The sequence below is a fragment of the Triticum aestivum genome, chromosome 2A, assembly GCF_018294505.1.
Source record: "Triticum aestivum cultivar Chinese Spring chromosome 2A, IWGSC CS RefSeq v2.1, whole genome shotgun sequence".
Classification (NCBI taxonomy): domain Eukaryota; kingdom Viridiplantae; phylum Streptophyta; class Magnoliopsida; order Poales; family Poaceae; genus Triticum; species Triticum aestivum.
The window spans coordinates 166,459,704-166,521,582 of record NC_057797.1 but is presented as its reverse complement, the minus strand read 5'-3'; the positions used below and the strand labels follow the sequence as shown (position 1 = coordinate 166,521,582).

At 46.4% G+C, this 61,879-nt stretch overlaps 3 protein-coding genes and 1 long non-coding RNA gene across 5 annotated transcripts; 2 read left to right on the top strand and 2 right to left on the bottom strand.

Moving 5' to 3' along the window:
* The first annotated feature begins 7,999 nt into the window (after window positions 1–7,999).
* Window positions 8,000–13,683, top strand: LOC123188165 (omega-6 fatty acid desaturase, chloroplastic). The gene is made up of 10 exons (XM_044600208.1): window positions 8,000–8,280; window positions 8,399–8,450; window positions 9,452–9,684; window positions 9,773–9,916; window positions 10,029–10,180; window positions 10,425–10,547; window positions 10,665–10,842; window positions 12,189–12,307; window positions 13,014–13,128; window positions 13,223–13,683. Exons 1-10 carry the CDS (start codon window positions 8,227–8,229, stop codon window positions 13,382–13,384), a joined length of 1,332 nt encoding a protein of 443 aa, XP_044456143.1. The 5' UTR covers window positions 8,000–8,226; the 3' UTR covers window positions 13,385–13,683.
* A 2,989-nt stretch (window positions 13,684–16,672) lies between these two features.
* On the bottom strand, window positions 16,673–22,734 carry LOC123188164 (formin-like protein 13). Its single transcript, XM_044600207.1, has 4 exons — window positions 21,127–22,734; window positions 20,837–21,030; window positions 18,017–18,255; window positions 16,673–17,715 (listed from the first exon to the last, which is right to left on the bottom strand). The coding sequence occupies exons 1-4, from the start codon at window positions 22,245–22,247 to the stop codon at window positions 16,912–16,914; spliced, it is 2,358 nt and encodes a 785-aa protein (XP_044456142.1). The 5' UTR covers window positions 22,248–22,734; the 3' UTR covers window positions 16,673–16,911.
* Window positions 22,735–27,471: 4,737 nt separating this feature from the next.
* On the top strand, window positions 27,472–29,063 carry LOC123188163 (uncharacterized). 2 transcript variants are annotated; one of them, XR_006494344.1, is made up of 2 exons: window positions 27,472–28,276; window positions 28,613–29,063. It is a non-coding gene; the product is annotated as an uncharacterized lncRNA (long non-coding RNA). The 2 variants fall into 2 exon arrangements; XR_006494345.1 differs by having other exon boundaries at window positions 27,472–28,280.
* A 5,248-nt stretch (window positions 29,064–34,311) lies between these two features.
* LOC123188162 (uncharacterized) lies at window positions 34,312–36,693 on the bottom strand. The gene is made up of 2 exons (XM_044600206.1): window positions 34,904–36,693; window positions 34,312–34,788 (listed from the first exon to the last, which is right to left on the bottom strand). The coding sequence occupies exons 1-2, from the start codon at window positions 36,493–36,495 to the stop codon at window positions 34,650–34,652; spliced, it is 1,731 nt and encodes a 576-aa protein (XP_044456141.1). The 5' UTR covers window positions 36,496–36,693; the 3' UTR covers window positions 34,312–34,649.
* Between the last annotated feature and the right edge of the window lie 25,186 nt (window positions 36,694–61,879).

The following is a 61,879-nucleotide window of genomic DNA, read 5'->3' as shown; positions in this document are numbered from 1 at the left end:
GAAGTGGGCGCGGCGTCCTAGCGAATGGGGAGGCGACACATGGCGGCGGACACGGCGGGCGGACACGTCCGTCGGCAGCGAAGATGTCCGGCGGCGGCGGACGAAGTGGATCTAGGGTTTGGGAGAGGGGATCCGCGAATTTTGAGGAGGGGGTCTATATATAGGCATAGAGGGAGCTAGGAGAGTCCAAATGAGGTGCGGTTTTCGGCCACGCGATCGTGATTGAACGCTCTAGATGATGGAGAGGGTTTTGGTGGGTTTTGGGGCAACTTGGAGGGGTGTTGGGCTGCAACACACACGAGGCCTTTTCGGTCCCTCGGTTAACCGTTGGAGTATCAAACGAAGTCCAAATGATATGAAACTTGACAGGCGGTCTACCGGAAGTAAACCAAGGCCGCTTGGCAAGTCTCGGTCCAATCCGGAAATGTTTAATCCCCACACATGAAAGAAAGGTAGAAATGACCACCGGAGGAGAACGAAGCGCGGGAACGCAAAACGGACAACGGGGACAATGCTCGAATGCATGAGATGAACACGTATGCAAATGCAATGCACATGATGACATGATATGAGATGCATGACAACGACAACAACACACAGAGACAAAAAAACCGAACCCGAGAAAATAAAATAACTTAACACCGGAAACGGCAAGAGTTGGATTACATATTGGGAAAATCATATCCAGGGTGTTACACTTTTGCTCTTCGGGCTCCGCCGTTGCAGTGATGTGCACCTTGTCGCCGTTGTGGAGCTCTAGAGGTTGTGTACAAGGGCTCATCTGTGTCGGTCATTCCGCCTAGATGGCAAAGTATACATATTCAACATGTACACCTTGTCTCCTTTGTTAGCCACATTTTAGATTAAGCAAAGCCGTCCTCGACGTTGCTTAATCTGAAATGTGGCTAACAAAAGAGATAAGGTGTACATATTGTATATGTATATGTCATCCATTTTTACTTCCCTTGATTTTTGCACATATGACACATGTATACATGAGTAACTTTCATAGATCATAAAATATAAAGCCAAAATATTATCATAAGTAGAAGGCATGAAAATATTGCAACTCAGTTTGCACATATAAGTGAAGCTCTTATTCATATCAAAAGATTGACAATATTCATCATTAAACCATCCCAACATTGGTGAATAAATCTTACTTGCATCAAATTTACATACGACAACATGCTTAAATAAGCAAACATGCAATAAGTCATTGGGCACAGTATCGTCACCAAGATTAGAGGTCATATCAAAATGATTAAACATTGGTTCTTTTGCATCAACAGATAATTCAATGGGTGCACTCAAAATTGTTGGTATTTTAGTTGTTTGATCACATGGAAAAGTCGAATTATCAACATAGTCCTCTAAAATAGGTGGTACGATCAAAGTAGTGGGTAGCTCATCTGATGGTGCATTCAAATTGACAAGGCATTCATCATTCTCATGTAGAGATGGAAGATCAATACCTTTGTCATTACCTCTTATGATCAACTCAGATGATGTAGCGACTCTCGGGGGCGATGTGTCACATGGTGGAAGTGATGTAGTCCTCACAACAACGAATGTGGTTGTCATAGTATGCCTAGTAGTTGAAGGAACAATCATATCAACTCTTGGAATGTGCACCGTGCGCTTGTTCTCCTCGTGGGCAACACATCGTTTTATTTCCTGTTCAGCTTTGCAAGCAAGACGAAACAAATGGTCCATAGGATAACACTCTTCATGAATTAATATCTCTTGAATATCACGGCTTAATCCTCCCCAAAATCTATTCATAAAATCATCTTCACTTTCTTCTAAAGAGGAATGCAACAAGGTAGTTTGTAAATCATCACAATATTTTGTTACAGTGTCACTACCTTGTTTTAAATGTTGCAACTTCTTAATCATGTCGCGAGTATAATAAGCGGGAACGAAAGTATGTCGCATGGCAAGTTTCAAATCATCCCAAGTAGTAGGTATATAATCGGGGAATAACCGACAATATTCACTCCACCAAACCAAAGCATAACCAGTGAAAGAACCAACCGCAACCTTAACCTTTTTGTGTTCATCAAAATTATGGGAAGCAAATAATTTTTTTATGTTGAACTCCGATTCAATATATAAAGCAGGTCTAAAACAGCCATTGAATGATGGTATAGATACATTAACCTGGTCATGTGCATTTGGATGTTTGTGCACCTCTTGTGACGGTTGTGGTATTTGCAAAGGTGGTGGTACGTCTCCCACAATCGACAAAGCCCATGAATTGACTTTGGATCCTGTCATGATTAGTAAAAACAAGAAACATAATCCAAAAAAATGTTTCTATGAACTACTTGAAAGTGGTGGTAAAACGCTTATAGCAAATCTCAACATCTTACAAGTTCTTACCATGCAGCAGGTGGTGATAGGCAATCAGCGGTGTCAAATAACTCTGAATATTGAGTAAAGCGATTGCCAGGGGAACGTACGTATACACGGTGTAGAAATATGTGGAGCTGGGTTGGCTATATATGGTAGCAAAAGATTAGCAATAATCAATTCAAAGATGCAATGTTGAATAAACGTTCAACAACGGTACTGTGCTAGTCCTAGGCTAGACCGGACTAGAGACGCGAGCCTAGAACACTAATGAGGTCATGGCGTAGCACAACTAGCATAAATAAAGGATATGAAGTAGCTCTGGACAGCAAGATATAAGTGAAGATCACAATAGCCGTAAAGATAATGATGTGAAACAACAGCCAAGCAGGATACATCAACAACTTTCTCTCCAACTTTCCTCTGGAAAAGTTTATGCCAATTTTTTGATATTTTTTTTCAAGAATGGTATTGACTCAAGCTTTCAAACGCAAAAGGAATCACTCAATTCCGAGTTAATATGAGGAGTCAAAAAATTCTAAAACTGGCTTGAAAAACTGGAATAAGCTGTGTTCATGAACTTCGGAGGGCAAAACGACCTATTTAGAAGCCGATTTTGAGGCGCCAAATATTGAACTATCTTTTGCAACTATTTAGATGCGGCTCTTTGCTAGCTTTTATTTGAGTACTCGTAGAGTCAAAACGGACTTCGTATGAGAAAGTTATGCCTATTTTACTGAACAGTGCACAAAACCGATTCCAATCCGAATTCAACTACGAGATTGAGTCTAGATAGATTCGAATTTTGTTTTTTTCTTCTCTCTTTTTTTCTCACACTTTTTTCTTTTTCTTTATCTCTTTTTTTCTCTGACTTTTTTTAATTTTTTTTCTCTTTTTTTTCTCTCTCCCTCTTTCCAAAACAAACTAGATAAGATGCAGATTGGATCTAGCGAAGATGTGAACAACCTCAACTATGATTGTGACAATAAATGATGGGTAGCATGAGGTGGAAATTGATGGATGAGTGGTGGACAGCGGAAGGGATAACGATGCAGCGGTGGCGTGACTAATGTGAACAGAACTTGAAACTCTGAACGAACTAGACACTAAGACCAGCAACTCGACACGACAATGCAACCGATAATTCAAATATGCAAGCAATGAAAAGAAAATTGCAAAGGCTTAGACTGGCTTGGACAAAGGATGAATAGATCTAATTTTTTGTGGATTTTTCTTGGACAATAGGTAAGAAAATAAATCTAATCTAGGAAAAATTGGAAATTCTCACCGAGTAACCTGAAACCTGGTACCACTTGATAGAGGCGAGGGTCCCGATCTTTCGATGAGATAATAATTACCGATTTGGTTGAGATGACTTTCACGATCCGACTACAAACGCGCACGACATTGCGCCTTAGCAATCGCTAAACCAATCTCCTGAGGTTACTGACGATGCCGGAAGCACGGTCAGCCTGACCACGAAGGTCTATTCCTGCAAGCAATCGAAGAACGAGCAAGAATATGATAAAGAAATCTGAATATTGCGAATATATATGAAGTATTGATAATGGTGGGGATCCGTAAGCGGTCTTGGTCTGTTCATTGGACACAAATGAAGTACATGAAGTTGCAATGGCTAACTTTTAACTAAACAAGTCCTAAGGAAAAGTTACTAGATGGATCTACTTATATAGGAGCAAGGGGTGGCGGCCAAGGAGGTGGAAGGACGTCCCAAGGCAGTCTAAAACTAACCCTAGGTCGTACAAGGCTCATGGGCCCAAGTGGAGGTGGTGCAACACCTTTGGACTTGTTGTTTGACTCGGATTCTGCTGCAGCGTCAGATTGTTTCGTCGATATCTCAATGCTCCGGGCGAATTTGAAGGTGATTCCAATTGGGTTGGAAAGAGCATGAAATCTACTTTCCAACAAAAAAAGAATCATCCAATTCGGAGTCCGTATGCAAAAGTTGTTGACGTTTTGAGTCAGGTATGTCTGTGTAGTCCGAATCTGAATCCAAAACGTGAGAGACTTGGACTCTATCTTCTCTTGGCCCAAAAGTGACGTGAGAGGACTCATAACCTAAACTTCTCCTTTTCCCTTATCTTCATATGTGGATTGTAGAAATGTCTCGTATACCTACAATTAGACAAAACACAAAAGTGTGTGAAGTATTTTTATTCTGGATAACATAAATAGATTATTGAATAGTTTGCACTAGAAATCACCTGACAAATATGCATGTATGCAATATTTTTGGTCGTATCCAAGGTAGTCATGTCCCCATCACTTTTGCTCTTCGGGCTCCGCCGTTGCAGCGATGTGCACCTCGTCGTCGTTGTGGAGCTTCAGAGGTTGTGTACAAGGGCTCATCTGTGTCGGTCATTCCGCCTAGATGGCAAAGTAACGACGGTGGCGGTTGGAAGATGAAGTTTGAAGCAGCTTTACTTGGATCTACTAGGTGTCTTCTTTGTGCAGGTGTGATGCTGATATTCATGTTCGTGCTTGTGTTGTTATGTTCCTTCGTCATTGGTGGCGGCCACCAGCGACGGGCGGCCCTCATGGCTTCGAGTGGCGTAGTCCCCGGCTGCAGGTGCGAATCAAACGACGTGTCATCCTCTTCTTCTCCATGAGGGTGTCTCCCTAAAGCACAGGGCCTTTCGCACTTCGTAAGCAGAGTTGTGCTCTTTCTACATGTTTCCAGAATTTATGAGTAAAGTTTCTTCCCGCAAAAAGTCCACGTCCCATCCCAAAACAACAAGATCATATGGGGCCAAATTTAAAGTCTTAGGGCATGGCCAATGGGTTGCCCCAGTCTGATGCCCTAGAGGCCAGGTAGGCTCGAACACCACTGTGGCCACTCAAACGGGTGCTGCGCGGGTGTGAGAGACTCCTCCGCAGGAGGTTGTCTCTCCATGGAGGAAAGCAAAAAGGGAAGAGAGACAGGATGAGGGGAAGAGATGGGAAATCGTAAAGAATGGGAAAAATAGAAACTGCTCACGTCACAAGGGCACATGCGCGTTGGATAGATATGAAGCTCTATGGTGGTCTCAGTTCCATATGCTAATGTGCAGTGATGTGGATGTCCTGGGGCAGCACCATGGTGATGCTTCCATTATAAATGCCCTTAGAGCATCTCCACTCGCGCCCCCAACATGCCCCCAGGACCCTTTTTTTAGCGCCGGCACCGAAAAATTGGCCCAGCCGCTCCCCCAGGGACTTGTTTATCGCCGGTTTGGGCCGAAATAAGAGTCGGTGAACCCGAGCCAAACCCAATCCCCTGGGGGTCGCCCGGGTCGCCGGCCGAAGCGAAAAGGCGTGTGGGTCCGCTATGTCGGCGAGAGACGACCCTTTTCCTGCTGATCCCCCGCTTCCCCCCTTTCCCTCCATTCTCCCCTTCTACCATACTTCTCCCGCCATTCTCCTCCATCTCCCCTCCATCCGACCGCCATGCCGCCGAACAAGTATATGGCCCCTCGCGCCGCTGTTGGTGCCGATGCCACCCAGCTGAAGCAGAGGAAGCCGAGGGTGCCGCCGGCAAAACCACAGGGCATATCGAACGCCGACTGGAAAGAGGAGGTTCAACGCTGGGAGGCTGTCACCACTGACCGGCGGAACAGGCTCAATGCCAAGAGGGCCCGGGCCGCAGCCGCGTCGGCTGCGGCGGAGCAGGCAGAGGCGTCTCGCGCGACGGAGTAGGCCGAGGCGTCTCGCGCGGGGATGATGAATCCACCCGGCAGCCACGACCCGCAAGCCTAGAGCCAGCAGAGCGTCGGGTCGCCAGCCGGCTTCTCGCCGTTGACACAACCCTGGGGGTGCGCGCCCTCGCCTGGCTATGCCGATGGTGACGCGCACGGCGGGTTCAACCCCAACATTACCTTTCCGCATGGCCATCCCGCCCAGCGCGCGCCCTCACCCGCGTTCGCCGGCGTCCAGTACCCCCGTACACCTACTTCCCGCCGGCTTACGCCGCCTCCCCGACGCCGCCGCTGCGCCCTGGCGCCCTGCTCTTCTCGCAAGCCTCGTCGTCGCATTTCGGCCCCCCTGACGGGACGGAAGCCGACATGGACGACATCATCACGAGCGGCTTGGCCGCCGCCGCCTCCCCCGGGTTCCATGCGCAAGACGATACAATGGACCTCGCCGGCGACATGGATGACGAGATCGACTACGACGAGGAGGAAGAGGAGGAGTCGACGCCTGCTCCGGCGAGGAAAGGGAAAAAGAAGAAGCGGGCGGCCAGGACCGGCGAGCCGCGCGTCAAGTGGGCGTCCAAAGAAGACGAGTGCCTCGCCGAAGCATGGAAGACCGTCTGCCTCGACTCGATCACCGGCACGAACCAGAGCGCCGACACGTACTGAGAGTGTATCAAGTCGGAGTTCGATGAGCGCAAGTTGGTCGACCCCTACTTCGCCGGCATCCACATGAAGGGCGGCTCGAAGACCATGGCGAACCATTGGGCACACATCCAAACGGCCTGCAACAAATGGCATGGGATCGTCGAGGAGGTCGTGGCTCGCCCGAACAGCGGCGCCAACGTCGAGGGTCAGGTATGCACCGTCACCGGTTGTCGCTCCTTTTCGCCGTTTGCGTCGCCGACACTTGTTCTTCAGCACAGATGGTTCAGATGTCCGCCATGTACCGCCAGGACAGCAGCACCGACCAAGAGTTCAAGTACCTCCACGTGTTCTCCTGGAACAAGAAGTGCGAGAAGTGGGTAGATGTCAGGCGCACCCTCGCCAAGGCCAAAGAGACGTACAAGCCGGACGCGCCGACGCCGGGCGCGGCTGATTGGGGCCCAGACGACAACAAACGAGCCAAGGCGGCAAAGGACGCCGCGCCGGCTACCGCACGACTGCACACGTCCATCGAGCAGTGCATCACCGACGCCAAGAACCACGCAGCCCAGAGGGAAGAGAAATCCGAGGTGCGGTGGTCGATGTTGATGACGAACAACACTGTCAAGCTCGACCTACTCCGGACCAACGTCGCCGCGAAGAAGAGGAATACCGACCTGGCATTCCTGATGGGGGCGGACATGTCGACGATGGACAAGCAGGTCAAGGCGTGGTACTTGGTGGAGCGCGGCCTCATCTTGAACCAGATGCCGCCGACGACAGCGCCAACTCCCACGCCGCCCCCTACGCCGCCGCCAAGCCCGAGCGATGACGCCTCCACGACGCCCGACACAGAAGCCGGGCCGTCACCGACCAGCCCGCGCACGTCGACTCCCGCCAGTCCAACGCCGGAGGAGGACGTCGCTGCTTGATGCATTGCCTACACGTCCTTCCTTTTTTAACGCCGAACTTTCGAGTTATTGATCGCTGAACTATGTGGTAGCCGCTGATCGCTGTACTTGTGGCGTTTTTTTGGATAGTGGAAAATGTCAAGTTTGAATTTATAACGTCTTTGGGCCGACACCTGGGGACGTGGCTGGGAACTACTTCACCCCCAAGGCCCAAAATGTGCCGGACGAAGGGCCAAAGTAGCGCCGGACCGTGCGCTCGGAGGCCGAACGAGTGAAGATGCTCTTATCGCCCTTGATTGATGGTCTATGTTCACGGGGCCACGCAGGTTTCATGTCAAAAATTGTTATCAACCGTATTCCTATATCCCTTTTTGTGACGCAAAAAATAATATAAACCCTTTGTCACGCAAAATCCATTGCCAGGTCCTCTTGCCATTATCGCGCCCCCAGCCACGTCGCTGCAATCTGCGCCGCGCGCTCGCCTCGCCTCTGCCGGGCTGCGTTCGTCACAACCACCACGCCAGCGCAGGGCCCCTCCCCCATCCAAACCATCTCCACACTCCTCTCGCCAGCTCCCCGCCGCCGTCTCCACACTCTCCCCGTTCTGCCCGCGGCGGCGGGAGCAGATGGCGACGGCGAGCGGCCTCTCCGCCCCTCTGCAGCTCCTCTCCTTGCGGCGGGTAGGAACCCTATCCTGTCGTCATGTTCCAGTTAATCCTGCGCATGCTTTGTTTATGTGCCCGCCATCTGTTCGCGCTAATGCCTGCGAGGCGCTTACCTGAGCTTGTTGATGCCCAGGCACCCGCCAAGAACCTCTCGCCGCGGAGAGCGGCCGCGGGAGCTCTGTCAGGTACCGTACCGCCGTCCTAGCACTCGCATTTGGGGTTGGAAAGGTAGGGCCCTTTGTGTGGTGCGAAATAGACGGCTCCCCTGTTCTCGTGGACATAGCAATGCGTTGAATTGCCTGGAATATAACTGTTCAGGATTGGATGGGAAATCACCATGCCGAGGTCGTGGTATTGTGAATTTGTGAATTGTACTGCCAATTGCATGGCGGGAATACAAGGCCGTGTCCTTGTATGTAGCATTACAAGTGGTTAGTTATATCAAATAATCTTCCTTCGGTAGAAAGGCTTGTGGCTTGGACTCTGGCGGTTGAGGGGGTTGACCCCGACGCCGGCGACCGTAGAGGCAACAGTGACAAGGTGGCACACCGAAGATCGGTAATGAGCTCCCTGCCAGGCTTAGAGGATGGCCTGATTTTGGTGAGCAGTGCCCTGACTTGACACCGCCAGTAGCAATGTAGCCAGAACAGGTGTGGGAGAGAAGGAGGCAGTGCAGCCACCCTGCAGAGCAGGAGGAGGTGAGGAGGTGGCGCCAGAGGGAGAAGTCTCTGCACAAGGAAGAATAAGGAGTCGCGTGATTCGGGCACAGATCCATACTGTAGCACGTCCGTAATTAGACTGTTATACAAATGAGATAGTTGAGAAATTGCTCAGCTCATCACATATACTCTCTCAGTTCCAAAATATTTGAAGTTCTAGGTTTGTCCTAATTCAACCATCTTTATGTTTGACCAAGTCTATTGTAAAATATACCAACAATTACAACATCAAAATAGTTCCATTAGATTCATGATAAAATATATTTTCATACTATGTATGTTTTATGTTGTAGATATTAATATCTTTTTATATATACATGGTCAAACTGATAGAAGTTTGACTTAAGACAAACCTAGAACGTCAAATATTTCGGAATGGATGGACTATATATCTAACTTCCCAATTTTCATTCTTATTTGGCGGCATCATTTCATTGTTTGGATGTTGCATTCCCATGTTTTGCCAGGTTCACTTATTGTTAAGAGATTTTCTTTATGCACCGGGAGAAGTCACCACCAATTTTTACCATTGAAACAAAGGGGAAGGTTGCAAGCAGCAGTGCTACCTGTTACTCCACCACTGCTTGATGACGAGGAAAAAAGGAAGCAAATGTCTGAAGATTATGGTTTCAAACAAATTGGAGAACAGCTACCAGATAACATTACTCTTAAAGATGTCATGGATACTCTGCCTAAAGAGGTACCAACTAGACAAATGCCAATACCAGCTATGCTCCTGATGTTTCCTGTACTCAAACTCTTCTTATGTAAAACTTCGCTCCTGCTAGGTTTTCGAAATTGATGATGTAAAGGCTTGGGCATCTGTTCTTATATCAGTTACTTCGTATGCTTTCGGTCTTTTCCTTATTTCAAAAGCTCCATGGTATCTTCTTCCCGTTGCTTGGGCATGGGCTGGTACAGCAGTGACCGGGGTAAGCTCTCTTTCCCTCCCAACTTGCCTGTGGTGTGCTTGCACATGTGTTGCACACCTGCTTGCTTTTGTCCTTGTGGCATGTCCACGATTTAATTGATGTCTTTGTGAAGTTTTTTGTCATAGGTCATGATTGTGCACATAAATCATTTTCAAGGAATAAGCTAGTGGAGGATATCGTTGGAACTCTAGCCTTCCTGCCATTAATTTACCCTTATGAACCTTGGAGATTTAAGCATGACAGACATCATGCCAAGACAAATATGTATGTACATACCTCCCTGTATAATCATCTCCAATATGGTCCAGATGATGTTGCTGTCATTCAAGTTAATGAGTCGATAGTATCAGCCTGTTACTTTACTTTTGATGTTTTCAGTTCATGCGTTGCACTGTAACAAGAAGACTCATATACTTCAAAGAAAGCCATATCGCGATTTGAAAGCCCTTTTCATTTTGAACCACGTTCTGCTTTGGTCATTCAAATTCTTACCTTGGTATAACTCCAGGTTAGTAGAAGATACTGCATGGCAACCTGTTTGGCAAAAGGAAATTGAATCGTCTTCTTTCTTAAGGAAGGCAATTATAGTTGGTTATGGTCCTATCAGGCCATGGATGTCTATTGCTCACTGGTATATCCTACCCAACATCTCTCTAGTCACATGTTTTGATGGCCATCTCTTATGTTCAATTACTTTTCATGAATTCCTCCAGGCAATAACATTTATGTTCACAATGTAACTTGTCAGGTTGATGTGGCACTTTGATCTGAAAAAATTCAGACCAAATGAACTCCCTAGGGTGAAGATAAGTTTGGCGTGTGTCTTTGCATTCATGGCAATTGGATGGCCCCTAATCATTCTTCAATCCGGAATAGCTGGCTGGTTCAAGTTTTGGTTCATGCCATGGATGGTTTATCACTTTTGGGTACATTGCTGTTTTTTGTTACTATCATTTACTCCCTCCATTCCAAATTATTTGAAATTCTAGCTTTATCCTAAGTCAAACTTCTTTAGATTTACCAAAAGTATAGAACACAAATGCCAATATAGAGAAGTTGTATAGGAGCAGGAATGCTCGCATGTAGCAGATATTATAGCAAAATAAAATTCTGTAAATTTTGTCAAATATAGAGAAGTTTGACTTAGGACAATGCTAGAACTTCAAATAATTTGGAACGGAGGGAATACTGCAGATGTACAGTATCCAAATTCATGGTTATCCTGTTCAGCTGTGGAAGTATATTATACTAACTGGAATTTAAAATTCATGGTAATTGAATAATGAACACTTGAGCCCACCAGATTATCTAGAAGACTGCCAATTGTGCAAGCTTCCACCTAGAATTTGCCGAATTTCTAGATGTAAATGGAACTATCCCATCGGAGCCATAGGATTTTCCTTTATTTAATAATACCAATTCTCTGCACCCAGTGATCTTAGTACGAACTAGGAAGGTACAGACTAGTAGTCTTCATAAAGACAAGTTTATTTTGATCTTCCAATGCTGCGAACAGCAGCTACACTATAAAGTATAAATAATACTTATTTTGGAACGGAGGGAGTACTAGCCAAGGAAACTTTTCGGCATTCGACCATGGGGTGCGGTTGAATCGAACAATTCGGGCATATAGCACCCACTCCTTTATGTCAACCAAGCACAGGACAAGGCAGAGCCTGCGATGCTGCGGAGGCCGCAGCGCAGGCGAGCAGCATACTGAGGTTCAGCCGGCGATGCTGCAGCTAGTCGTGGCGGAGAAGGGCAGGTGAGAAGTGACGAACCCTGACCCGACTTAGGATTAGGGTTGGGGGTGACACACCGGCGCTAGCGAAGAATCTGGCCCTCCGAGTTTATAGGGATAGCCGGGCGGCGGCGGACCAGCAGAGGAGGTGGCTGGGGAAGGGCAGGGTGACGAGGCGGCGCGGCAGCGAAGCCGGCTGCGGTGGCAGAAGATGGCGGTTAGGCCGGTCGTCAGGGAGGCGGCTGTTCCAATATCAACAGCGGCGATGGTTTTGACCACAAAACGACAGTGTACAGCACCTATCGGAATCGACTGCAGCAAAGTTCGCCTGTGATCAACAATGAATTAACTCCCAGCAATACTTGCAGTGACTAAATTGGCTAGAAGCCTCGAAGACACTGACAGAACAAGGAATGCATACATAAAAAGATAATGATATTGGTCCAAGTTACGAAATATCGACTTCATTGTTTATGAGTTTGCGTACTGTAAGTTAACTTAACTTTGTGTTCTTTAAACTATTTGCTTCAGATGAGCACCTTTACGATGGTACATCACACTGCTCCTCATATACCTTTCAAATCATCAAAAGAGTGGAATGCTGCACAGGCGCAATTAAACGGCACAGTTCACTGTAGCTATCCTCGATGGTACACATTATTTATCTTTGCTTTCAGTTTTGTTTACATGCATATTAGGACTCTTGTTATGATCATATATGTTAAACAAACTTTCAGGAAGTGTTCTCCATATTGATTCTCATTGCATATGGAATTAGTATGACAAGATAAAACAAAGACTTTGCATTCAAATAAAACGACGCATATTGTGCATTTGTTTCTTTGCCTTTCAGTTGAAAATTAAGAAACTACACCAGCATGTTGTTTTATGTTTCTGGATTGCAAATCATTTTTCATTTTGGGTAAAGTGCCATGAGAGGATATGATGGGGCCTTCCAAGTACAGTTTTGATTGTAAATTAAGTAGGCTTAATTGAACTGTGGAGTTCTGGTCCTAGTTCTGTACGAATAGAATGGTACTCAACTTCACTTCGCTGAAGTGCATCTAATATTAGTGCATTACTAATGGATCTTGGAATGTTTTGTGAATATTCTGTGATAAAGGATGTATGCGAAACTGTGAGTACTGAGTGTAAGTTCCAACTTTTTTTTTTTGAACTTTAGGTGAACATGAGTAAATCAAATCATCTTCCTTTTCCCGTCTAGCCAAATTGTCTTGGAGACATAAACATGAGTAAATCAAATCATCTTCCTTTTCCCGTCTAGCCAACTTGTCTTGGAAACATGTTGATTCTGAAATTGAGTTTTATCTGGCTAACATATTTGTACATTTACAGGATAGAGATCCTTTGCCATGACATAAACGTACATGTCCCGCACCATATTTCTCCGAGAATTCCAAGTTATAACCTTCGTGCTGCCCACAACTCCATTAAACAGAACTGGGGCAAGGTGCTTTGATACTTCTCCTTCTAGTTTTGTGCATTTTCTCTGGGCCTTGACATCATAGCTTCATTTGTGCTCCCCGCATGTCTTGTGTCTGCAGTATATCAACGAGGCCAGCTGGAATTGGCGGCTGATGAAGACAATACTGACTACGTGCCATGTGTATGACAAAGAGAGATACTACGTTTCTTTTGACGAGCTCGTACCTGAGGAATCTCAACCAATAAGATTCCTTAAGAAGTTCATGCCAGATTATGCTTGATGCAATTGCTACCATTGACTAGTCAGAGAGTATTTAGACATAAAGAACAATCACAACCATTATTACACTACAAAAGGTCCATCGCAGACGGCTCAGGCATGGCTTTTACTGTAAGTCGGCAGGGATAGTCCTTATTGCAGATGGCTTTTATTGAAAGCCGCCTGGAGTGTTACCCTTTCTTTGAACTAAAACCACGACGAGTAATTTGGTACAGAGGGAGTAGAAACATCATATAACAGTATATTATAGTGTCATATATTAAACATGCAAGAGGAAACAGCATATGTATTTCACATTCATTCTCATTCAAACATCTGCAAAGTGACACGAACAATATTTAGATTGCATCAGTAAAATGGCAACGATATCACAAGTTCAAGAAATGAAATTCTAGGCCATTATCTGCCCATCTCCATTGCGCCGCAGCAAAGATGAATAAGCTTTATGTATTCCTCTCGTCTTCTCTGTTGCGCCACGCCGGATGTACTATTTCCATCTGATGGCTTCATCATTCACTCGATGATTCCATCGATCCATGGATGGTTAGTCAATCTACATGAAAAGTTTTCACCATCACCTTGTAGAAATAGTGTGGCTAGGCTCTGTCGACTGACATCAGCCTTGTAAATCGGCCATTGTTAGTTCCGTTCGTATCTGTGTGTTGCTTTTTCTCGTCTCGCTGCTGACACCACAGGTGTCATTTTCCTTCTTGGAGGCGCATCATGGCCTCCTCCCGCGCCTCCCTCTTCGAGTTTAGGGGAAACCTTAGGTCCGGTTCTTCGGATTGGATGACGACGGCATCACAGGGTCATTTTCCCTTCATGAAGGTGTTGTATTGGTCGCTCGCGGTATCCCCAGGGGTTTGGCGATGGTGGGCTTCGTGTTGGTTCGCTTGCCCCTCTAAATTGGGGCTTTTGTGGTTTTAGCTGTATAGTATCCTTGGTTTGGATTATACCTGGCCAAACCTCGAGCCGGGCCTAGCCAAGTCCGAAGCAAAAAAACTAGGCCCAGGCCCGGCCCGGCCATCGGGCCTGTTTTTTGGGCCAGAGCCCTGCCCGAATGCGTAAAAGCTCACCGGGCCTCGGGCCGGGCCCCTTCAGAAAAGCGCAAAACCGATAGGCCCGGGCCCAGCCCAGCCGGGGAGCAGCGTTGGGCCGGGCCGGGTCGGGCTTTTTCGGGCCGGGCCGGGCTTCCCATGGCCAGGACTAGTTTGGACCAAGCATCCCTGGTCCTTCTGCTCTAGGTACCATGTTCATGTCTACTTGCATTTTGTGTCGTGTTGTATCTCCTCTTTGCACTCATTTTATTCTCTTCTATTTCTACTCTTATAAAAAACAGAATTGATGATGATGGTGTGTCTGCCATCCTGTAATATAAACCGCCCGATTTATATCTGACGAATAGGAAGAAAACTATGGCAATTTTGCAACAAGATACCCACAACCCTCTTCACATTTGTAAATAAGGCCTTTCCTCATTCATCCTTTTCTTCCACAAGATAAGCTACTCATACAATGCATCTTGATGTTCCGTGCAACGCATGAGCCTCTTGCTAGTCAATGAAAGATAAGCAAGCTTTTTCTTTCCCCGCAAAAAAAAAGACTTTGTCTCGTCCATATACAAGACAACGTAAAGAAGTTTCAATGAACTGTTTTGCATAACACATGGACATTTTTGGGGGTAAATAATATGTTTTCCCTAAACATGAGTATATGTTAAAAATATGAGATGAACATTTTTTTTCGTATGTAGTTGGTCCATTCCAAAATGTTTGAAGCTTTAGGTCGTCCTAAGTCAAACTTTTGACCAAGTCTATTTAAAAATATGCCAACATTTATAACATCAAATTAGGTCCAATATATTCATCATAAAATATATTTTCATACTATATATACTCCCTCTGTAAAGAAATATAAGAGTGTTTAGATCACTAAAGTAGTGATCTAAACGCTCTTATATTTCTTTAGGAGGGAGTAGTTTACATTGTAGTAGATGTTAGTATATCTTTTTTTATACATGGTCATAGTTAACGGTGTTTTCACCCAAAAACAAAAACTTAATGATGTTTGACTTAGGACAAACCCAAAACTTCAAATATTTAAAAACGGAAGGAGTGTATTTTAGATGACTTTATTTAAACAATGTATTTTAAATCCGGCTCTAGAACGGGAACCGATTTTTTTGGGAGCGAGGAGCTTTGATTTTGTCTCTTTTTTTAGACAAATTGATTTTTGTCTTTGTTTCTTTAGGGGTGATTTTTGTCTTTGTGAAACGAGTGTATTTTCAGGAGCGAGGAGGAAGAGCTTTTGGGCCGGCCCATATAGAAGAGCTACGATTGATTTGTTTTTTTTGCGGGTGATTTGACTATGTCCTCGCTTTAATAGAAGGGTTACCCCTCAAAAAAAAAATTAGAAGGGCTCGCGTAGCAGCCCCCGGCTTGTTGGAGAATTTTCCGTGTATTCGCGTCAAATTTGGCCGCGCCGGCGCCGCCCCCGGCGGCGGAAGTTTCGTTCCGGTACCGGGCGCGCAAGGACGCCATGATCGGTGCACTGCCTGCCCTCTCCCTTCGTCTCGCTTCCTCACTCCGATCACTCGATCAGCACACCAGGTTCAGAATAGATCGTTCGTTCCCTATGAACTCAACGCCGTTTCTGCAGCAGCGCACTAGCGCCCATCAGACAAATCTACAGTCCATCCCATCCTTGCTTTCAGAGGCCGTAAATGGTCGCAACGTGCTACGCGTATTCTACTCCTGCACAGCAACGTTCACGAGGCAGTAAACATACACACAAAAATACACAACGGGAATCATCACTTTGGCGTCGCCATCTCCCGTCCCATGGCCTCTTTTTCGTGCCCATCACCGGCAAGCACTTTACTTCCTTTGTTCTCCTCGTTGTCATAGCTTTGGTAGTGGTGGTATTCCTCTGCCTTTTCGTACACCAGAATTCCCATCGTACCTACCTATCGGTCCCTTGCCCAGCAACCCCCCAACCTCAACCTCAGCGACCTGATCTGATCATGCAGTGGCTGCGGGTAGCTCCACCTCCACGATTTATGACTAGTCGGGTCGATCTGCAAAGACGGCTTAGTAAATTGTTTCAAAGCTGAACTTTATTTCTACATTTTCGGAAACTTCATCCTGATCAGCAGATTCAGAAGGACACTCATGCAAGTGCAACCATGGCTAGTTCATTTTGTTTGAGTTAATGGACTAATGGCGCATTTCATTCTTCAATCTGTGCAGACTAATACTGAGAACTACACAAAGGGAAGCAACGAGACAGGTAAAATAACATGGTGAGCTGAACAATTTCCCATTCCCCCCATATATGTAAGAATCAAGAAAAACTTTTGTCTTTGTACAGCTATATTTTTAACCTTTGTAGACATCTAGTACTATTACACAGTAAAGTAACGGCCCCTTCTAAGCCCTGAGGGTGCAAGAATCACCGCCCTCAAAATCACCACTAGCACTATCCTGTGCACCCCACCAAAAAAAAGGGACATTCCTCTAAGCTGCTGCTCTACGACGACGAGCTGTCCTCGTCCGACGAGCTAAGCGTCCGCGAATCATACCGGCGAGGCGGCACCGAGGTGCCGGCGCTGACGCGGAACGACTTGCCGGACCCCATCATCACCCGCTCCGGCGTCCTGCCGACGTCCCGGCACACGCGGTCCAGTATCAACAGGAACTCTGTCACCACCATGAACACCCTCAGAGGCTGAGAAGGCTCCTCCATGTTGCCATCACCATGGAAGTACTGCGTGGTCTCCTTCACACGCTGCAACGCGCCCCTCTCCGCCACCTTCATGCTCCCGATCTCCGCCTGCGCCCTTCCAAGAAAACCATCCATCGACTCGAAGAACCCCGCGCCGGAGCTTTCCTGACGGGCACACGTCTCCCTGAGCTGCAAGACCAGCCTCACTTTCTCGAGGTCGGTCGCCAGCCTCAGCAGGTTGCCGCTCAGCGTGTCCATCTCCAGCGTGGCCGCCTTCCTCACGTTTGAGAGCTCGCTGCTGAGCCCTGCCAGCACTTTCAGGCCGTCCTTCTTGAACCGTTCTTTGCTGGCACTGCCAGTGCCAGGATTGTTGGTTTCTGGTTGGTCGGAGTCGAAGCCTTCTGACCGGATGATCTCTTGAACCACGAAGTGGAGCAGCGTCGTCTTACCGTCGGTTGACTTGATGTCGGCGAGCTTTAGAAGCGTGTCGAGTTTGAAGGCCCTCGCCTCGCCTCGGTTGGTGCCGTCGTTCATGCGGTTCCCGGTCTTGAGAACAGCGTCCAGCAACTTCAAGAATAGGTTGCTGCTTCTTAGGTCTGAACAAGCTGCCTGAAAATGTATATTTGACATTGGCCTGAATATTAGTACGTCATAAATTATTTAGACACAAACTGGTACATATCCTAAGAAGTTAATAAAGGATGAACTTCAAAAAAGACTGCTAACAACCAATGCACCATAAACTTGAATATTGTCAGATGCTTATTCTGTGAAGCATGAAGCATTTATGATTGATTTATCTAACAAAAAAGAACGCGTCAAAAAAATCTAACAAAAAAGAAAATATAAGAGGAAGTACTGTAAAATGCAGACTATAAGATGTAATCATCAATTCATCATAGCTAGTTACCTCCATAGTTCCAAAAGATTTCTTTAAATAATTCACTTCAGCATCAAAGTTTGCTCTGTAAAGCATTGCATCCACTCTCTTGAAGGCAAAGGGAACATTAAGGACGTCTTTTAGAAAGCGCTCTGCTGGATCAATTTTTGATAAGTCACCGCTGTAATCTTTCAGCTTTAACTCTTCTTCTTTTGTTGGTGCCATCTTAGCTAGTGTTTCATACAACTCAGGCTTATCTTCCAGATTTCCTGTTTATTCATGGAGTCAAAACTGTCATAATTCAGATAGCCGAAGGGTCGATAAAACAAACTCCAAACATTAAAAAAAAATCAATTTCAGGTGGACTTGACTTCCTGATTTAAACAACATGCCAGAAGGAGGATTTACCATTTTAGTATTTATGTCAACAACTGAAACAGGAAAGAAAAAAAATGCATTGCCAAAAGGAGGATCATGAATGCAGTTTGAAGTCTGAACATTGCTGTCCATCTCTTTTCTTTCTAATGAAAAGTCACACCTTTAATACAACATTAAAATATCAAAGCATTATACTATATTACACAAGTAGTACTGAACTTTCTATTGTGTCATGTAGCACATGAGTTATATATATTCGATGCTGTAAAGAGTGAACAGTATTCTTGAAAGTTGAATTTATGATAAATGTACAGATGCGATCTGTTGGTTGAGCACAATAAAAAAAGGTTGTAGAAAAAAGTTTGTTGGATCAAACATTCATAGATAATGTCATTGCCAAAAACAAAAATAAGCTAATGAATGCTTCCAAGTGGCATCGTAATTGAAGCAAAAACAGAGTAATAGGCCCACTACTATGTCATCCACAGCATTATCGTTTTCTACAGAATCTCTCTAACAAAATAAGTTCCTGTCTCTTAACAGCGCCTTGCTAATCATTCTAGTTGATGTAATAGCACACATGGAAGACACCTCATAACAACGATATGCAAACTAGCGATATAACTCATAATACACCAGTCACTTTCAGAACCAGCTATGGGGCTGAATATGTCTGAAGGTGTGCATGGCCAAAGGACCTCCCACTAAAATCCTGGAAAATGTATGCTACTTCTACCAAACGACAAATTGAGCAGTGATCATATCCCAACAACTCATATGTACTATTGTCCAAAGAAATAACCTCATACTTATGTAGCTGTCGCCTTTTGACCATGAGGTCACGGGTTCGAGTCCTGGAAACAGCCTCTTGCAGAAATGCAGGGAAAGGCTGCGTACTAAAGACCCAAAATGGTCGGACCCTGCGCAAGCGGGAGCTACATGCACCGGGCTGCCCTTTTTTATTATCAAACTAATTGCAATCTACGAAACAAAAGTTTGAGAGGATCAAACGAGATTGTCCACCGGCAACAGATTAAGTATGCAATAATATTCCAATAGATTTAGCATTCAATAATATCCCTAAAGGACAATGACGAAAGTGATGCTTCTGCGACACAATACAAGAGAATAGTGTTTCTCGAGAGAAAATAAAAGAGAAAAGTTGACAAGAAGTGATGAATAATCTGAGGAAAAAAATCTTCAATGAAGGGGCAAGTCAAAATTAGCAGGGAATGACTTCTAACTTTGTATGTTAAAAAAATGTAGAAATTCAACGCAGCTGACACCTCATTCACATGAAACAATTAATACCGGTAACTGTATGTGATACCAAATCGAAAATATACACATCATATATCTCAAGGTAAAGGTAAAGCACTTGTGTCTTGTCAAAAGATGCAGATCTCCTCTCCAATACATGTCCTAATCTGCCCCACAATCTTACTATTGCCTAAATTGACATGACTAATGATGATATATCACCGATTGTTCACAAAGATATCCACACCAACTAATCAAGACTTAACCACAGAAGGAAGAAAAAATATGCGTTTCATTGGTCAGATGCGTCCCGCGGTCCAGGCCCTCAGCTCTGGAAACTCAACTATCCACCAACATAAGCTTATAAATGCAAGAATGATCCTTGTTGGAACGCACTGCATCCAGAGGATTTGATCGTGAAAGCAACCTCCCACCCAAGAGAAAAATCTTGAATGCGACAATTGAGGTCAAAAGGCAGGACAAGTATACGAGCCTTCACTATCAGCTCACATCAAAATAAAAGAAAAGGTGTCATGTAGGGAAGTGGGAAAGATTCCCGGTATGTTAGGAATGTATATTAGTTAGGTGAGCAACACGACAATCGCTGGATTGCTCTGCCTGATAATTATACGGGTTTCAAGGTATAGTATATGCGTATTTGGTGAACATGGTGACGTGTTTCGCCAATTCGGGCGCAAAATTCCTGTGTGAAACATACGACTAGAAAACGGTTTGATGAAACATGTGAAAGGTGTGACGCGGACCTTCTTATAACCACCGATGGGCACAATAATGGCTTGCAGTTCATGTATCTAGTAGTTTCGTGATCACCATGACAGGGCCATTTGGAAGGAACAAAACACGGGACCAGCTTAATCATAGCACGGGTTATCTATTCTGAATGTGAAAGTTTTACCAATTCAAGTAAACCTGTCAGGGTGAAATTTTCCCAATCAATCCTTTGCAACCCTCTTATGTAGCACTGGTATGGGACTTGGCATTGTGGACCAACCAGTGGTCTTCAATCATTTGCCAAGTTGCTGAATGTACTTGGTTCAGCAATAACTAGATTGTACTCATGCACTGGCATTACATGTGGCCTCCGGAATTGCACAAGAAGAGAACAGAAGACAGAATTGCAAGCGCCACAAGGACAGTTGTGGTAGGGGACCTGAACAAGCAGGAAGTGGTAATAAGAGTGTGCAAACTCACCGTGCACGAGTGCTCCGATCACCTCGTCTGCGGTCACATTGAGCGCCTTGAGCATGATAGCCACGTTCTGCAGCCTCTTTGGGTCGAGCAGCCGGCTGTGCTGCCCTCCTCTCGCTGCCGCCTGACCGGAATTCCCCGCGGCGGCGGTGGCGCTGTTTTGGGGGAACAGGTTCTCCATTGCCGCCTCATCCACGCTGTAAATATCACCACACGGTTGCCAACAACAGCTCGGTGAGAAAACAATGAGGTCGCCGAGATACTGTGGAAACAGGAATGGCAGAGGGGCGTACCGGAATGAGTCGGAATTCTTGACCTGGTCCCAGACTGTGGTGCGGCCGGAGACGGCCCGGAGCTTGTCCCAGTGCAGCGGTTTCAGACTGGGCGGCCGGGTGCTTCCGCCCGGCTGGACGCCAGAGCTCTCGGCTTCCCTGTTCTGGACAGAGGCTTCAGGGGGGCTGGTCAGAGCTAAATTGGCCAGGGCGGCAGGAGGAGGCGACTCGGCGGGCATCGGCCGCAGCAGTCTCTGCCTCGGCAACGGTGGCGGACGAGGAGGTCGCAGGCGATTCGCTTGCGGTGGCGGCGCCGCGGGCGCTGGAGCGGGCGTCGGCGGCATCGGCACGGGCGCGGGAGCAGGTGGAGGCGCCACGGGCGGCGGCACTGCGTACTCCATGGTGCTGCGCTGGCTCGTGCTCCGGCTGAACGAAGACATGTTGGTCTTTCGCGCGGTGTAAAACGTCGCCTGGTCCTCGTCGGAGGAGGAGTACTCCGTGCCGGTCATAGGCGGCGTGGCCGCGGGCGGCGGCGTCGGCTGCGCGCCCATCCGTTTCAGCGGCGGCAGCGGGCGGAGGTCAGGGCTGGGCTGTTTCTGCAGCTGGAGAGGGCGCAGGTCAGGGCTGGACCGGTGGTGGCGCACCTCCATCACCGCGGTGAGAGGGTCCAGGTAAATCGCGTCCGACGCGGTGGAGCTGGGCGGCGGCGACGTCTGGTGCCGGGCGCTGCTCCCGGCATCACTCGGAATTCTCGCGGCAAGGGCCCCCGCCGGCTTCGCGGCGGCACGGTCGTCCTCCGCGCCCTCGGCGACGCGGCGCCACAGGAGGACGCAGGAGTAGGAAACCACCGCGAGCGCGACGAGGCCCGCTGTGAGCGCGATCGCGACGATGTTGGTGACGCTGGGCGCGGACCGCGCGGGGCCCGAGGTCGCGGCCGCAGCGGCAGCCGGCGGCGGAGGGGCGGCCGCATCCGCAGACGCCGGCGGCGGCGGGGACCAGCCGATCGGGAAGAAGGGCTGGTGCAGCGACCGCCGCGGCAGACCACCGCCGTCGGCCGCCGCCGCCGACGGCGACAGCAGCAGCAGTAGCTCGCAGAGCACCAGAGCGAGCACCGCGCGCGCACCCGGCCTCGTCGTTCCCATGGGCGCAGCAGCCGCGGAGAGTTCGAAACCCCTGTAAGTAATTCTAATCTAAATTCCCATGGATTCTGATTTTTCGAAACCTTTTTTCGCGTCGCTGCTTCAGTTTCGTGCTCTTTGTATTGTAGGGAGGGGGGAGTGAGGCTGGCTGGCCGATAGCGGCGACGGCGTGCGATGCAGGCAAGGCTCGCTTTCTCGCACATCCCGTCCCGCTGACCCCCGGGCCCCGGCCTCGCGTGGGCCCCGCGAGTCAGTCAGCGCGGAGACAGGCTGAGCTACGACGATCGCAGGAGGAATACTACCAGCGGCTGTGAATTCAGGTGAGCCATTTCGGCGGGTTGAACCAGGTGGTCTCCCACGGGAGCGCAATGAATGGGGAGCCGATGACGCGTCAGTCGTCGCGGCCTCGCCTGGAAGTAGTAGTAGAAGAAGAAGAAGCTGGTAGTAGAAAGTAAATGAAGAGCTGAGCTGTTGGCGTGTTCGCACACGAGCGGGTTCAGACTTCGGACCAGACCGCTCGCGGGCCCCACGGGGTGACTACACGAGCCAGGTTGGGGGTGAGACGACGCGATATCTGAATTTGTTCTTGTCAATCAAATCAATCGGAAAAAAGAAAAGAAATTTTGTTCCTGCCCGACCTCGTTTTTTCTTCCACCTCACCCGGTGGCGGTGCACTGTTGGCGCGTGGCTGTCAGCCAGGGAGTTTAACTGGCAGGGCCTGTCGGGAATCGGCGGCGACGTGGAGAGATTTTGCACGCGCGGCGGAAGGAATCGGAGGGGAACTTAACTCTGGGTTTGGTAGATAGTGAACCGAAAACATGGCCGCCGATCAAATCTGGAGGTGTACTATGTGGGATTTGCGGGTGTGGAAGAGAAGAGAAAGATACGATGGGGATCGCATTTCGTCAGTGTCAAATCTGAACATATCGCCAACAGTAATGGGACGCTGGCCAATAGTGCCGTCTCCAGCACAACAGCGAACCGAGGAAAGTGGGGGACGAGCTAGTAGTAGAAGCCTAGAAGAAAAACACAGGTCGTGGCCGAGGATCATTGGATCTTACCGAGATTCGCGGCTGCTTGGGGAGCTTCCATTGCAACCACCGACCGTGGGGACGGGCATGAAGTTGTCAGGCTGGCAGCATGACCAAAACCGTCCCGGAACAACCGCAGGAGCAGCTCGGTTTCAGCATGCGCGTGAATTCGTCTGACTGAAACTCCCGGTGCCATAACTCATCACTGCTGACAAGAATTGGCTTCGTCTAATGATTTCGGTAGAGTACAGTCCAGTAGTACACTACTACTACTGTGTATCAAGACGTACTTGTGCAGCCATCGTCGATCGCGGTACCGTCCATGATTATATTTATTTTTATTTTTATATATATTCCCCACATGTACTACCTCATCTAGCAAGCAAAGGCTGACGGGACTTTCTGGTTTGATTCATTGAGCTTTTGACACGAGCGCTTTCGTCCGCTTCAGCCTTCCTTCCCCGTCCAGTTCCTTTCAGCATGCGCTGCGGCCATGTATGGTATACACGCCCTCTGAAGCAAAGCATAATGACCCCCTGGAAAGGCCGTCGCCCCTGTAGCTGTAGCTATACCTACGCTAGCCGTTTAGAGACAGACGCCAGTGGCTCCGTTTGGTGAGTGCCGCGCGCGCGCGCTCGCTGTGTGTGGAATTGGCTAGGTGTAGAGGAGCACGGGCGGATCGCGATCGTTTCGTTTCGTCTGCCGCCCGCTCGTGCTGATCGAAGCTTTCGCGGGCCACCGGCTAACCTGCCGATTTGTTGGCTTCTGCCGTGGGGAAGGCTGGCCGGTGGAAGGCGGCTGTTTTGGTCCATGCTCCGTCCCGTACATGCCGCTGTGTTGTCGCTCAGCGGACGGCGGTTAGCCGCCGGCTAGGCGTTCTTCTGAAGGCCCAAGCGGCCCTGTAAACGAGCGCGAGTTGGGTTGCGCCGACAGTTCCAAGATTGTGTGCACCCGCGGCTCGGAGCACCGGCAGCCGGAGATTCTTGGAGCTCTGGCCTTGTATGCATGCTTCGCGGTCCATGCTCCGCTCTGCAACTACAAGCACTGCGTGCGTCAGATGGGAGCCTACAAGCCTAGGATGCCCTGCCGACAATTCAATTCGGTCCAGTGACAATCATCATGGCCGCCCGCGGGTGCATCGACTGGTTAGAATGTGCTGTAGATGTAGCCTCGTCGACATGCATTAGTGGGGACACAAACACAGGGCAAACTATTGATCGAGATGTGCTTGTTTGGCATCGATGCCTTGCTTTTATAGCAGCCTAGGCAGCTTTGCTACAAGTGGTACGTGGATGGGAAGGGTATTTGTATGTATCATATTACATGTATGGGTCTCACCATATCTCGTCTAGATGTGAGATATTATGTTACATCTAAGATGATGTCATCCTATTTGTGGCCACAACTTTCTCCCCGTTTGTTCTTTAAATTTTCTGCCCATCATTGTATCATTTTTTTTAATCTAGCATTGTTCGTTTTTTAGGGATGTTCATTGTTTGTTTGTCCTAGCTCTGTTTCTTTAAATTTTCAGTCCAGCGTAGTTTAGTTGTTTGTTTTATTAACCACGACATGGGGCGCACACGAAAAAGCAACATGCGATCAAGATTTGCACGACATTGTAAAGCGAAAATATGTGAGTGAAAAAAGTTCATTAATTAAAAGTGAATAAATAAATAATAAAAAGGAATATATAATGAGAAAATAGAAAATGGAAATAAAACAAAAATGTATTTAAGATAGTTCATAATTTAAAATAAATAATGAAACAAAAAGGAAATAACAGACACTGAAAAAGAAAAAGAAATAAATGGTGCTGAATGGAAATGTACAAAAACTAGAAGAATTAGAGTGAGTCACGGCACAGACTTGAAAAAGAAAAGGAGAAAATGCAGCCAACGGCCGAAGAAAATAAAGGTCCGCACCAGATATAGGCCCAGCCCAAGCAAGGGGCAGCACACCTACGCCAGACACATGAGTAGGAAGGCATCGACAGGTTTTTTTTTTAAAACCCCCCATATATTAATCAGAAATAACAAAATTCTTACAATCATTCATTACAAATCTAGCCACGCAGGGCGGAACACTATTACATAAAACACCGTCTGACCTACTATCAAAACAAAATTTAGCAATCTCATGCGCCACCCTATTTACCTGCATGTCAATCTTCACTATCTTGAAATCCTTAATGAGGTTTGAGACACTCATCGCCTCCTTTTTCAGGTCCACAAAAAGAGACCTGTCAAAAGAATCTTTTGCCAGAGAAAAAGCAACAGCCGCGCTGTCAGTCTCCAAAATAACAGGACTATGAAATGTAATACCAATATATAACCCAGCAAGCGCCGCACGAAATTCTGCTTTATCCACACAAGTGCACGACCCGATAAAATCCCATGAGGAAACCAGGACTTCGCCAAGGTGATTCCTGGCAATTATCCCAATGCTGGCAGATCTCATGCTCTCCACAAAACTAGCATCAACGTTTATCTTAATATACCCTTGGTCCGGTGGTTCCCAATTACGATGAGCCTTCGCGATTGGTATGATGTACCTCCCATTATCAATCACCCCCTTACCTTTGATGCTTAAGTCAACTTGCGCACAGTTTTTGACATTTGTGAAAGATTTCCAGTAATTTCCCACAAAAGTGACAGAAGCACGTCAGGATTCTTTCCCCTTCCCGAAGATCATATCATTTCTGAGATGCCAAGCTCTCCAAAGCATGAATAAAACTTGATCATGTTCTGGCGACCCCAATTGATCAAGCAGAATAAACATCCAGTCCGGCCCCGTAAATCTGAAAAGCTCCTCGGCAGGAATATTCCACTCTTCTCTCATAGCAAAACGAAACGCACGCACCTTTGGGCAAGACACAAGGGCATGGAAAGTACTTTCATCCTCCATCCCGCATATAGTACACATACCTGACACCGTTTAGTGATGAATAACTCTGTTTACCTGGGTCGCCAAACTGTTAGACGCAGCTCGCCAGGCAAAAATTCTTAATTTTTGCGGGACTTTGGCTTTCCAAATAACATCCCACACACTTCTTTCCTTGCCATCCTGAAGGTGTGAAGTCAGTTTATACACACTTTTAACCGAGAACATGCCATTTTTCTCATAGTGCCAAGCGATTAGACCTCCCTCACCTATAGTCTAAATACGTAACCTTAGGATCTCCTCAGCATCATGGTTATAGAATAGATGCCTGATTAAATTTTCATCCCATCTTCTTGTTCCGCTTATGAATAATTCAGAGACCCATTTCAGTCTAGTGCGGTCCTTTTTGACTAAAACTCTGAGGCCAGAATTTCTAGGTAGCCAATTATCTCTCCAAATATTAACATTTTTTCCATCGACCACTCTCCATATGACCCCTTTTTTTAGCAAATCCAATCCGTGCACAATGCCTTGCCAATTCACGGAGGTAGCCTGCGGGAAAGCAGTATCCAATATGTGACCATTAGGATAATAGTTCGCCTTCAAAACCTTAGCACATAAAGAATCTGGATTCACTAGCAACCTCCAAGCCTGTTTAGCCAAGATAGCTTGATTAAACAATCTAAGATCTCGGAAACCCATGCCTCCCTCTCTTTTAGGTTTTGTGAGTTTATCCCAAGCTAGCCAATGAGTTTTCCTTCTGTCATCTTCGTCCCCCCACCAGAAGTTTCTTTTAATCTGAGATCATTCATCACATAATGAAGCTGAAAATTTAAAAATACCCATGGCGTACACTGGGAGCGCTTGCAAAACTGCCTTTATTTGATTTTCCTTTATACCACTGGAGACATATTTTTCAATCCAGTCTGAAACTATTTTTAATGCCTTGTCTTTTGTTGATTGGAACTTACCAACCTTCATTCTACCCTCAGGTACCGGTAAGCCAAGGTACTTATCTTCAAACCCTTCTGAAGTGATATTAAGGATAACCATAGTGACCACCTGATCCTCCATACTGCACTTTTTGCCAAACTTGATCGAACACTTATCGGGGCTCAGAAGTTGACCAGTTCCCCGCTTATAGCCCGACAGAATCCTATATACTTAAGAAGTTCATCCCACTAATCTATTTATCTTAACATGCAGCATATCCACATCAGCAGCCTTCCACATCAGCAACCCACCCATGTCAGCAATTCATTTTTTCTCTGTTTCAGTTAATGGTATGATTTTTTGAAGTAAATGGTGTGATTTAATTTAGTATTGGCTCATCTTCATGTTGGTCTGTAACCGATGATGCATCGCCTCTTATCCTGACTCCTCACAACCCCTCCAATATAAATAGTTAGAGTAGCGAAGGATCTCCAGCGACAGTTCCGCCCGTCGACGTGTTCCTGTTGTTCTATAACCGATGACGCATCGCCTCTTATCCTTGACTCCCCACTACTCCTCCGCCGGGCCATCCGCGTCCTCATGGCCATTCCTATCCCCCACCCAATCTCTTCCCCTTCACGATCCTTCTTCTCCCCCGCTCTACAAATATCTCTCTTCCATGGTATGAGCGGCTATGCTTGAGCGAAGCGACGGAGTAGCGAAGATTGCGAGGTTTGGTTGGGGACAGATGGGTGCTCCCTGTGCAGTGACCTTTCCCTCCCTCTCTCTGCACCAGATTCATTTCTCTGATCTTCAAGTCATTTTTTCCTACAATCTCCCATATCCCCGTGTGTTTAGTCGAGATGACTGCCGTGGAGACATGGTCCTTACCTTTCGTCTCTGACTCTATTCTGGCCAAGGGAGCTCCGACGCCGTTGGGGAGATTGGTTCTGGTCGGTTCCACCGGAATCAGACCAGCCACTGGTGCGGCGTCGGGCAGGGGCGCAGGGCTGCAGATCTGCGACGAGAGGATGACCTCAAGAATCTGGACCGTGCTGCTATCCAGCAACTAGCCGCGGCCAACATGGGCTACCTCCACATCGGCTGCACAGCCGCCGGTGCATGCTGATCCGGCCACCTGCGCCACAGCAGAACAATGAGCGACTCCTTATCCTTCCCACTACTACTGTATGTACGTCTTATCCTTATCCTTCTCTATGGATCGGTCTCTATTAGCTTCTGATGGTTACTTACTTCACACAGCCCAACCCATTTGATTATTTTATCTCGAAGCATTATTATTTATTTATTTGTCAGCAAAGCGCGAACTGCAGTTTTTAGTTTGAAGTGTCATATCATAGCAGGCATAAGGAGTAACAATTAAAAAAATTAAGAAGACACAAGTCGCTAAGTTAGCAAAGTTTTGGTTTCAAGTGTGATCCCTTTTCTCCAAAAAAAAAACAGAAACCGGTAGCATTTTATTATTATTTTTTGTTTCATATGGTATCCATCTAATATTTTCAGGAGTATTCAAACTGAATTCGAGGTGGAGAAAAAACTTGGTACACTGATTTTTTTTTATTTCTCATTTGAGGGCTCTAGGTCATGTCTATCCGAAACATTCAAGTTTGGAGCTTTCGGATCGTACTTCAGAAAGAACATTTAGTTACCGCCAAATTCTTCTCATGCATGTACAGAAGATCGACAAATGTAAGATACTCATTTTGTTGTTATGTAATTCAAAAAATCTGTAATATGTGTGATATGTAAATACGGCCAAGATTGTAATGACTTTTGTGAACATCTTATTGGTTTAGATGATTTTACGAAATTGAAACCTTTCAGCCTAACCACAGGTATACCCAAAAGTTTAAGTTGTTATTAATTATCATTTTTAGGTGGTTATAAGCTGTTATTATTTACCTTTTTAGGTGGCTTAATTTTTTTTTCTAAATGGTCGAAACATCATTTGATGTGATGAGAATTCATACATGACATTTCTGCATTAGTACATTATTTGTTGTCACATGCATATAATATATTTGGTATTTTGTTCAAAAAAATTCATTGCTACAAATTCCCGCCGCAACGCGCGGGGTATTATCTAGTATTTTTAATGACCAAGGCTTGATCTATGGACCCCTTGAAAAACAGAAGACTATCATCTGCAAATAATAGATGAGAAATACCTGGTGCATGTCTGTTCAAGTGGAAATCCTTTAGACCACCTTTGTCACATGCATCCTTTAATAACAAAGATAGGGCTTCAGCCACAAACAGGAACAAGTACGGCGATAATGAATCCCCTTGCCTGAGCCCACAAGAAGGATAAAAAGGTTCCAACAATTGACCATTAAATCGGACTGAAAATTTCACTGAAGTAACACATGTCATGATCCAGTTAATCCAAGTTGGCGCAAAACCAAAAGCCCCTAGCATACTCTTTAAAAAATGCCAATCTACGCGATCATACGCTTTTGCCAGGTCCAACTTATAAGCACAGAACTCTCCACGCTGATCTTTTAAAGTACTCAACGAATGAATACATTCAAAAGCAATAAGTGCGTTATCTGAAATTAACCTTTCGGGTATAAAGGCACTTTGAGTGGGAGAGATCATACCATCCAGAATAGGGTCTCAGTCTATTCACTAGGCACTTCGAAATAATTTTATAAATGACATTGCACAGGCTGATCGGTCTGAATTCCTTGATGGACTGAGGATTTTTCACTTTGGGAATAAGAACAACGGTAGTATCATTTACACCTTCGGGCATAATTCCTGATATAAAGAATTGCTGAACCGCCTTAACAATGTCCTGTTTAATTAAACCTCAATTCCTCTGGAAGAATCTTGCAGGAAAACCATCCGGACCTGGTGCTTTTAGATGACCTATCTGAAAAAGGGCATCACTAATCTCTTCCTCAGAGAACGGTTTACACAATTCCTCATTCATATCATCATTGACGAGGGGTTTCACCAAGGGAATAATACGAGAAGGATCAACATTAGTATCACAAGAATAAAGATGCTGAAAGAAGGAATTTGTAATACCAATGATTTCATCCACATTCTCAGTAATAGACCCATCACTCCTTTTAATAGCGGAAATATTATTTTTCTTCGCCCTCCAAGAAGCCTTTCTCTGAAAGAACTTCGTGTTACGGTCCCTCAAAAACATTTTCTCAATGCAAGACCTTTGCTTCCACATGACTTCTTCCTTTAATAGAAGTCCGTCCATCTCCAGGAGAATTTTCCTTCTCTCCAGCACGGCTGCCCTATCACTTCTTTTAAACAGAAGATTTAATCTTTTACGAGCAGCCTCCATCTTTTTTGGCAGATAACCAATATGCTCCTGACTCCAAGAGTGCAGGTCTTTCATTAATTTATTGAGATTAGTCGCCACATCCTTTAAATCCCTAACTTGCGAACTATTGCTCCAAAACGCCCTAACATGTTCATCCAAAGCCATACTTTCCCTCTCCCAAAAAGCTTCATATCTCAAATGCTTGTTAATAACGACATTAGGCCGACTACCCATCAACTGAATAAACAAAGGATAATGGTCTGACCTGTAGGAAATAACATGTTGTACCTTGCACTGTGGGAACATAGCAGTCCATTGAGGGCATGCCACCGCCCGATCAAGACGCACTTTCACATTTTGGAGGCCATCCTGCTTATTATCATACGTCCAAGGCACTCCATGAAAACCCAAATCAAATAAATTGCAATCCGAAAGAAGCTCCCGGAAATTTGCCATGAGCTTAGGCGATCTTTTAGTACGAGAACAATGCTCATACTACCACATAGCTTCATTAAAATCGCCAACCATAAACCAGGGACCAGAACCCAGAAGTTTAACTCGTCTCAAAAGCTCCCACATGACATACCTTTGGGTCGCCTTTGGTTCTCCATAAACACAAGTGCATCTCCATCTTGATCCATCACTGTTACATATGTACAGATCAATAAAATGGTCCCCAAATTTGTTTAACTCCACAGAGAAGCTCTCATCCCAGAAAATCGCTAAGCCACCACCTTTGCCTTTACCCGAAACAGAAAATACATTTTTCATACCCAAACGGTACCGCAAACTTTCAACATAATCTTTATTTTGCCTAGTCTCGGAAATAAAAATGATGTTGGGTCGGTAAGCTTTATTGATACAAACTAATTATTGAACTGTACGAGGCCGACCCAGCCCTCTATAGTTCCAACTGATCATTTTCATCACACGCGCCCGTTAGTTGACCAACAGCCCCCGGGTCGGTAGCATCCTTAACAGAGCCCTCATCATCTTTTCCCTCCCCCACAGACTCTCTCCTTCTACCCTGAGCCACCTCCTCTCCACCATCTACCTCTTTTGTTACATGCACCATATTCCCATCTATGCCTACCTGGGTCTCCACCCTCTCCCCACATACTTTTTTACAAGCAGGTGGCACTACATTGACTCCCTTGGATTCTACACTTTCAGAGCTAGTACTTTTAAAACTAACCACAAGGTCCTGGCCATCAGGCATGCGTCTCTTGTTGCCCGCCGAGCTTATGGGTTTTTTGTCTAAAAAGACCACCTGACGAATCGAATTGCTAGAAAAGACCCCCTCTAAAAAAATTGACAAAAAAGACCAGCTGCACCGTGGCGGCAGGTGCGGCAGCCGACACGTGGCACCTGCCGCCACAGGTGCTGGCGGCAGCCCCTGCCGCCACGGGCGCAGGCGGCAGCCCATGCTTAACAGGTTTTTTCGTCCGCGTGCAAGCTGCAACGGAACGTGCAGGAGTGGTGCGCGCAGGTGCGACGCAGCGAGATGGCAGCTACTGCTGCTGCGTGTGTTGCGACAGGCCAGGTGGGCCCTGCCGCCACGGCCCGAGGCGGCAGCCGCTGCGTACGGCCACACGGCAGCTCGAACCCTTTCAAATGCATATCAACTTGGAAGAAACTTGCTAGTACTAGTACTTGGGTTAATGGACCAATTGATTTCAGTGCTAATCACGAGCTGGGTTCTCCAAAACGGCCAAAAAAATTGGTCAGTACTCGTCAGCTCGCCGTGCATACACGGCCACACTAAACAATACCCCATCCTGATGCTGATCTCTCCCCTGCGCTAGCCGCATGGATTAAACAAAGCAGCATGGCCTCCGCGTACAGGGCGCCCTTGCCACACAGCGGCTGCCGCCTCAGACCGTGGCGGCAGGGCCCACCCAACCTGCACGCGCGAGTTGGTGCCGTCTGGCCGCGTGGCGGCAGGGCCCACCCCTCCAGTCCATTCCGTTGCAGCTACTTTCCGGACGAATAAACCTGTTAAGCCCGAGTAGCCGCCTGCTCCTGTGGCGGCAGGTGCCACGTGTCGGCTGCCGCACCTGCCGCCACGGTTCAGCTGGTCTTTTTTGTTAATTTGTTTTAGATGGGGTCTTTTCTAGCAATTCGATTCGTCAGGTGGTCTTTTTTGACAAAAACTCCAGTAAAAGCCGCCTTGCCACTGGAAAGGTCGCTACCACTGTTCGGGGGTGTAGGGACCCCAAACTGGACGTGCGTCGTGCAAGCCGCCTGCACGACAACACGTTCCTCTTGCTCCTCCCTATGCAGTCTTCTCCATCGCGCCAAGTTCGTCGAGCCACCAGGGGTAGCCAGACTGAGGCCGCCACCCCCAGCAGCCTTGTCCACCTTGACGCACGCTCCAGCAACATTTTGAGGCATCACGCCGGCTTCAATGCCCCCGGCAAGGAGCAGGGCAGCAGTAGACCCAAGATGGGCACCCTCATTAGCAGTCTGCCCTCCCTCATGTGCAGCATCGGCAGAAATCACTGTTTTGATCTAAGGACGAAATCAATTCACAAACTGAACTGTTCTGAAAAAAAATTCACCCAACTGACCTTTTTATGTGGCGCCCGACAACTAGGCGCCACACTACACTGTGCAGCGCCTAACACACAAGCGCTACACATCTGGACAGCGTGGCACCCCGGAGCCAGGCCTGACCCCACCCCTGATGGTGCAGCGGCTAGGCGAAAGGCGCTACACTATCATGTGCAGCGCCTAGACGAAAGACGCTACACATGCACTTACTAACCGCCTCGGGGCAACAGAGAACAAAGCTAAAAATTGCTAAGTCAGTGTGCAGCGCCTGAGAGCTAGGCGCTACACGATACAGTGTAGCGCCTAACGTCTAGGCGCTGCAAGATTGATCCACCGCATGTGGCCTGACCGGCTGAGCTGTAAACGCATAGGGCGTGGCGTGACATGACATGCACGGTCAAAATTTGAGTTACTACCTGCACTTGCCCTGCCTTGCTCGCAGTAGATAGATATGCCATGCGATGAATCTATCCCTACTACTGGTAAGTTCTGTTGCGCATTTACTGTTTACGTACGTACTGCCTTGCAGTGGCTAGTAGCAACAGCTCTGCGCTTCCGTTTTACTGTTACCACCATGGGCCGGCCCACACTATTCTTGATTAACTACACTGGCTAGATGCTAGTTGTACTCCACTGCTCAATGCCTGGTCATTACTGAAGGAGAGACAAAATCTGGCGAAACTAAACGGAAATATACTACTCTCTCCAGCGCGCGCTTACTCTTGTTGATCTTTGGCTACATATTCCTTTTATTTAATCGATCCATGCACATATGCTCGTTCTGATCATACCGCGGGCTCTTTTTTTTTTCTAAGAAGATCATTTCATCTGATTGCATAGTGGCCGGCACATAACAGGGATGGAGAAGATCCGCGGTGACCGTCCAAGGGTCCGTGCTTGCTTGCTTTTAACCGCAGGAGCATGGGTGTACAAATACGTGACCAGCAGCCAGTCTCTACCCCTGAGCCAACCAACCTGCAGATCAACCACAGCAGGTAGTAACTCAAATTCTGACCGTGCATGTCATGGCATGTCAGGTCACGCCGCGCCCTATGCGTTTAAGCTCGCCGGTCAGGCCACACATGGTGGATCAATCAATTTTTAGTCTTGCTCTCTGTTGCCCCCGAGATGGTTAGTAAGTGCATGTGTAGCGCCTTTCGTCTAGGCGCTGCACATGATAGTGTAGCGCCTTTCGCCTAGGCGCTGCACCATCAGGGGTGGGGCCAGGCCTGGCTCCGGGGTGCCACGCTGTCCAGATGTGTAGCGCCTGTGTGTTAGGCGCTGCACAATGTAGTGTGGCGCCTAGCTATCGGGCGCCACATAAAAAGGTCAGTTGGGTGAATTTTTTCTCAGAACAGTTCAGTTTGTGAATTGATTTCGTCCTTAGGTCAAAACAGTGATTTCTGCCTGCAGCATCAACAGGGAGGGCATCTGCCGGTCCGTCCGCAGCACCAGCAGAAGGCTGCGCCCCTTCACCGGCCGCCAGCAGATCAAGCTGGCTGTCGTGGGCAGCCAACGCCTTTGACAGCTCCTGGATGGCGCCCTCGCCACCTTGGTCACGATCCTTAGTAGGGTCAGTCAGCGAAGGCCACCCCACCTGGGCAACCCCTGACCCTACTGCGTGGTCGTCCTCCAGTCCGCCCTTGGCCGGATCACCCCGCAGCTGCGGGCAAGCCTCCACCGTCAAGTTCTGCACCGCAGTCAACACGGCGGTGACGACCTTCTCCGGAAGCACGACAGGTTCCCTGGACTCCCTCTCTTGGACCACCATGGAGAGGGTCTGTCCTCCGCGGCGCTCTGGACCAACCCCCACCTGAGGCCTCTTCCAGAGCACCGGCGCCTTGATGTCGATGGAGAAAGAAGGCTGTCAGAGCTCTTTGGGAATGCTGCAAAAACTGGCCGTGGTATGCCCCAGCACGCCACAGCAAAAGCAAAATCTAGGTAATTTTTCATACTTTACATCATACAGGACCTCTTTTGTGTTGCCGTCCAACATAGTTTCGACCGTGTCGATGACTTTCCGCAGTGGCTCCTCCACACGATGCTCAGCCCGGACACGAAGGTGCTCGTCGACGATCATCTTGTCCTTGTGGGAGACCGCGACCACTTTGCCGAGCTTGTCGCCCATCACTTTGCCCATCTCCACCGTCTTGAGTGGGACAGGAAGGCCCCAGATTTGTACCCAGATCTTGATGGAGTCGAGGGGCACGTCTTCCGGATTTCCCCTCCCGTCGAAGGCCGCAAGCACCACAACATCATCTCTGAAATGCCATGGCCCAGCATGCAAAACGTGACTCCGGTCACCCTCCTCCTTGAAAGTGATGATGAAGCGGCGGTCTTCACTGGTGACACGCTGGGCCACGGCATCGCCGCGTAGCCGCCACGGTCCTCTGAGCTCGTTGACGACCATCTTGGGGTCAACCGGGTACGGAGAGAGCACCCGGCCGACCACCAGCTTTCCGGCCACCGCCCGAAGAGCCGCCTCCAGGTTGATGACGATTGGCTTGTTGGGAGCCCTCGAGCTCGAGGCCTCCTTGATCTTCCCGTATCTACGGAGTTGGGGAGGCGCCACCGCAGCCGTGAAGCCAACGACAGTTTTAGGAGTGGTGGTGATCGCCAGCCCAGCCGGGCCACCCACTGTTGCCTTCCGCTTCTCCAGCATCGGGGTGTTGGTCTTCTCTCTAGCCACTGCATCAGCGGACGCAGGAGCAGAAGTGGCCGCGCTAGCGGCGCCCACGGCGACCACGGCGCCATCCGATCCCATCACCGGTGCGCCCAAGTTGGTACCAGTACTCATGGCGCCACCGTCTAGGTCCATCTCTGTCTCCCGACTGGTGGCCATCGGTTCCTGTTTCACACAAAGAGGACAGAGCGCAGACACAGGAGGAAGAGGAACAGAGTACATCCAAAATTGGTACAACTCTCCCTGATTCCCTTCCCTTAAATACTCCCTTGACACCACAAATTTCTCCCTCATACTAACGCTATTAGCGCTGAGAATTAAACCAGCATAATCCCCAATCCCAACGGAAACAAATTTGGAATTAATTTTGGAAGAAACTGATTCTTCACTCTGCCCATAACTCACCTGAATTTGGTCTATCCTTGCCAAATCAGAGACCGAGATCTCAGCCTCAGTCTGACCTGGAAGAATTTGGCGTCCCTCTCCCTTTGATTTCGCTGCAAACGAATCCATCTTAAGGAACGCATCCGCCTTCTCCCGCAATCTCCGCAGACAACCTTTCTGGTCTGTCGCCCGCCGGAGGATTTTTCTCCCCCGCTGTTTGAAGGTGCTCCACTCATCGTTGTAGAGGCCACACACACCCCCACTCACTCCTCCCACCGCCTTGCCCGGCGCCCGGCCAGGCGTCGGCGCCGCCTTGCCCTGCACCCGGTCCGGCGTCGGTGCCGCCAAGGGGGTCTCCATCCCCCGTTGTTTGAAGGTGCTCCGCTCCACGCTGGAGAGGCCACCCACCCCCCCTCTCACTCCACCCGCCGCCTTGCCCTGCGCCCAGCCCGGCGTCGGCGCCGCCACGGCGGTCTCCATCGGTCAACGGGTCGCCATGGCTATCACCAGAGCACCGCATCGACAGGTTATTATTAAAAAAAGACAAGTTTAATCTACTCTCTCCGTCCACGAATAAGTGTACATCTAACTTTTGTTTTGTTCTAAGTCAAAGTTTAAATAAATTGACTAACTTTATCGAAAATAGTATTAACATATGTGACATCAAATTGATATATTGTCAAAGTACATTTCAAAGCGAATCTAGTGATACTAATTTGGTGCCATAAATGCTTTTACTTTTTCCTAGGAAGATGGTCAAAGTATTAAAATTTTGAATTAAGACAAAAAACTAGATATACACTTATTCGCGGATGGAGAAAGTACAGTTCTAGATTCAGATGGGAGATAATATATTACATCTAAATGTGAAATAGCAAAACTGTATATGTATACTTGTACTAGCATGTACCGTGAACCTTTGTAGTTTTTTTTAAAAAATAGAGACAAAAGACTTACCTCATTTATTAATAAAGAAGGAGTGTTTTAGAGTACAAATTAGTGGCTCCACAACATAGCCCGTCCGTCAACAAAAGGAAAATAACAACTACTCTCGCGGCATGATAATGCTCAGGTGCGTAGCTCCTGCCTGACCCAAAGTTTGGCTTCATCTTGGATTAGTTTTAGAATGTAGAAGGGGGGTGTTGATTTCTTCCTAAAAACTCTAGCGTTCCTCTCATTCCAGATGGCCCAACCGACAAGCATAGTAAGAGAAGCCATGGCCTTCCGGTTCGTCGTATTGGGCTTCGACATGTTTGTCCACCAATGTTTGATGCTGCGCTCCGCCTGCCATTGATGGATCTCGAGAGCCCCTAGGCCAAGCCACTCCTTTACCAATCTCCATACGCGCAAGGTGAACCTGCACCGAAAGAAGAGGTGCGCGGACGTCTCGTTTGCCCTTCTGCAGAGGGTGCATAGCCGGCAATTCTCCCAACTTCGCTTCTCCAATCTATCTGTCATCCATATCCTGTTTTGAATCGCTAACCAAGAGAAGAACTTGACCTTGGGAGGTGCCCAAACCTTCCAAATAGTCTTGTTCATGGTCGTCATCGTGGAGCCCAAGAACTGGATCCTATAAGCAGAGGCCGCCGAATACTCACCGTTCGCCTCAAATTTCCAGGATATGTCGTCATCAATGTCCGGTGAAAGATGGAATTGTCCAAGCGGACCCAAAGGTCCACAAACTCCACAATGTGGTTGATTGTTAGGTTGATGGAAGGATCGATCTTGCGCACCCAAGCATTGTCTCGCAGTGCAACCCTCATCGCCCACTTCCTTCGCTTGGAGGCTGTGAAGATGAGGGGGGCGATATCCTTAGGTTTTTTCCCTCTCAACCATGGTGCTTCCCAGAAGGGCGTCTTCCCTCCATTTCCCACGGTAATGACAGTGGAGGCGTAGAAGAGGTCCATATCCACCTCCGATCATGGGTTTCCTAAGCCCACCCAAAGTCTAGTCGGGTCCTTGCACTCCACCCACGGCCATCTCAACCTTAGAGCTCTTGCAAATTTCCCCAATTGTAGCACTCCAAGCCCGCCGAGATGCGTAGGGCGGCAAACAGTCTCCTAGTTGACCTTACATTTTGCACCTGAAGTTTGACTCTGAGCTGACCACAGGAAAGCACGCTCAATTCTATTGACATTGTGTAGCACGCCGGCGGGAACGTTCAGGGATGTATGTGGTAGACGACTTGTGAAGTGAGGACCGATTTGACCAAGGCCGCCCGGCCTATTGTGGTGATGTTTCTCCCTTGCCATGGAGGAAGCCTTGCAGCCACCTTGTCCTCAAGGTGTTGGTGAACCTTTGTAGTAGCATACTGCATGGAGCAGGGACCATGGGCGCAGTGTGGGGATTATGGGGGCCATGGCCCCCACAAACATTTTGCAAAACATTTTTTTATTAGTGAATGCTTATAATATATTTCCTCCGTCCCACAATAGTCGTAGGCCATTTTGAAGTCAATATATATACTTTGACCAAGTTTTCAGAAAAAAAATGTGAAAATACGAAATCTTTTTCATTAGATTTATCACGAAATATATTTTCATACAATGTATATTTGCTACTACCTCCGTTCACAATTACTCTCTCCGTCTTTTCATACAACACTGTTTCATATTTTTATGTCTAACTTCGATCATTAATATACCAACAAAATATGAGTTATATGCCACAAAGAGTATAGCATCAGACACACATTTCAAGCAACTTCGCCATGATAAATTTTTAATGACATAGAATCCATATTTTGTTGACTAAGTACAAGTCAAAGTTTGACACAAAAAACAAAGTCGTGACATTGTATACAAAGACAGTGAGAGTATAACATGTTTGAGATATTTCAATATGAACTACTTACAAACTGAAATGAATGAACAATCACACTAAAACATGTTTATGTAATCCGATTATGAAAAAAGTTAGAACATTTTATATTTGTGAATGGATGGAGTATTATAGAAATTGATAAATTTCTCTATAGACTTGGTCAAACATTGCAATGTTTGACTTTCTAAATCATTGTGCACTATATTATATGAGACAAAGGAAGTATTAAATTAATTTGGTGCGGCCTAAATACTTCAATACTGAAGCCCATACAAATAGATTACTAGGTTTCATTCAAACAACTGTAATTCAGACTTCAGCTCAAAACCTAATACAACCCATCTCTTCTCCCCATAAATACCATATTCCACGTCTAAACAAATGGCGACACATCCATTATGAAGTTGTTTCTCCGCTTCATTGGAGCTATGTGTAGGACTGGGGGGGGGGGGCAATTGCCCCCAGCTACAAACAAATTTCTGGAGAATTTATTGTTAGAGGGCCTAGATGTGGAATTTTTAGCTTTTGACCCTTAAACTGTCATATTCTGTCTTGCCTCCACGACAACTTTTGTCTAGCCCCGCCACTCGCAGGGACCTTTGAATTTTATCAAAAAAGGGAGAGGAACATTTGTGTGACGCCATCAATACAACATGAGATGACGATTATAGAAAGGAAATGAGGTGTTTCGGTACCTTGGAAAATCGAGACGGTATTTTACTTATGAGTTTTATTAAGAGCACAATCCGCACTAAAAACAAATTATGTGAAAATTAGTTTTAGCGTCGGCAAATCATGTCATGAACCATGATCGAAACCATGTAAGTTCTCTTGCGGATTTTTTAAGATTTTATTGATGTATTCGAGCAGGTAGGCTTGATGTAGGGTCGCTGTTGTTTGGTTTAAATGCCGGCGTAGCAATGGAGCAAGTAGTCGAGGCGAAGATACAGAAGGAAATATGCCCTAGAGGCAATAATAAAGTTGTTATTTATATTTCCTTATATCATGATAAATATTTATTATTCATGCTAGAATTGTATTAACCGGAAACTTAGTACATATGTGAATACATAGACAAATAGAGTGTCTTTAGTATGCCTCTACTAGACTAGCTCGTTAATCAAAGATGGTTAAGTTTCCTGACCATAGACATGTGTTGTCATTTAATGAACAGGATCACATCATTAGAGAATGATGTGATTGTGACGCCCCAAGACCGGCACTCAAGATGCCTTCCATGGACTCCGAGATTCGTCGTGTGATTTGTTTGCTTGTTGCATTCATCATGTCATCATTCGCATTGCATCATGTCATCATGCAACCCATTTTAAAAACTCAACCAAATAAATTGAATGGATCTCGGATCCATTTAAATCGAGAAAATTCACATGGTGATTTCTCTTTATAACATACCCTCCCAATATTTAGGGAGCTAATAAATATTCCATTAATTTGAAATTAACCTCAACACACGTGCAAACAAATCCCATGCCTTTTCTGCTTTGAGTTGACCTCCAAACCTTGTCAACATTTTCTTTCTTTGTTTATCGGAGCCCCACCAAAAATCTCAACATTTTTGGACCTTCTCAACCCTCACTTCCTATTCAAACCTTGCAATCTTGCCCACTCCAATTTTTTTGGAATGAGCACATTTGAATTTAAACCTTGCAATCTTGCCCACTCCAATTTTTTTGGAACGAGCACATTTTTATGAGTCCGGAAGAGTAGCCCCCTTGCAAAAAATCCTTTCCCTAACCCTCCCTTTCTTTTCTTCTCTCTAATTCTTTTCTCTTAAAAGAGATATGAGGGAGAGAGAGAGCACAGCCTTGCAGCCCAGTCGGCCTCTTGGGCCTAACCGACCAGCGCTGGCCCACCTAACCCTCCTTACTCTAGCCACTCGACCCCTCAAACCCTCTCGTTCCCCTCTGCCGCCACCCACACACGCATGCATCGAGCCAGGGAGAGCCCTGGTCGATCCCTTCCTCCCTCCTGTGCGCCACCAAGTGAGAGAGAGCGAGAACAGACGCGCCTCGCCGATCCCCTGCTCACGGCCATCTTCGCCCGCGACCCGTCGTCCTCCTCAACCGAGCCTGAGATGCTCTCCATCGCCAGCCGCCTGCTCGCCCTCGCGCGCCCACCTCCTCGACCCTACTGGCTCCTCCCCTCGCGCACCCGAGCTCGCAGACCCCGCGCGTCCCTGGGGCAAAGTTCGTCGGCGACCACCAGGCGCGTCTCCGGTCGAGCCGCCGCGCCGCTGGGCATGGTTCCTCTGGCCGACGAACCCTCCCGCCTCCGGCTCTGTTCCCCTTCCCCGCATCCTCCGCGCCCCCTTCTCCGTCGTTCCCGCGTCGCCGCGTCGCCTTCTCGCCTTGCCCGTCGCCCTCCCTGCCTTGCTCCTGCTTCCCCACCTCCATGTCGCTGCTTGGCTGTCAGCAGCTGCTCGACGATAGCGACCCTGCTTCGCCTGCTCTGCATCGAGCTGCCGGCGTCGAGGAGATGCCCCTGCTCCAGGCACAACCGCCGCACCTCGCGTGTCATCCAGATGGCCGAGCGCCGCCTTGCTGTAGTGCCCCAGCTCGGACCCCACCTTCGAATCGAGGCCTTCGTGCCGCTTTTTTGGGCTCACTAGATGACCAGTTACGCCACATGGCCCAAAGACCCGTTTAAAACCATATTCGTGTTGAAAATATTTGCATTTTTCTCAGTAACTTTATATTTGAGTATAGTTGGTAAGAACTTATACCCCTATATATAAAGGAAATTAGATGAAAATATTTTCTTAAGGTAATAATGTCACAAATTAGATCATCGGTAGGTCAAGATAGTTGAGTCTGCAATTAGGAACTTCGAGTAGCAGTAAACTTGCATTAAAAAGGGATTTCAGTGGAAAAATATGTTGATCCAACCATGACTTCTACTGGCAAATGCTACTTTATCTAAAATATACAGATTTCAGTGCTTGGAAAGTGCAAACAATTTGTACATTGAGAAATCTATCTTGGCATTCAGTTTATAACATAACAAGGAATGAGAGCTTTGACAAGCTTTTACACTTGGTCAGATTTTGCATGCATGATTTGTCAGATTGTAATGTCATGATTTGTCAATAACTGAATGTTTTCAGTAGGCTGATGTATAAAACCTGAAAAATAAATTCAGTTAAAGCAGAAGTGCAGAGTGTATGTAACAGAAAATTTAGCTATAGAAGAAGTGCAGAGTGTATGAAAATTCAGTTATACTAAAACATGAGTGTTTTCAATATGCTGCTGTACAGTGTATGCATATTTTCATACTATCACTGAAAATATGCAGTGCATGCATATTTGAAGAGTACTCAAATGTTCTGAAAATAAGATGTGAGATCAATGCATAGATAGACCAATGCCGAGACCAATAAAATTTAGCTAATACTGGACAGAGATGTCTCCTTGCAACAATCTCTACAGAAAATTCTTGTACTCATCTTAGCTCTTAGCTAACACTGGACACTGGAGTACTTTCAATTTCTAAAAAATGGGGTGCAGTACAAGAACTAAGGGCGTGTTTGATTGCTTGCGTAGCTACAGGCTGCATTGCATGGGGCGTCCTGGGTGAGCCTGGCCTGGTTGGGCTGATGCAAGGATGAGTAGAGATGGGTGTTTGGTGAACTTGCATGATATTGCTGCACTACGAGCAGGTTTTTCTGAATTTTGTTGGGCTTGACATATCATTGTTTGCTAGCTACTTCAGCGACAGATGGCTAATACGTAATCCATCGCTCGAGCCGCCAGTCATGACCAAAACTGCACTGCTCCAGCTATCTCGCACACTTGAACTGAAACAGAGGAGATAGATTGGCCGAGTTGTGCAGACTCGACCGATATTGCCGCGAGTCACCGTGCAAATGCAACCGATCGTTTCCTTCAGTGAGGAACGCTATGACGCAGCAGCGCCGGGCGACGAGACCCGGAGCTCGGCGGCTCCAGACGGCAGGACGAGGACGGCAGCAACGATGCTTGGTCGAGGTCGACGGTGGCTGCAACGCTTGGTCGACGACGATGGCGACGGCACTTGGTCGAGGACAGCGGCGGCGGCGACGCTTGGTCCAGGACGACGACGACGACGGTGACGCCACTTGGTCGAGGACGGCAGCGGCTACCCTTGGTCGAGGACGACGGCGAAGACACTTATCGAGGACGATGGCGGCGCGCGGCTACCCTTGGTCGTGGACGACGACGGCGACAGCACTTGGTCGAGGACCACGGCGGCGGCGACGACGACGACGACGTTTGGTCGAGGACAATGGCAGCGCTTGGTGGAGGTTGAACGAGGACAACAGAGTTTGACGAGGACGGCGGCGACCGTTGGTTGAGGACGACAACGGCGGCGTTTGGTCTAGCGGCGAAGAGATGAAAGATAGTAGAAGAAAAGCGAACGAACCAGAGCCTGCATGCGAGAAACGCGAGAAACTTGCGTTTCGCTCGGCTTGGCTGGTAGGCCTCCTTTTGCATCCACGGACCAGGCTCACCAGCCCATGCAGCCTACCAAACCATCCAAATTTTGCATGGCGGGTGCGAGCCACATACAAACCAGGAAACCAAACACTCCCTAAGAAACCTCTGCACACCATTTTTAAGCTGTTCTAGAGATAAGATGGCACTGCACCATTTACAAGCCATTCCAGTGTCAAAATTCATGGAATATTTTCTTTGATTTTAGTAGTCCAACATCATTCTTTTCCCCAAACTACTTACTTTGTGTGGTGCTCAATCAATCCATCAACCCTACAAGACACATGCACATCCTCTTTTTTATGGTACATAGATTTCCTTTGTGTGGTTTACCTTCTTGAAACAAAGGTAAACACACACCTCAGGAATCATGATGGCAGGCAAGGCACACACACCTCATATGACACTTGCTAGTAATGATACCAAGAAACAACAGGGGCACCCTCTAACACAGAAATACTGAGGTAGTGCTTTACCTTTTCGAGAAATCCATAAACTTCAGTTAATTCAGTTAATTTGAAAAGTTCAATTTGCACTGCAAAATTTAGTTAGCACGTTCAAGTTCAAAATCAGAACATCATGCAACATCACAAAGAACTCTTTACACCGCGGCAGATTCTTTTGAACTAAAAGTTGATAGAATTATTCACAATGTAAGCAACTAATTTTGAAAAATCCATGTTGTACAAACAAAAGCAATTCAATAGGAAGGCGAGGTCCGTGTCTCCGCTTCTTCCTCCAGATCGGCTGGCATCCAGTCCTCCCCTCCTTCTCCGGCCATAGACGGGCGAGACGGGCACCGCAGAGCACGGGGCGGACGCATCTGGGCCACCACGCGACACGGACGAGGCGCGTCTGGCTGCTGCCACTCCTCTTCCTCGGACTGACGATGAGGAAGATGCGGCAGGTCCGTGTGCCGCCATGGAAGGGAAGTGGGAGGAGGATCCAGGCGCCGCCATGAGGGAAGGGGGAGGAGGATCCAGACCTTGGCAGGCGAGGACGGCGTCGACGGCATGACGGACTGCTCGGCCTCCTCGTCCGTCTCTGACGCACGCGCTGAGGGGGGAGAATGACATCGCCCCTTTGCCCCTCACCGCCGTCCTCGGCCATGGGAGAGGAGGAGCGCCGCCGTTGTCGCCCCATCTGCCATCACCACAGCCACTGCGTCCCGCCGCCCGAAGAGGCGAAGCCCGGGTGGGAAGGAGGCGGGGCTTGAGGGAGAGGAGGCTGCACGTGAAGATGGGGAGGAGGCGGCTGGTTCGACGAGGAGAGGAGGCGGCTAGGATGGAGTGGCGGCGGCGAGGAAAGGAGAGCACGAGGGAGAGGAAAGGGGGAAGAGAGCGCTCGGGGCTTATCCAGCCGAACGCAGCGCTCGTGGCTTATCCCTTCCTCCCATTATTTATAGATGCAAAAAAAGAGACGTGGCCATAGCCGCTAGTTGGGCGCATTCCCTCATCCTTTATATGTTCAATGCCAAGTCTTGCAAGACCGGGGCCTCATCGCGCATGACCGTCGTTGCACCGTTTCATCTCCGTCGATACCAAGAGGACACGCAAGTACCACGACACCAAGTACCCCTTCAGAACGCCAAGGTGGATCTCTACCGCTGAAGAGGTTCCGGTAAGACCGTTAAGTGAACGACTACTTCCACGACAATACGAGAACAACTACCGTCGACGTGCATTTTGCCAAGTACCACTACCGTCGACCCTCGAAAACTCCATGGACGTCAAGCTCCTCGTCGTGACCCCGAACGTCTATGAAAACTTGTGCGGCTACGGACGTGAACGACCACCGTCGACCCCAAGTTACTCGGATTCGTCAAGTTCCTATCCGAAACGAACCATGTACGACTACCGTCGCCAATATAGCGAGTACCTCTACCGTCGTCGTGTACCACTACTTCCACTACCGTCGCGAGAATGACTACTTCCACTACGGCTCGTGAACCACTACTTCCCGCAATGAACTCAAACTGCTCTGAAAATGCACCCTTGGAAGGTATAACGTCGAGACGACCGCCGTGGACGAATGTTGTGTGATGTATGAGATGAACCACATGTTTGCACCGTGCCCGTTTGTTTCGTCCACGTCCCTCGTTTTCCATGACACCGACACATGGGACACCCGGTATCCGGGATCACTCCCCGTTGCATTGCACATTCCATGCATCCCATGTTTCTTTTTCACCGACATCTCAACGAGTTGTCGGAATCGGAACAATGCCTTGGCATCATTTTCGTTATCACCGCCATGGCACCCCTTTCATTCCGTCATGGCGACCAAATGCTTCATATCATGTTCATGTCAACTTTTAACAAAAATTGCATAAAACTTGCATATGTCATCCGCATCATGATAATAACATTTAAAATTATTGTTTGCATTAAATTGCTATTTGCACATGAGGATTTACCAGAATTATTGTTTGATGTTTCTGACCTCATTTAAACTTGCTTTAAATAGTTAGTTTAATTATGCTTCACCTTTTGCCATGTTTAACAACATTTAATATTGTTGAGTACCTAAACGGGAGTGAACTAAATAATCGAATGTGGTGTTTCGTCAATATGCAACTCGTTGCATATTAAGCTCCACTTAACTTGTAGTTTTGTTTGTGCACTTTGTCATGCCATGCCTCATTAAACCGGACATGCATCATACTTGATTGTGCATCATGCCATGATTATGCTTGGTTGTTTACCATGTTGTTTGCTTCTTTCCGGTTGTGCTCCTTCTCGATAGTTCTCAGTATCGTTGCGATTGTGAGGTTCCATTCGACTTTGTTGGTTCGTCTTCTTCTTCATGGATTTGGTCTTCTTCCTAGCGAGATTTTAGGCAAGATGATCATTACCCCCGATATCACTTCTATCTTTGCTTGCTAGTTGTTCGCTCTACCGCTATGTCGCGCTACCTACCACTTGTTTATCAAGCCTCCCAAACTGCCATGATAGCCTCTAACCTTTTAACCCTTCCTAGCAAACCGTTGTTTGGCTATGTTACCGCTTTGCTCAGCCCCTCTTATAGCGTTGCTAGTTGCAGGTTGTTACATGTTGGGACATGGATATCATGGGATATCACAATATCTCTTATTTAATTAATGCATCTATATACTTGGCAAAGGGTGGAAGGCTTGGCCTTTTGCTCGGTGTTTTGTTTCACTCTTGCCGCCCTAGTTTCCGTCATACCAGTGTTATGTTCCTTGATTTTGCGTTCCTTACGCGGTTGGGGTTATGGGACCCCCTTAACACTTCGCTTTGAATAAAACTCCTCCAGCAAGGCCCAACCTTGGTTTTAACATTTGCCTAATAACAACCTAAACTTTTTCCTAGGGTGTAATTAACCCAAGGATCATCTTTATTCAACCCCCCCGGGTCAATGCTCCTCTAAGTGTTGGTCCGAGCCGAGTAGACTGCGGGGCCACCTCAGGGAAACTCGAGGGTTGGTTTTACTCGTAGGATGTCTCATCTGGTGTGCCCTGAGAACAAGATATGTGCAGCTCCTATCGGGATTTGTCGGCACATTCGGGTGGTCTTGCTGATCTTGTTTTACCATTGTTGAAATGTCTTGTAACCGATATTCCGAGACTGACCGGGTCTTTTCGGGAGAAGGAATATCCTTCGTTGATCGTGAGAGCTTGTGATGGGCTAAGTTGGGACACCCCTGCAGGGTATAAACTTTCGAGAGTCGTGCCCACAGTTATGTGGAAGATGGGAATTTGTTAATATCCGGTTGTAGAGAACTTGACACTTGACTTAATTAAAATGCATCAACCGCATGTGTAGCCGTGATGGTCTGTTTTTGGCGGAGTCCGGGAAGTGAACACGGTTGGGTTATGTATGAACGTAAGTAGTTCAGGATCACTTCTTGATCGCTTCTAGCTTTACGACCGTTGCGTAGTTTCTCATCTTACTCTTGTAGTTGTATGTTAGCCAGCATATTTGCTTAGCGCTTGCTGCTACTCCACCTCATAACCACATTCCTATCGATAAGCTTAAATAGTCTTGATCTCGCGGGTTTTGAGATTGCTGAGTCCTCGTGACTCACAGATACTAACAAAACAGTTGTAGGTGCCGATGATGCCAGTGCAGGTGATGCCACCGAACTCAAGTGGGAGTTCGACGAGGACCTTGGTTGTTACTATGTTTCGTTTCCTGATGATCAGTAGTGGCGCCCAGTTGGGAAGATCGGGATCTAGCATTTGGGGTTATCTTCTTTTCATTTGGATTTGTCCGTAGTCGGACTATGTGTGTACTCTGAATGATGTATGAGTTATTTGATCATTGTGTGGCGTGGTGATTGTAAGCCAACTATTTATTCTATCCTTGTTCTTGGACATGGGGTTGTGTGAAGATGACCCCTCTTGCGACAAAACCAACATGCGGTTATGCCTCTAAGTCATGCCTCGACACGTGGGAGATATAGCCGCATCTTGGGCATTACAGTGATGGACAAGACCTGTCTGTTAGCTTAGCATAATGATTGTTTAGTTTTATTGCTATTGATTTCTTCATGACATATACATATTCCTCTGACTATGAGATTATGCAACTCCCGAATACCGGAGGAACACCTTGTGTGCTACCAAACGTCACAACATAACTGAGTGATTATAAAGATGCTCTACAGGTGTCTCCGGTGGTGTTTGTTGAGTTGGCATAGATCGAAATTAGGATTTATCACTCAGTGTATCGAAGAGGTATCTCTGGGCCCTCTCGGTAATGCACATCACTATGAGCCTTGCAAGTAATGTGTCTAATGAGTTAGCCACGGGATGATGTATTACGAAATGAGTAAAGAGACTTGCCAGTAACGAGATTGAACTAGGTATGATGACACCGACGATCGAATCTCGGGCAAGTAACATACCGATGACAAAGGGAACAACGTATGTTGTTATGCGGTTTGACCGATAAAGATCTTCGTAGAATATGTAGGAGCCAATATGAGCATCCAGGTTCCGCTATTGGTTATTGACCGGATACGTGTCTCGGTCTTGTCTACATAGTTCTCGAACCCGTAGGGTCTGCACGCTTAACGTTCGATGATGATTTGTATTATATGAGTTATGTGTTTTGATGACCGAATGTTGTTCGGAGTACCGGATGAGATCACAGACATGACGATGAGTCTCGAAATGGTCGAGACATAAAGAATGATATATTGGACAATGTTATTCGGACACCGGATGAGTTCTGAGAGGTACCGGGTAACTATGGGAGTGCTGGAGGGTTATCGGAACCCCCCGGGGGAACTAATGGGCCTTCATGGGCCTTAGTGGAGAGAGAGGAGGGCCGCAAGAGGCTGGACGCCCCCCCTTGGCGGTGCCCCCCTTTCCCTCTCCCTCTCCCTCTCCCTTCCTGCTCCCCCCTTCCACCAAGTGGAATCCTACCAGGACTTGGAGTCCTAGTAAGACTCCTCTCCCCTGGCGTGCCCTACAGTGCCCGGCAGACCTCCCCCTCTCCTCCTTTATATACGGAGGTAGGGGGCACCCTAGAACACACAATATCAATTGTCTTAGCCATGTGCGGTGCCCCCCTCCACAGATTACACCTCAGATCATATTGTCGTAGTGCTTAGGCAAAGCCCTGCGTGGATCACATCATCAACACCGTCATCATGCCGTCATGCTGATGGAACTCATCTACATCCCTGAACCTCTGCTGGATCAAGAGGTCGAGGGACGTCACCGCGCTGAACGTGTGCAGAACTCGGAGGTGCCGTGCGTTCGGTACTTGATCGGTTGGATCGCGAAGAGTACGACTACATCAACCGTGTTAACATAACGCTTCCAGTTTTGGACTACGAGGGTACGTGGACACACTCTCCCTGTCTTGTAGCTATGCATCTCCTAGATAGATCTTGCGTGATCGTAGGAAAAAAATTTGAAATACTGCGTTCCCCAATAGATATGTTGTGGAGAATCCATATTTCCGCCCTCGTGTGGGCTTTTGTGAACGCAAATGACAAAGATACTGCTCCTCCTCTCCTCAGTGCACAAGGACAAGAGGAATCCATATAACTGACAAGGAAATTAGGGATGCACCCTTCACAAAAAAAATTAGGGATGCCAGTTAGGCATGCATATTTTTTTCAAAGGGGAGGCAAAAGATTTGCCTCATCAATTAATTAAGAAGAAGATAATTGCCCAGTTAATTAACGGAAAACCGGGGGAAACCGATACAAATAGACCACATGCGGACTACTCGCTAAGAAAGAAACTCCACGACCCCATGGTCAACCGGACAAATACACATAACGTGCAACAACCACTATCCCTCGCACTTCTGTGTCGCAAAGAAACCCCCAACAAAATCAAGCTTGAAGACAACGGATACCACCGACTCCACGGCGACGAGCCAATCGAAGATGGTGGTCGAAGAGATTGAATATCATTCATTAAGCAGCCGCAGACTGTTGGGGAACGCAGTATTTCAAAAAAAAATCCTACGATCACGCAAGATCTATCTAGAAGATGCATAGCAACGAGAGGGGAGAGTGTGTCCACGTACCCTCGTAGACCTAAAGCGGAAGCGTTAAATAAAGCGGTTGATGTAGTCGAACGTCTTCGTGACCCAACCGATCAAGTACCGAACGCATGGTACCTCTGCGATCTGCACACATTCATCTCGGTGACGTCCCTCGTACTATTGCTCTAGTTGAGGCCGAGGGAGAGTTTCGTTAGCACGACGGCGTGATGACGGTGATGATGAAGTTACCGATGCGGGGCTTCGCCTAAGCACTACAACGATATGACCGAGGTGGAATTCTGTGGAGGGGGGCACCGCACACGGCTAAGACAACTGTCAACTTGTGTGTCCTAGTGATACGTCTCCAACGTATCTATAATTTTTGATTGCTCCATGCTATATTATCTACTATTTTAGACATTATTGGGCTTTATTATCCACTTTTATATTATTTTTGGGACTAACCTATTAACCGGAGGCCCAACCCAGAATTGCTGTTTTTTGCCTGTTTTAGGGTTTCGAAGAAAAGGAATATCAAACGGAGTCCAAATGGAATGAAACCTTCGGAAACGTGATTTGCTCATCAGATAAGATCCAGGAGACTTGGACCCTCTGTCAAGAAAGCCATGAGGTGGTCACGAGGGTAGGGGGCGCCCCCTAGGGCGCGCCCCCTGCCTCGTGGGCCCCTCGAAGCTCCACCGACGTACTTCTTCCTCCTATATATATCCACGTACCCCCAAACGATCGGGGACGGAGCCAAAAACCTAATTCCACTGCCGCAACTTTCTGTATCCATGAGATCCCATCTTGGGGCCTGTTCCGGAGCTCCGCCAGAGGAGGCATCGATCACGGATGGCTTCTACATCATCATCCAAGCCCCTCCGATGAAGTGTGAGTAGTTTAATTCAGACCTACGGGTCCATAGCTAGTAGCTAGATGGCTTCTTCTCTCTTTTTGGATCTCAATACAATGTTCTCCCCCTCTCTCGTGGAGATCTATTCGATGTAATCTTCTTTTTGCGGTGTGTTTGTTGAGACCGATGAATTGTGGGTTTATGATCAAGTCTATCTATGAATAATATTTGAATCTTTTCTGAATTATTTTATGTATGATTGGTTATCTTTGCAAGTCTCTTCGAATTATTAGTTTGGTTTGGCCTACTAGATTGGTTGTTCTTATCATGGGAGAAGTGCTTAGCTTTGGGTTCGATCTTGCGGTGTCCTTTCCCAGTGACAGAAGGGGCAGCAAGGCACGTATTGTATCGTTGCCATCGAGGATAACAAGATGGGGTTTTTATCATATTGCATGAAACTATCCCTCTACATCATGTCATCTTGCTTAAGGCATTACTCTGTTTTTAACTTAATACTCTAGATGCATGCTGGATAGCGGTCGATGAGTGGAGTAATAGTAGTAGATGCAGAATCGTTTCGGTCTACTTGTCGGGTAACGTAGTAAAAATCCTTTATTTCAGGGGATTTCCCTTTTCTTTCCAAATGAATTTATGTTGTTCGTTCCGTCGTTGACCCTATCTATGTTTCTACGATGGCCTAAGAACACGCTCATTCTTCAGCCGTAGAGAGACTTTTGAATCGGACGTGATGCCTATATACATGATCATACCTAGATATTCTCATAACTATGCTAAATTCTGTCTATTGCTCAACAGTAATTTGTTCACCCACCATAGAATACTTATGCTCTTGAGAGAAGCCACTAGTGAAACCTATGGCCCCCGGGTCTCTTTCTCATCATATCAATCTCCAGCACTTTATTATTGCTTTACTTTTACTTTGCTTTTACTTTATTTACTTTGCATCTCTATACCAAAAATACCAAAAATATTATTTATCATCTCTATCAGATCTCACTTTCGTAAGTGACTGTGAAGGGATTAACAACCCCTAAGCACGTTGGTTGCGTTGAGCTATTGTTTTTGTGTAGGTACGAGGGACTCGAGCGTAGCCTCCTACTGGATTGATACCTTGGTTCTCAAAAACTGAGGGAAATACTTACGCTACTTTGCTGCATCATCCCTTCCTCTTCGGGGAAATCCAACGCAGTGCTCAAGAGGTAGCAAGAAGAATTTCTGGCGCCGTTGCCAGGGAGTCTGCGCAAAAGTCAACATACCAAGTACCCATCACAATCCCTATCTCCCGCATTACATTATTTGCCATTTTCCTCTCGTTTTCCTCTCCCCCACTTCACCCTTGCCGTTTTATTCGCCCTCTCTCTCTATCCTCCCTCTCTATTTGCCTCTTTTCCCGTTTGCTCTTTGTTTGCTCATGTGTTAGTTTGTTTGCTTGTCGTCATGGCTAGTTCTTTACCTTCTACCTCTATGTCTGAAATTGGGGATACTATTGTCGATAATAATTTTGATGCTCCTACTAAAGAACCCACTATCTCTCATATAAAAAGATTTCATGTTGGTAGCGGTAATATTATTGGAAAAGGAGTTATTCAAGATTTCTTTACTTGTGCCGGTGCTTTACCTTCTATGGGTAGTTCTATTCTTCATAGAACTAGTAGTCTTGCGGACGCTATTGCCATGCTTGTAGTTGAACTTGAGAGGCAATTCATGCACTTGCATCCTTCTATACAAAGGATTTTCCTAGAATTTTCTAATATTGAGCATTCTTCTGTTAAGCGTTCCGTTACGATCTTTTTGGCTCATGAGTTTCGATTCATAATTAAAGAGGCCAAAGAAATCTTTGCGCATTATAGGGTGTATGCTTGCCGTCCTCATAGAGACTATCCTCTTTGATCAAGAAGAAATAATGCATTTTCAATCTCTAGACTATGTTGCTTTCAATGAAAATCTTAGAAAAAGGGTTCCTACCAATGTTTTAGTTGATAGAATTTCTGAACTTAATGATGATTTAGCTATTCGAGATAATGAATTGGGATATTCTCTTGAATATAGGCTCACAAAGTTTTGTCAAAAGAATGCTTATAATGATGAATTGGTTGTGCAATATGAAGGACCAAAGGAGGAACCTATACCTCCCAAGGTTGATCTTGGAGACTTTTGTCCCAACAAATTTAGCCCTTTTGATTACTTTTTCTTGCCTCAAAGAAAACTTTCTGCTGAAGGTATATAATATGAAATGAGTTTTAACAATCTATCTTATTATTATGGCAATACCTAGACCTATTCTTGCTTGTTATGCCTAGCTAGGGGCGTTAAACGATAGCGGTTGTTGGGAGGCAACCCAATTTTATTTTTATTACTTGATTTTTGCTCATGTTTAGTAATAAATAAATTATCTAGCCTCTGTTTTGGTTGTGTTTTTTTATGTTTAATTAGTGTTTGTGCCAAGTAGAACCGTTGGGAAGACTTGGGGAAAGTCTTGTTGAACTTGCTGTAAAAAAACAGAAACTTTAGCGCTCACGAGAACTGCTGTCATTTTTATTTGGAAAGTGATATTTAGTTAATTATTTTTGCAGATGATTAATAGATAAATTCCTCACGTCCAGCAATTTATTTTAGAATTTTCGGGGTTCCAGATCTTGTGCTAGCTACAGATTACTACAGACTGTTCTGTTTTTGACAGATTCTGTTTTTCGTGTGTTGTTTGCTTATTTTGATGAATCTATGGCTAGTAAAATAGTTTATAATCCATAGAGAAGTTGGAATACAGTAGTTTTAACACCAATATAAATAAAGAATGAGTTCATTACAGTACCTTGAAGTGGTCTTTTGTTTTCTTTCGCTAACGGAGCTCACGAGTTTTCTACTTTAAGTTTTGTGTTGTGAAGTTTTCAAGTTTTGGGTAAAGATTTGATGGATTATGGAACAAGGAGTGGCAAGAGCCTAAGCTTGGGGATGCCCATGGCACCCCCAAGATAATCTAAGGACACCTAAAATCCAAAGCTTGGGGATGCCCCGGAAGGCATCCCCTCTTTCGTCTACTTCTATCGGTAACTTTACTTGGAGCTATAAGGGCATCCCCTCTTTCGTCTACTTCTATCGGTAACTTTACTTGGAGCTATATTTTTATTCACCACATGATATGTGTTTTGCTTGGAGCGTCTTTTATTATTTGAGTATTTGATTATTAGTTTAACACAATCATCCTTGCTGTACACACCTTTTGAGAGAGCCATACATGATTTGGAATTTGATAGAATACTCTATGTACTTCACTTATATTTTTGAGCTTTATAGTTTTGCTCTAGTGCTTCACTTATATCTTTTAGAGCACGGTGGTGGATTTGTTTCATAGAAACTATTGATATCTCATGCTTCACTTAGATTATTTTGAGAGTCTTAATAGCATGGTAATTTGATTAAAATCCTAATATGCTTGGTATGCAAGATTAATAATAAAACTTTCGTATGAGTGTGTTGAATACTAAGAAGAAATTGATGCTTGATAATTGTTTTGAGATATGAGGATGGTGATATTAGAGTCATGCTAGTTGAGTAGTTGTGAATTTGAGAAATGCTTGTGTTAAGTTTTGTGATTCTCGTAGCATGCACGTATGGTGAACCATTATGTGATGAAGTCGGGGCATGATTTATTTATTTATTGTCTTCCTTATGAGTGGTGGTCGGGGACGAGCGATGGTCTTTTCCTACCAATATATCCCCCTAGGAGCATGCGCGTAATACTTTGCTTTGATAACTTCTATATTTTTGCAATAAGTATATGAGTTCTTTACGACTAATGTTGAGTCCATGGATTATACGCACTTTCCTTCCTTCCACCATTGCTAGCCTCTCTAATACCGCGCACTTTTCGCTGGTATCATACACCCACCAAATACCTTCCTCAAAACAGCCACCATACCTACCTATCATGGCATTTCCATAGCCATTCCGAGATATATTGCCATGCAACTTTCCATCGTTCCGTTCATTATGACACGCTCCATCATTGTCATATTGCTATGCATGATCATGTAGTTGACATTGTATTTGTGGCAAAGCCACCGTTCATAATTCTTTCATACATGTCACTCATGAGTCATTGCACATCCCGGTACACCGCCGGAGGCATTAATATAGAGTCATATTTTGTTCTAAGAATCGAGTTGTAATTCATGAGTTGTAAGTAAATAAAAGTGTGATGATCATCATTATTAGAGCATTGTCCCAGTGAGGAAAGGATGATGGAGACTATGATTCCCCCACAAGTCGGGATGAGACTCCGGACGAAAAAAATAAAAAAAAAGAGGCCAAAAAAAAGAGAAAGGCCCAAATAAAAAATGAGATAAAAGAGAGAAGGGACAATGTTACTATCCTTTTACCACACTTGTGCTTCAAAGTAGCACCATGATCTTCATGATAGAGAGTCTCTCGTTATGTCACTTTCATATACTAGTGGGAATTATTCATTATAGAACTTGACTTGTATATTCCAATGATGGGCTTCCTAAAAATGCCCTAGGTCTTCGTGAGCAAGCGAGTTGGATGCACACCCACTTAGTTTCTTTTGAGCTGTCATATACTTATAGCTCTAGTGCATCCGTTGCATGGCAATCCCTACTCACTCACATTGATATCTATTGATGGGCATCTCCATAGCCCGTTAATATGCCTAGTTGATGTGAGACTATCTTCTCCCTTTTTGTCTTCTCCACAACCACCATTCTATTCCACCTATAGTGCTATATCCATGGCTCACGCTCATGTATTGCGTGAAGATCGAAAAAGTTTTGAAAATGTCAAAAGTATGAAACAATTGCTTGGCTTGTCATCGGGGTTGTGCATGATTTAAATACTTTGTGTGGTGAAGATAGAGCATAGTCAGACTATATGATTTTGTAGGGATAGCTTTCTTTGGCCATGATATTTTGAGAAGACATAATTGCTTTGTTAGTATGCTTGAAGTATTATTATTTTTATATCAATATGAACTTTTGTCTTCAATCTTTCGAATCTGAATATTCATACCACAATTAAGAAGATTTACATTGAAATTATGCCAAGTAGCACTCTGCATCAAAAATTCTGTTTTTATCATTTACCTACTCAAGGACGAGCAGGAATTAAGCTTGGGAATGCTTGATACGTCTTCAACGTATCTATAATTTTTGATTGCTCCATGATATATTATCTACTGTTTTAGACATTATTGGGCTTTATTATCCACTTTTATATTATTTTTGGCACTAACCTATTAACCGGAGGCCCAGCCCAGAATTGCTGTTTTTGCCTATTTTAGGGTTTCGAAGAAAAGGAATATCAAACGGAGTCCAAACGGAATGAAACCTTTGGAAACGTGATATGCTCATTAGATAAGATCCAGGAGACTTGGACCCTTCGTCAAGAAAGCCACGAGGTGGTCACGAGGGTAGGCCCCCCACCTAGGGCACGCCCCCTGCCTCGTGGGCCCCTCGAAGCTCCACCGACGTACTTCTTCCTCCTATATATATCCACGTACCCCCAAATGATCAGGGACGGAGCCAAAAACCTAATTCCACCGCCGCAACTTTCTGTATCCACGAGATCCCATCTTGGGGCCTGTTCCGGAGCTCCGCGGGAGGAGGCATCGATCACGGAGGGCTTCTACATCATCATCCAAGCCCCTCCGATGAAGTGTGAGTAGTTTACTTCAGACCTACGGGTCCATAGCTAGTAGCTAGATGGCTTCTTCTGTCTTTTTGGATCTCAATACAATGTTCTCCCCCTCTCTCGTGGAGATCTATTCGATGTAATCTTCTTTTTGCGGTGTGTTTGTTGAGACCGATGAATTGTGGGTATATGATCAAGTCTATCTATGAATAATATTTGAATCTTTTCTGAATTATTTTATGTATGATTGGTTATCTTTGCAAGTCTCTTCGAATTATCAGATTGGTTTGGCCTACTAGATTTGTTGTTCTTGCCATGGGATAAGTGCTTAGCTTTGGGTTCGATCTTGCAGTGTCCTTTCCCAGTGACAGAAGGGGCAGCAAGGCATGTATTGTATCGTTGCCATCGAGGATAACAAGATGGGTTTTTTATCATATTGCATGAAACTATCCCTCTACATCATGTCATCTTGCTTAAGGCGTTACTCTGTTTTTAACTTAATACTCTAGATGCATGCTGGATAGCGGTCGATGAATGGAGTAATAGTAGTAGATGCAGAATCGTTTCGGTCTACTTGTCTCAGACGTGATGCCTATATACATGATCATACCTAGATATTCTCATAACTATGCTAAATTCTGTCAATTGCTCAACAGTAATTTGTTCACCCACCGTAGAATACTTATGCTCTTGAGAGAAGCCACTGATACGTCTCCAACGTATCTATAATTTTTGATTGCTCCATGCTATATTATCTACTGTTTTGGACTATATTGGGCTTTATTTTCCACTTTTATATTGTTTTTGGGACTAACTTATTAATCGGAGGCCCAGCCTAGAATTGCTGTTTTTTGCCTATTTCAGTGTTTCGGATAAACGGAATATCAAACGGAGTCCAAACGGAATAAAATCTTCAGGAACGTGATTTTCTCACTGAACGTGATCCAGGAGACTTGGACCCTTCTCCAAGGAACAAAAGAGGCGGTCACGAGGGTGGGGGCGCCCCCCCAGGGCGCGCCCCCCTACCTCGTGGGCCCCTTGTTGCTCCTCTGGCGTACTTCTTCCTCCTATATATACACACGTACCCCCAAACAATCAGAACAGGAGCCAAAAACCTAATTCCACCGCCGCAACTTTCTGTATCCATGAGATCCCATCTTGGGGCCTGTTCCGGAGCTCCGCCGGAAGAGGGCCGTCATCACGCAGGGCTTCTACATCATCATGGACTCTCCGATGATGTGTGAGTAGTTTACCTCAGACCTTCGGTTCCATAGTTAGTAGCTAGATGGCTTCTTCTCTCTCTTTGAATCTCAATACAAAGTTCTCCCCCTCTCTTGTGGAGATCTATTCGATGTAATCTTCTTTTTGCGGTGTGTTTGTTGAGACCGATGAATTGTGGGTTTATGATCAAGTATATCTATGAATAATATTTGAATCTTCTCTGAATTCTTTTATGTATGATTGGTTATCTTTGCAAGTCTCTTCGAATTATCCGTTTGGTTTGGCCAACTAGATTGGTAGTTCTTGCCATGGGAGAAGTGCTTAGCTTTGGGTTCGATCTTGTGGTGTCCTTACCCAGTGACAGAAGGGGCAGCAAGGCACGTATTGTATCGTTGCCATCGAGGATAACAAGATGGGGTTTATTTCATATTGCATGAATTTATCTCTCTACATCATGTCATCTTGCTTAAGGCGTTACTCTGTTTTTAACTTAATACTCTAGATGCATGCTGGATAGCGGTCGATGAGTGGAGTAATAGTAGTAGACGCAGAATCGTTTCGATCTACTTGTCACGGACGTGATGCCTATATACATGATCATGCCTAGATATTCTCATAACTATGCTCAATTCTGTCAATTGCTCAACAGTAATTTGTTCACCCACCGTAGAATACTTATGCTCTTGAGAGAAGCCACTAGTGAAACCTATGGCCCCCGGGTCTATTCTCATCATATCAATCTCCATCACTTTAATCTTGCTTTGCTTTCTTACTCTTCCTTTACTTTTTACTTTGCATCTTTATACCAAAAATACCAAAAATATTATATCTATCAGATCTCACTCTCGTAAGTGAACGTGAAGGGCTTGACAACCCCTAATCACGTTGGTTGCGAGTAGTTATCGCTTTGTGCAGGTACGAGGGACTTGAGCGTGGGCTCCTGTAACACCCTCGATGCGACTATAGCTCCCACGTGTCGAGGCACGACTTAGAGATATAATCGCATTGAAGGCATATGTCGCAAGTTAGGCAATCTTCACAACATCCCATGTAATATGATAATAAAAAGGGAGATAACATAGTTGGCTTACACTCGCCACGTCAATCAAGTACATAAATAACATTACATCATCCATACACTCAAGGCCCGACTACGGCGCCAAAATAAAAGAGAACCCAACATGCGACAACAGTCCCAATCACCCCCAACTGGGCACCACTACTGATCATCGGGAAAGGAAACATAGTATCGTTGAGAGTCTTCGTCGAACTCCCACTTGAGCTCATACGCGTCTCCTGGAATGGAATCAACGGGCCCTGCATCTGGTGTAATAGTAATCTGTGAGCCACGGGGACTCAGCAATCTCGCACCCTTGCGATCAAGACTATTTAAGCTTATAGGTAAGGCAAGGTAAATATAAGGAGCTGCAGCAAGCGACTAGCGAGTATGGTGGCTAACTTATTCGCAAAAGAGAGCGAGAAGAGGAGGCAAAGTGCGAGCGAGAAACTAGAGAGCAACCTGCGCAAACATTACTCCAACACCGTGTCCACTTCCCGGACTCCGCCGAGAAGAGGCCATCACGGCAACACACTCAGTTGATTCATTTTAATTAATTAAGGTTCAAGTTATCTACAACCGGACATTAACAAATTCCCATCTGCCCATAACCACGGGCACGGCTTTCAAAAGTTCAATCCCTGCAGGGGAGTCCCAACTTAGCCCATGACAAGCTCTCACGGTCAACGAAGGAATAGACCTCCTCCCAAGACGTTCCGATCAGACTCGGTATCTCGGTAACTCAAGACACTTCGACAGGTTAAAACAAGACCAGCAACACCGCCGGAATGTGCCGACAAATCCCGATAGGAGCTGCACATATCTCGTTCTCAGGGCACACTCAGATGAGACTAGCTATGAGTAAAACCAACCCTCAAGTTTCCCCGAGGTGGCCCCGCAGGCAGCTCAGTTCGGACCAACACTCAGAGGGAGCACTGGCCCGGGGGGGGGGTTAAAATAAGATGACCCTTGGGCTCCGGTAACCCAAGGGAAAAAGAGGCTAGGTGGCGAATGGTAAAACCAAGGTTGGGCATTGCTGGAAAAGCTTTAATCAAGGCGAACTATCAAGGGGTTCCCATTATAACCCAACCGCGTAAGGAACGCAAAATCCGGGAACATAACACCGATATGACGGAAACTAGGGCGGCAAGAGTGGAACAAAACACTAGGCGAGAGGCCGAGCCTTCCATCCTTTACCAAGTATATAGGTTCATTAAGATAACATGGCAATATAATGATATCCCAACAAGTAAATAAAAGATGTTCCAATAAGGAACGGCCTCCAATCTTCACCTACAACTAGCAACGCTATAAGAGGGGCTGAGCAAAGCGGTAACATAGTCAATCAACGGTTTGCTAGGACAATGGTGGGTTAGAGGTTTGACATGGCAATTTGGGAGGCTTGCAAGCAAGTGGTAGGCATCGTAGCAATGGCATAGCAAAAGAGCGAGCAAACTAGCATAGCAAAGATAGTAGTGATTTCGAGGGTATGATCATCTTGCCTGCACAGTTGTCAGAGTTGATTGGATCCTCTCAACAGGCTCCTCGTTAGCGAACTCGTCTCCCGGCTCTACCCAAACAAGACAAACAACAACAAGGATACAATCAACCACGTGCAAGACCAAGCAATATGATGAAATGATGATATGCTATGCGGGATGCGATGCGGGATGCAAAATGCAAGATATGACAGGAAATGCATGAACCTGGCCTCAACTTGGAATTCCAAGTGTTCCACTGGAAAGATGAGATGAAATTGCTTGAAAACGATATAAAGAACGCCGGAATCGGAGTTACAGTTTGGAAATGGCAAGCGTTTCAAAAATGACACTGGTCTGCGATTTACAGCAAGTAGGCACCTAAATGCAATGAGATGAACATGCTACAGCACCCAAACATGACAACAAAATACATGGCAGGGATGCACACAAGATGCTTAACAACCATCTAGCACTGAGCTACGGCCAATTCATCCATTAGAAGATTCAAACAAGCATGGCAAAAACGCAAACGGTAAACAGATCTCAGACTTAGTGAAATTAACACTTGTCTGGAATTTCAGATCATATAGCCCTCTTCGGAGCAACAAAACAATATGCTACAGGACCTGAACATGACAAAGAAAGACATGGTATGGAGCTACTCAACAAGCTTAACAAAAGTCCCTTAGTGACCTTGAGCCGAAAGGGATCACAAAATATAGTAACAAGCACACGAACATAGCAAAAACATAATCAGTTTCAGACTTACAGAAAAACTGGGACATGCTGAAACATAACTCACGAAGGCATGTTTACGAGCTCGATGCACTCACCACGGTGCAAGTCATGGCAAGACAAGCATACGCCCATAAAGAAGGCACAAAATACAAGCTAGACATGGCAAGAACAATGGCATAGCATGCACGGATCAACTACAATAACATCAGCAAAATCGCAAACAAGTTGACGATCTGCCCAGATTCGCAATGAAGCAAAAGTAGAGCTCGATTGACTCAAGCTAGGGTGCTCCATAATTGCAAACAAAGCCATGGATGGATAGAGCACTACAAGATTAACAAAACTCCCTTACTGATCATCCTCAAAAGAGGCACGGATCACTAGGAAACAACAAGAACATATGGCATCATGAGATAAACAATCCCAGGACTTAGTGAAATCACTAAGTCCCTGAAAACAGAATTAGCAAGTGCACCACTTTGCAAGCTTGCACAAGTCACCACACACATCCTAAAAATACATGGGTTGCACCTATGGATAGATGACAAAACCCTTAACAAAACATATGAAGAACTCACGGGCATAGCATGCACACTTTAATCATGGCAAAAATGACAAAAGTGCTAAACGGAGTAACAGATCTGACAATTAACTCAAGTAGCCCTCTCCTAACAGCATTTCAGGCATCAAGATGAACTCTAATCAAAATGATGCAATGTAATGAAATGATGTACTCTCTGAGATGAACATTTTGATATGCTATATGCATGAATCGGAGCTACCGATGCAAAGTTACGGGGCCTCGAACAGAGCAACTTGGATCAGGAATTCTGGGACTTGGACGAAATTTATACCCTGTGCAGAAAGTCAACGGGACGAGGATATCCCGGGACGGAGGGATCCGGGCGGCGCGGGGCTGCGTTTGGATGAGATCCCGGTGGATCTCGTCCCGATCCACCGGACCTCACCAGAGAGGACGACGGCGGCCGGAGGGAGGTCACCGGCGAGCTCGGCGGGCGTCGGATCCGGCGGAGCTCGGGCCTCCCGCGGCCGGATCTCGCGTG

What these genes read in the sequence shown, in the direction of transcription:
- LOC123188162 (XM_044600206.1), bottom strand. Translation starts at nt 36,495, where the DNA reads ATGGAGACCGCCGTGGCGGCGCCGACGCCGGGCTGGGCGCAGGGCAAG. An exon ending in GAGGTCCTGTATGATGTAAA is followed by an intron (nt 34,789 to 34,903) that starts GTATGAAAAATT and finishes ATCGACATCAAG; the next exon opens with GCGCCGGTGCTCTGGAAGAG.
- LOC123188165 (XM_044600208.1), top strand. Translation starts at nt 8,227, where the DNA reads ATGGCGACGGCGAGCGGCCTCTCCGCCCCTCTGCAGCTCCTCTCCTTG. An exon ending in GGCCGCGGGAGCTCTGTCAG is followed by an intron (nt 8,451 to 9,451) that starts GTACCGTACCGC and finishes ATGTTTTGCCAG; the next exon opens with GTTCACTTATTGTTAAGAGA. An exon ending in CACTGTAGCTATCCTCGATG is followed by an intron (nt 12,308 to 13,013) that starts GTACACATTATT and finishes GTACATTTACAG; the next exon opens with GATAGAGATCCTTTGCCATG.
- LOC123188164 (XM_044600207.1), bottom strand. Translation starts at nt 22,247, where the DNA reads ATGGGAACGACGAGGCCGGGTGCGCGCGCGGTGCTCGCTCTGGTGCTC. An exon ending in AAGAATTCCGACTCATTCCG is followed by an intron (nt 21,031 to 21,126) that starts GTACGCCCCTCT and finishes TGATATTTACAG; the next exon opens with CGTGGATGAGGCGGCAATGG. An exon ending in AATCTTTTGGAACTATGGAG is followed by an intron (nt 17,716 to 18,016) that starts GTAACTAGCTAT and finishes ATACATTTTCAG; the next exon opens with GCAGCTTGTTCAGACCTAAG.